General features: G+C 39.7%; 3 protein-coding genes across 3 annotated transcripts; all 3 read right to left on the minus strand.

The window, feature by feature from the left end:
• Positions 1 to 2,451: 2,451 nt before the first annotated feature.
• On the minus strand, positions 2,452 to 3,384 carry LOC128491686 (olfactory receptor 472-like). The gene has a single exon (XM_053463999.1). The coding sequence runs from the start codon at positions 3,382 to 3,384 to the stop codon at positions 2,452 to 2,454; it is 933 nt and encodes a 310-aa protein (XP_053319974.1).
• Positions 3,385 to 28,082: 24,698 nt separating this feature from the next.
• On the minus strand, positions 28,083 to 28,934 carry LOC128491687 (olfactory receptor 10A4-like; the record flags this gene model as incomplete). Its single annotated transcript, XM_053464000.1, has 1 exon — positions 28,083 to 28,934. A coding segment is annotated over one exon (852 nt), but the record flags the coding sequence as incomplete, so codon positions are not given.
• A 35,469-nt stretch (positions 28,935 to 64,403) lies between these two features.
• LOC128491688 (olfactory receptor 1C1-like) lies at positions 64,404 to 65,255 on the minus strand (the record flags this gene model as incomplete). Its single annotated transcript, XM_053464001.1, has 1 exon — positions 64,404 to 65,255. A coding segment is annotated over one exon (852 nt), but the record flags the coding sequence as incomplete, so codon positions are not given.
• Between the last annotated feature and the right edge of the window lie 6,834 nt (positions 65,256 to 72,089).

Here is a 72,089-nt window from a genome sequence, read left to right on the forward strand (position 1 = left end):
CTGAATATAAGACGACCCTATAGGAAAAAAGTTTTACCAGTAAATGTTAATTCATGTAAACTATTCTTGTAATAAAAGCTATGATTGAGAAAAATATTTTGTTTTTATTTCCTTTTATTTTCCAACCTGCCCCCCCAGTTATGCACATCTGCCCCCAGGCTTGCCACTCTGCCCCAGAAATGCATTATACCCCCTATATGCCACTGTACCCCATGATATGCCTTTTAACCCTCTAAATGTCACTGTGCCCCATGATATGCCTTTTAACCCTCTATATGCCACTGTGCCCCATGATATGCCTTTTGACCCCCTATGTGCCACTCTGCCTCCAGAAATGCCTTATACCCCTATATGCCACTCTGACATTTAGGGGGTTAAAAGGCATATTATGGGGCAGAGTGGCATATAGGGAGGTATAAGGCATTTCAGGAGGCAGAGTGGCGTATAGTGGGTTAAAAGGCATTTCTGGAGGCAGAGTGGTATTAAGGGGGTTAAAAGGCATTTCATAGAGCACTCTACCTACAGAAATGCCTTATGCCCCCCCATTTAAACCCCCCCAAAACAAAAGCTTACAGGTGCTTCTGACTCCCGGTGTGTTGTCCGGGCAGCAGGTAGACGTCTATGCGATTCGCGTAGGCAACTTCTGCTGCAGCCGGAAGGAGGTGCGGTTAGCAGCGGGGGTTGTCTGCATCCGTCACGCAGATCAGAGTTCCCCGCACTGGTGTGGGGAATTCTCTCTGACAGTCGGAGGGTGTATGCGCGATGGACACAGACAACCCCCGCTGCTAACCTTACCTTCTTCCGAATCGCGTAAACATGTACACACTGCCCCGGGTACACACCAGGGACTCAGAAGCACCGGTAAGTGGGGGGGGGGGGGCAGGAGGATCCAGGTCCCCTGCAGCGCTGCGGGGGATCTGGATCTTAGTCTCATAGTCAGACCTCTGGAAAAAAACTTGTCTTATAATCGAGCAAATACGGTAGATATATATATATGTATATCTACCGTATTTGCTCGATCATTGATCATTTTATATATATAATGATCTACAGGGCCACATCCATCCCTTACATAGTACCCGATAGGTTAGAACTTTTGACCCTTTAAAGACCAATGACGGTCCGGGAACGGTACAGAAATTTTGTTTTAGGTGCAATGACATGCCTGGCACATAACGATCCAGTGATCACTTTCTTTACTCAAAGGGTGTTGCTGCATTTCCCTGATATTGAGGAATTCACCAAAACCAAAAAAAGGGCGCATCCTTAAAAAAAAAAAAACAAAGTTGGAAAAGTTCGCCAGAGGGTCTCCAGAGGGTCTCCAGGGACCCTCTAGAGACCCTCTAGAGAACTCTGGCTTCACTTGCAGGTTGAATACAGGTACTGCATTCAGCCATGCAAGTCAATGTGGCCCAGCTTTCTTATCACTATATGATTAGTAAAATATTTAAAAAAATAATTAAAAAAAATATGGAAAAAAAAGCTTAAAAAAATAAAAAATTATGCATCAGAGGAAGTATCCAGTTCCAGCAAAATGTAAAAAAATTCCAAAAATAATAAAATAAAAAAATAAAGTTTATTTCTATGAGCAAGTGCTAAAATTAGCGCTGTATCTTCCCAAAAATCTTGACATGGAAAGAGTTACTGTAAAAGCATTTCAAACACCGAAGGAGTGTCTAATTTATTAAAAAAAATGAATGGTTTGATGGGTAAATTGGAGTGGCCGGGCTCAAAGATAGGGCATAGGCACAGACTGACCAAAATGGGGGGGGGGGCGCACTTCCCAAATGTGTCATTTTAGCCTCCAAGCACCAGACAAACCCATGCATTGGGGTGTTGTCTGATAGTGACACATAGCTGGAGCTATAAATGTATACCTGAAGTACAATTTGTGTGAACAAAATGCAAAAAATCTCATGCACGGAAAGGGTTAAAATACTAGCATTTGAAATATCTTGGCGTGTCTAGTTTTCAAAAATATATGGTTTGAGGGGGTAAATTGCATTGGCCGGCTTCAAAGATACCTGAAATAGCACATGGAGCAGAATGACCAGCTTTGGAAAAAATGGGTTTGAAATAGCAAAACGTTACTTATACTTATTGCCCAATAACTTGAAGAAAAAAGCAAAAAAAAACATAAAAACATTGGGTATTTCTAAACTCAGGACAAATAGTAGAATCTATTTAGCAGGTAATTTCATTAAAAGAGTAAAAGATTTTTCGAATAAAAGTGAGAGAAAGTTTTTTTTTCCAGCTTTTCATCATATTTTATTATTTTAATAGGAAATTAGATAATATGATCAACAAAATGGTCCTGAAAAAAAACAACATATAACTTGTGTGGGTTCACTAAGTGAGTGAGGAGAAAATTGCATCTAAACACGAGCGCCGCAAAAGTGTTAAAACAGCCTCGGTCCCAAAGGGTACAAAAAGTAAAAGGCAGCCTGGTCCTTAAGGGGTTAATCCTTTTTTACGAATCACAATAAACTTGTTCAGAAGTGATTTAATATCCTGATTCCTAAGACTGTATATAATGGGGTTAAAAAATGGACATAGGACGGTGTATAAAAGAGATAACTCTTTATTTGTATCAAACGATTCCCCTTTGGAAGGAGCCAAATAAACCGCTATTACAGTCCCATAGAAGGAACACACTACAGTCAAGTGAGAGCTGCAGGTGGAGAAGGCTTTTTGCCGCCCGGTGCTGGAGGTGATTTTTCGTATGGTGATTAAGATGGAAACGTATGTAAAAGCAATAAAGACAACATGGGCAGCTATAAATGGGATGCCTGAGACAAAGTCAGCAAGTTCAAAAAGGGTATGCTTTGTACAAGACAACTCTAAAAGAGGAGCAAAATCACAGAAATAATGGTCAATGACATGACCACAGAACTGTATCACTGAAACCATGGGTGCAAAAGTAAATGTTGGTATACATGCTAAAAGCCAAGAAGAAAGAATGAGTTGGAAACAGAGCCTAAAACTCATGATGGAGGTGTAATGCAATGGGCGACAAATGGCCAAATACCGGTCGTAGGACATCATTGTGAGAAGGAAACATTCTGTGGTTTCTGTGACACAAAAAAAGTAAAACTGAGTGATGCAGCCAGCTAAAGATATCGTGCTTCCTCCATTAATTATAACATGGAGCAGGTTGGGGGATATATTGGTGGTGAGAAGGATATCGCACACCGATAACTGAGTGAGGAAGAAATACATGGGAGATTTCAGCCTCTGAAACTTTGCCACCAATATAATAATCAGCAGGTTCCCAAGTAATGTCAGGATGTAGATCACAAGGAACAGAACAAATAGAAAATAGTTTAAACGCTTTGGATTCTGAAAACCCAACAGCAGAATCTCCACCACCTTTGTCTGGTTCATTCCAAATGAAAAAGCTTTTCCTTCACTTCTTACTTACGGAGTCTTCCCCTCCTGCTGAGCTCTGTGAAGTTAATGTGGAAAAATAATATGAAATGTCTGAATATAAACATGAACAAAAGAAAACTAAGATTCCATGTTCAAAAAACAGTAGATGATGTTGAATAAGATAAAAGAATTAATAGCGACAACAATCCACAAGCAGGCTGTTATCTATCGGACCTTCAAATTGATCAACCAAATACTGTTGCTTCAGGAATCAGACCTTAGTGGTATAAGACTTTACATATGACCTGCAAAAAACAAAAGTTTAGAGGGGAAACTTATTGGTCCACCCAGGGTCACCACACTCGTTAGATCAGATCAAAAACGAGTATAAGATGATCTGTAAAATCCCTTTAATAATATACCATTGCCAAAGTTTCAGCTTGGCTTGCAAGGTCCTCAAAGCTGGTCCCATATCATGGTGGGCGCTACAATATTCTTTTATCACTATATGTTCAACCCCAAGTAAGATACAGAACTGAATATAGAGATCATTTAATGAACACAAAGAGCTCTGAAGAGAAGGAGTGAAAATTATCAGAAATTTCATATAATGCATGATCCTGGAAATAACATCCTTAAAATTTATTCTCTATCATCTACCGCTTGATGATGGGGTTCAGGAAGGAAGTGGAAGTACTTATTTATTTAGAGAACGGGGTATAGTATAGAGATAATGACCTGACAACACGTTTTTAAATAGAGGAAGAATATTAAAACCCTGAATTATAGTATGCAGAGTCCCCTTTTGACCAACTGAATTAAAAGACCAAATTAAAAGACAAAATTGAAATAAAGCATCATTTGATAAACTTACTGGTTTGGTCCCTTCTGTTATAACATCAAATATGAAGATTAAATCAGAGAAATAAAGGTTTAAGACTTGGTGAAAATATTGAAATTATTTTAAAGTAAGACACACAGTCGTTCTGTAGCAGAAAGCCATCAAAGTGTCATCAACAGTCAGTACTGCTCCGGAGAGCTTTATACTGTGCAAAAATAACATGACATCATCTCGGTTTAAGAACACTGGGGACGGGTATTACACAGAGAGTTCCAAGCACGGAGTCTCAAAACAACAAGAATGGGATTACAAGTCTGTCTAAACCATTTTTTTTACTGTAGTCTCTGATGGTTACGAGATTACTGTTACAGTAAACAAAGGATATTAACTAAAAATCTATATGGATCTGCGATAATTTTAGCTTAAATGTGGAAAGGTAAAGATAGAATAAGGCTAGGTTTCCACTTGGGTTTTTGTCCTGCGTTTTTTTCTTGATGCCACTGCATTTACCTGCGTTTTGGCGTTTTTTCTGGAGTTTTTTCTGGTGTTTTAGCCTTTCTGTGGAAATTGCTTTTTTTGACCTAAGGCAGTTTTTCCAGCCTTTACAAGTTAGAAGTTTCACCCAGCTAAAAGGGATTAGGCTAAATGGCAAGTATCTGCCCTCTCCTGATGTCATTAACTTGGTAGACCCTTTTGTCTCTTTTCTGTGGTTTGTAAGGCATGCTTTATTCCGAATGTCTGCTCCTCTGGGAAGATTGGCCCCAAATGATGGTGCAAATTGTTTGCTGTTGCTTTTGGCACGCAGGATCCAGTTGATGCGTCGCGTATGTTTGTTTGTAATGGCATGTTTGTTCCAAATGGTGTAAAATTCAATATGAACCAGTCCAGGACTTTGTTTTGTGTGAAACTGTTTGTTTCCAGTCTATTTCTCGTAGGACACACAGATACTGGGTCCATCCTCTGCATTGTAACTGTGGAAAAAACGCCATAAAAAACGCCAAGGCAATAAACCCACATGGCTTTTTCATGGCGTTTTTTCTCTCCCATAGAGAGAGAAAAACGCCAAGATTTCCTTGCAAAAAACGCCAACATGTGTCAACATGCTGCGATTTTGAAAAACTGCCACAGAGCCCAAAAAAGCAGAAAAACGCCAAAGAGGACTGAAAAAACGCCAAACAGAAAAACGCCAAGTAGATATGGCATTTTGCGATTTCCTATTGAAGAACAGCTAACATCTGGCTGCAGCGTTTTTTCACTAAAAAAACACCAGGTGGCGCCATTGGCGTTTTTATGGGCGTTTTTAGCTAAAAAAAACCAAGTGGAAACCTAGCCTAAGAGACAAAATGGTGAAGGGAAAAAACTTGAGAGGGTGATGGAGAACAAGTGAAGGAAGATGGGAGAGAGAGACCAGAAAACTCTTCCAATCTAATGTAACATTAGGAATATTAAAACAATAAAAGTCTTGGCTCACTACTAGTAAACTTTTTGGAACAATTTGACTCAAAAATAGAGCAAGGGATGTAAGATTGACAAAGATTTTTTAGTAACCTTCTTACAGTATAATTTTTGTCTTTTTTTACGATATATTGGTTTATTCAAAAATGTCCTTTTCTGTGATTGATGTACCCACACAAATTTTACATCCTTTTTTACCAGAAAAGAGCTTTAGTTTAAAACCATAGTAACATGCAAAAAACGGTATATAAGAAATCTTGTCATGCACAGCGAGGTTGGAGACACTGATACAGGTAGACTACAAGGAGCAGACCGTATCAAGGTCAAAGTCAAGCCGAGGTCAGGATGCCAAAATCAGGGAACAACGATGAACAAGCCGAGGTCAGGAATCTGGAGGTCAGAGTAAACAAGGTAAACAAAACACACACTGAGGAGTAGGCCTTATGAAACATAGCCACGACCATCAGAGGGCAAGGCCTGATGTCAAGTGAGGGTTTATAAAGGGTAGGCAGTGACTAAGCACCAATTAGAGGTTTTGGTGCCAAAATATGAAAAAGTCTGATGTCACTTCCCGTTTGGTGGATTGCGGTGGCCATCTTGTGTGTGGCATGACCATAACCTATAAGTGTAGGCACCTGTATTCCCGGATTCACCACCAGAGGGCACATGGCGGTGGATGAGGGTCTCCCTCCTCTCCGTGGCGGCTGCTGCAGCTGCTGGGTGAGGGAAGGGGGGGTCTCCCTTTCCTCCATGGTGGCAGCAGATCACTCAGGTAGGTGACAATACTACAAGAAAAATAAGTTCTTTGCAATTTCTTGTTAACAGTAGATGTCACTTATGAACAATGACCCAATTTATGTTTTTCAATCTACTGATTACAGACACTGATTATCTCCCACATACATATTTGTATGTTCTCAGGGGCCACATCCATCCCTGGCTTAAGGGGTTTGGGGTTCATAAATTTAGCATTTAGTGCTGGGGCAATGGATTGTTAGTGCTTTTTTGAAATATTTTTTATTATTATTTTATGAGTGCAATATGGATAGAGATCCCTTTACAGATTTCTTGTACATCTTATGTATGCCATTGCTGACAAAATTACATCAATGAGCTCCCTGTATTGTTTTTTTATGTAACTTTTCATTTTTATTAATATTTCATTAAAAAATAACACTATATTCTTTCTTTTTCTTTACATTTTTTTCCTTTGTCTCTGCCAACTGCTTCAGTGTCCATGTCTGCTTTCCTGTAGCTCTGCTTCTTCTCTTATCGCTTCTTGTTTTTCTGTCTTCTTCTTTCAGTCTTCATTCTGCGTCCTCTTCTACCTGTCTCTCCTTTGTTCTTCCACTTCTCTGTGAAACTGGCCTCTTCGATACACAGGATTGGTCAGCAGGAAGCCACCAGTTCTAGCTTCTGCTGACTGGAAGTTGTCCCTGCAGCTGTGAAAAACACATGATGCACATGTATGTCCTAAGGGTAATCTTGCCACAACATTTGTGGACATACCAGTACATCTATATGATAATGAAGGGGTTAATGAAAGAAACAAAGGAATCTAAGGCTTCATAAAAAGGATGGACATTTTAAAATTGGCTTCTATCAAAAGTTACTACCCGTGTATCAAGGGTTCGGTGATGTAGTGGTGGTAGTCAGTTGTTTTCAATAATAGAACTTAAATCTTCATTATTGATCAAAGAAGTAGAAAGAAGATCTCTTCTGAGCATTCTTCTTAATGCAATAAAGGAGACGTTAATGTGAAATTATTTTTATACAGTTTACTTTTTTACTATTAAAATTAGAACAATCAGCAGAACTGTTGCATTGACTGCCATGGTAAATGAATCACATTTGACACTTTGAATTCGATTTCTTCTTTATACTTAACCTCCCAATATTGCCATTTCTTTTTCTGACTGATTTTGCTTAAATTCTAAAAGTCAAATTACTATGAAAACAAATCCAAACACAAAATATCATATTACTTGAAGTTACTCCCGCCAAAATTTACAAACCTGAAAAGTGTTTCTTTTTTTGTTTATTTACTACAATGTTAAGTGATCAGTCAAGTTAGTTAGTTAATTCGGCTGAGATTGCATGGCCTTGTATGTTACCACTATCGCAAGCTAACTTGTAGATATAATAATAAGCAAGTTAATGGTGAGGGCATGCAGCTTTAGATTTTGTGAGTTAAAGGAAAAAAGAACTTGCATGTCCTTATCTGAAACTTGCAAAATCTCCTTACCTGCTATATACAAATTAAGTATGGTTTTAAAAGATGAGGGGTCCTGTTGATATCACCACGTTTACTCTCCTAACCTGAACCATTATCAGGAGGATTGGGGGTTATACACAAACTGAGGGGGTGGGGGTTAAAATAGCTTGTGTTTGCCTTACTCCATCCTATACCCCTAGACAGATGGCAGGGGGTGTTGGAATTCTTCTCTCTCCCTTCTGCACCTTCCAGTGTTTTGCTACCAATTACCACTCTATTTTTCCTTTTTTTGGAACACTCTATCCATCTCTGAAAACTCTGTGACCTTTAACCCTCTGCAGCGAACACACTGCTGCCTCAACCTCGAGCTGCTGTAATGTTGTCATAGCTCAGAATAACCATATCCCAGCCTCTGTCCTTGATGAGGTTGCACCTATCACTGTGGCCAACCCCAACATCTACTACCTCAACCATTGCATTCCACACAGACCAGCCACCTCCAAAGGTGTTCATGCACTTCTGAACATCTTTGAGGAAACTCATGTTTACCTGAGGACTTTTCACAATAGAAAGAAACTCTTCAAACAAATTTTGTCTCGTTAATCTCCTCCCTCTATCACTAGCCTAAATGCGTGTTTTCTACTTTTAATACACTTTTCTGCCCCCCAGCAGATCCTGTCCCCTCCAATTTTTGTACCTAATAGCTTGCTACCCATTTTAGAAATATTAAGGACATTATCCTTCACATGATGCTAATTATACTGTACCACAATCCCTTTGTCTGTCACAAGCAACCCTCACATGCTTTAATCTTCTTATTCTCCCAAATTACCATCTACTTGCTTGACCCTGCCCTTATCTCCCATTATCTGAATCTCCAAGACTAAATTTGTGGTTATCCTGCCATCCTCTTCAGCCGCAATCTTTGACACCCCTATCATTGTTGGCAACTCTACGATCCACCCAATGGACCAAGTTTGCTGCCTCTTTGTTATGTCTGAGTCTGCTTTCTCTTTCATCCCTCACATTCAGCCACTTACAAAATCCTGCTGCCTTTAACTGGTAAACATTATCAGAACCTGTCCTTTCCTTACACAAGAAACAACCAACATACTATCCCACTCCCATGTAATATCCCTGCTGGATTATTGCAACTCCCTACTAACGGGTCTCCTTTCCAGTCCAATCCATCCTGTATACTCCCGAATTAAATTCATACTCCTTACCCTGACCTATAGCACTCCCATATACAAATACGTAACCAACCTTCTTTGATCAACTACTGACTTGCATCTCTCTTCTAACCAGTACCGCCTCTTTAGGTTCTATGTTCAAAACTTCACACATGCTGTACTGCTATTCAGGGTTTCCATACTCGATTCATCAGACTTTCTTCCTCTTATTCTAATTTTCAACTCCCTCCCTAATCTGAAAAGTATGCAATTTTCCCTCCTAATGACTTCAACCAGCGTTACAAAGAAGCCATCTCCTTTGTCCACCTGCAAGATCAACACAATTCTCTGTATCAACCTTGACACCATCAAGTCATTCTCACTCAAGCAGTCCTGTCCTACTGCCTCTCTTCCCACCTCAACCACCAAATGTATTTTGTAGGGCCTGCTTTTCCTTCTGGACCAGTATGCTATTGTAACAGCTCTATGGAATTTGCCGGCACTATATAAATAAATGTAATGTAATGTAAAAAAAAATTAAAAAAAAGTAAAATGTAAAACTAATTTCCCACCGATCCAAAAAATGTAAACAAAAAATAAAAAAGGCAAAAAAAAACAGTTTTCAAAAATATATGGTTTGATGGGGTAAATTGCTTTTTCCGACTTCAAAGATACTCGAAATAGCACATGGGGAAGAATTAGCAGATTTGGAAAAAATGGCTTTGAAATAGCAAAACGCTACTTGTACTTATTGCCTCATAACGTGCAGAAAAAAACAATAAAACATAAAAACAATGGGTATTTCTAAACTCAGGACAAATAGAATCTACTACAGGTTTTTTCATTAACTTTTATAGATAAGTAAAAGATTTTTCAACTAAAAGTTAGAAAAAGTCATTTTTTTCTAAAATTTCACAATATTTTATACTTTTTTTTAATAGTAAATAATATACAATCAAAACAATGTCATCTAAAGAAAGCCCTTCTTGTCCTGAAAAAAAACCCAATATATAACATGTGTGGGTTGAGTAAACGGGAAAGAAGAAAATTACAGCTAAACACAAGCAGCGCAGAAATGTTAAAACAGCCATTGTCACGAAGGGTACAAAAAATAAAATCAGCCTTTGTCACGAAGGGGTTAAACACTGTCTCCACTCGGCTGCCCTGGTGTGCGTCAACAAAACATAATATTTGCATACAATGACAAATGACAGTGAATTAAATTTATAAAGAAATTGCATTCGCTATTCTTCAATGTTTTATTGCCATGCAATGAAAAAAGGACGCTAAACAGCAACTGGTTACTTAGAATAAAGTCATCAAAGTCTTTCATTGTAGTTATGTTGAATCACAATTTTCTAAAGTCCTTGATCCGGTTTTTAAATGAAAAGATAAGAAGGTTTGAGATGGTCTGTGGGAAAGAGGGTCAAATACATCCTTAATTATTTTATTTTGTTTACTTCATTTATTTATTTAGACGAAGTTATAGATAGACAGATGATTTTAGGCAAATGGATTAAACAAACATTGAATTACTAATGGTTTTTTCCTTTATTATTAAACAAAACTTATTCAGGGATATTTTAATATCTTGATTCCTAAGGCTATATATAATTGGGTTAAAAAATGGGCAGATCGTTGTATAGAGAAGAGATAACACTTTATTCATATTAAATGACCATCCTTTGGAAGGAGCCAAATAAACTATTATTATTGTCCCATAGTAGGCAGATACTACAATCAGATGCGAGCTGCAGGTGGAGAAGGCTTTCTGTCTCCCGATGCTGGAGGTGATTCTAAGTATGGCGATAAAAATGGAAACATATGTATAAATAATAAAGAAGAAATGGGCAGCTATAAATGGTATGCCTGAGACAAAGTCTATAAGTTCAAGTACAGTTTGTTTTGTACAAGCCAACTCTAGAATGGGAGTAAAATCACAGAAATAATGGTCAATGACATGACCACAGAAAGGTAAAACTGAAACCAGGGGTGCAAAAGTAAATGTTGGTATACATGCTAGAAGCCAAGAAGAGAGAATAAGTTGGAAACAGAGCCTAAAACTCATGATGGACGTGTAATGCAGAGGGCAGCAAATGGCCAAATAGCGATCATAAGACATCACTGTGAGAAGAAAGCACTCCGTCCCTACGGAGACACAAAAAAAGTAAAACTGAGCGATGCAGCTTGTTAAAGATATTGTGCTTCCTCCATTAATTATAACATAGAGCATGTTGGGGGATATATTGGTGGTCAGAAGGAGATCGCACACCGATAACTGAGTGAGGAAGAAATACATGGGAGATTGCAGACTCTGAAACTTGGCCACCAATATCATAATCAGCAGGTTCCCAACTAACGTCAAGATGTAGATCACAAGGAACAGAACAAATAGAAGAGAATTCAAACTATTTGTATTTTGAAAACCCAACAGTCGAATCTCCACCACTTTTGTCCGGTTCATTCCAAACAAAAAAGCCTTTTCTTCATCTTCCTCTCTGCTTTGACCTGTAAAGTTTCTGTGGAAGAATATTATAAAATCTCTGCAAATAAAAATGAACACAAACTAAGATTCCATGTGGCAAAAACAGTTGGTTGCCTTACAGAGATGTTCTATGTGGTAATGATATTAAATCATTAATAGCCCCAATAATCCACACGTAGGATGTTTTCAGTTACTAGAACCAGGCCTCTGTGGTATTAAATATGTCCTGCAAAAATAACAGGTATAATGGTCAAATCAAAACATTAGGAGAAAAAGTTATTCATTAACCCTGTTAGGTACAGTGAAATCTATTAAATCCCATGTATAATGTGTTCATAAAAAATCTAAACAGATATAAGAGTTTTTATTCACTAGATAAATCGAGTCAAACTGACCTAATTTGACTTGCACTCGTATAAAATCTTAAAACAAATACGAATTAATATTCAAGTACTTTTGAGCTGGTTTGAGTGCTTGAATGTTACAAATAAGCGAGTTGCAGTTGAGTTAAGTCCTCTTCGACACATGCCCTCAACTTCAACTCAAATATCCCGACCTAGAAAAGAAATTGAAAAGTGGACAGACGAGGGTTAAAAACAAAACATACTCTATAGGTATGGAATGAGGCTATCCAATAGAAATTCAAAATTCCCGGTGCTTAAAAGAAAAAAAGAAAAGCAATGCCCAATCCATGCCACATAGCAGGGACTGAAAAATGGTGGTCAAAGAGGAATACAAATATAAACCTTTGTGCAACCAGAAAACTTCAGGTGAATATTGAATGTTGGGTCGCTGTAATAAAAAGTATGGGTATATTTTTGAAATTATTTTCAAGATTAAATAAATTCTCAAAAGGATGTATGCGGTGAAGTTAGCATAAGTAAATATTCAAGTTCAGCCAGAGCAAACTCACCTTGACTAACCCAAACGTCATAGAAATCTTCAATACATATCTCGCATTCACGTGCATCCACTTTTCAAATCTCCTAAAATCAAGAAAAAGTGAATAGTTGTGATAAATTGTAATAAGTTCAGTTAAGTTCAGACCTCAACATTTTTGCTGCTGGACAAAAAATCTGATTTGCTGTCATGATTTATGTGTATGTCCTGGAGCTCCTTAACCATGGGTCTATATGGTATTTATTTATTCACTAAGAAGGTTGTTTGCGGCATCATTTCAAGAACATACAAAGAGTTTGTTGTAGCGTTGAACGAGTAGACCCCAAGTAAATCTCATTGAGCACAGTACAAGCCAAGCTGGACCTCAAGCTCAGTGCAGAGGAACATCACATGTTTTAGATCACAAATATCACTTTGAAAATGAGTCATTGCCAAAGGTGTCAACTAGGATCGAGAGGCCATGAGAGTAGGTCTCACGCCCTGGTTGTCACTACAACATTCTGGCATGACAGTATTTGCAGTCACAAGTGAAATACTAAAAGTGGATATGATGATCATTTTCTAAACATGAAGGACCCAGAAGAAAAAGAGGAAAAATATTCTATCCATAGAATCGATTATCTATCCGTCTATCTACTTATAGTTAGAAATGTATAAACTATGGAGTTTTGGAAGGAATTGGAAAAGTTCTTGTTACTGAGACTTATTTGCAGAATGAGGAGTTACTTATATAAAAAAGCCCAGTTTCTTAGGATATAGATCATGGGAATGAGCTAACAATGACTAAATAGATGCAGAATATCAAAACTCTGAGTTCAAAGAATCATTAGGTATGCATATTCTTTATTTTTTACCATTATAAAAAGACAGAAGTGTGTAAAACTTACCAATCTGGTAAATCCGGTTATACCACTGGAACACATATTTAAATAATGGTCTCCATGAAAAAATTGGATTAAAATTGAAGCAGAGTTGGAAATTATTTTCTGTTCACCCTACACTGTATCAGATGTACAATGCAAGAAACAGTCAATAACGGCTTCGGAGATATTGTCACTGTCACTGTGTAAGGACGTTGGGGATGAGCATTGTTCAGGGAATTCCAGAGAGGGATTCTGGGTGTAGTGGGATTACACATCCTAGTTTGTTTTAACCCTTCTTAAATCGTATTTTCTGAGTTTTGTTATTTACTAAAGACCTGTAAGTATCAGAAGACACTTTCATTTAATATAAAAAATGCAAATAAGGTGAGAGTAGTGAAGGAACAAAATCTTGGGAAGGTGATGGAGAACACCAATGACAAAGAACCAATGCAGGAACATAGGAGAGACCAGAAAACTCTTTCAAACTTATGTAATATTATAAAAATCAAAATCATACAATTCTTGATCACCCCTAGCAAGTCAGACTAATAGACTGGACAAAATTGCTATTTTTAGTGAGAATCTTCTTTTTTTCTTTCTAAAGGGTCAGTCTAATTTCTCTGAAACCCCTAGTATAGAAGAATGCATAATACAGCACTCTGTAAGTAACCTAAACCCTCAGTAAGTAACCCCTTCGAGTCTAGGGGTTTTCATATGCTTGTTAACCCATGACTCTTCTTTTCAATATTTGATAAACCTGCACAAATTATACATCATTTGGTTTAGAAGAAGTAGGGCCTTCTTTTAGACTCATAAAAATACATAAAATGGAATGAATGAAAACATGGGATTTGGGTTTAAGCGCTTATTAAATTTAAGTTCTTATTGTACATAAGTGCGAGTTGAAAAGGAACATTTCTTCCCAATTTACTATTTTGGCAACATGCTCCATGGTATAATTAGACTTGCATTCGTATTCTAGCAAACATGAAAACGAACACGAAGGGTGCATTTTCATTGTTCAGCCCGAATACCGAACATACGAACATGGCGGCGGCAAAGCGTAGACAAAGACACGCAACATGAAGAATCTTCGTGTTGGTATTTGTCTTCGTCTCCTAATCTCCCTGGTCCCTTCCCCATCTAGCCTACCTTATCTATGCAGCATCGCAGGGGTTGACGGAAGCGAAAATCCATAGGATCGCTGTCAGTGGTTAAGGGGCCGTGCGAACGACTCTATTGGGCCCCTGCAGGCTACCAATAGGCTCACTCCCACAGCCTTTTTAACTTTTTAAATCCTATGGATTTCCGCACCCGCTAACCCCTGCAATGCTGCATAGATAATCCTTAAATTCGCTGTCAGGGGTTAACTTGGTGCAAGTCTGTACGAGCCACTCTATTGGTCGCCTGCAGGGTCCTCTTCTGGCATCAACCAATTGGGTTGACTGGGGAGGGGTAAAATGATAATTACCTTATGAGAGGCAAGGACCTCAAGTCCTTGGATATGGGGTTAGATGTTATTTTGAAAATCCCTATGTGCCCCAAGCTGTGCCTCACCCTCCAATCTATTTCAGGTCCTTTGGAGGGCATCTTTATATGTCCTCAACCCCAGATTGACAAATGCCTATATTTCTCCCTCACCCTATATAATATAATCTATAGCCACATATCTCTATTGTAAGGCAACTGTAATTGTGAGTTAGCAGTTGTAAATAAGCAGTTGTACACCCATATATTGCAAATTCATGTGTTCTTGTATACTTTTTTTTGTGTTGTTCAATTGACACTATGTTGCCTCTTCTTTCAGTTAGGGACCGCCTTTTTTTGGGTAGGACCAGACTGATATGTATATTTTTTTTCTCTATAATTGCACAAAATAGCAAAAAATTGAGATGCTGTGAGGCGTGGATGCACCTCATATCTTTTTTGTATGGCATTTCACCTTTCGGGGGATCTCTTGGAGTTCACCCAAAGTGTAAAGGTGAGTCCAGACATGGGCCTCCTTGCTCTCGTGTGTCTATAAGGATATTTATTACCGTATTGGCTCGGATATAGGCCGCCCCCGTATATAGGCCGCACCCTAAAAGTTTGGTGCTTTTTTAAAGAAAAAGTTTTTTTTCTTTAAAAAAGCACCAAAAAAAACATGCTGCCACTCTGTCCTCCCTCCCCGAGATATCCAGCCACTGTCCTCCCTCCCCGAGATACGCTGCCGCTGTCCTCCCTCCCCGCGATACGCTGCCGCTGTCCTCCTCTGCCCCCCCTCCTCGACTTACCGGAGCAGACTCCCGGGTGTCTTGCGGGGCCGGCGAGGGACATCTACGCAATACGCGTATGCAACTTCCGGTACCGGTACCGGAAGTTGCATACGCGTATTGCGTAGATGTCTCCCGCCGGCCCCGCAAGACACCCGGGAGTCTGCTCCGGTAAGTCGGGGGTGGGCAGAGGTAAAACGCTTAGATAACCTCCCGTGCCGGCACCCCCCCCCGTGGGAAGTGCTGGCAGGGGAGGCTGTCTGAGCGTATCGGGGAGAAGGATGCAGGTCCCCTGCACCGCTGCGGGGGATCTGTATCCTAACCCCGCTGCCTGCCCGGCGCCCGGGACTGCATGTCCCGGGCGTCGGGCGCTAGACCCCGAATATAGGCCGCACCCCCACTTTAAAAACTTAAAGTGGGGGAAAAAAGTGCGGCCTATATTCGAGCCAATACGGTATATGGCACAAGAGAGGGAAAATTTGTGATGCTTTTAAATGGCTGTATGTTCTTAGTGAGCATCTCACCCTTTGAGGATCTGTTTGGGTTCACCCCAAGTGTAAAGCTAAGTCCAGATGTGACTACAGGGATACCAACCACCATACCCTATTGGCAAGGCCAATGAAGACCTAAACGTACGTCTGGGGTTGCTGCCTCCCGTTTCGGTTCTCGACTGCCTTTTTGGGCGAGCCCAGACCGATATGGAAATGTTTTTCTCTGTAATGACACAAGAGAGGAAATTTTGAGATGCTCCTATGTGGGAATGCAATGTAAGGCAAACTATGTTCTTGGTGAGCATCTCACATGTAGTTTGCATGGCATTTCACCCTTCAGGGATCTCTTGGGGTCACCCTAAGTGTAAAGATGAGTCTAAACACGGGCATCCTTGCTCTCTTGCGAGTAGGATATCAATCGTACCCAGCAAGAAGGCTAAAGAAGGCCACATTGTATGTCTGGGGTTTCTGGTTCCCTGATCCAGGGGAAATTTGCCTCTTGTTTTGGTTATGGACTGTGCTTTTGGGTGGGACCAGACTGATATGTAGATTTTTCTTTCTCTGTAATGGCACAAGAGAACAAAAATTTGAGATGCTCCCATGCAGGGATGCACTGTAAGGCAGACTATGAAGTGAGCGTCTCACATCTTATTTGTATGGCATTTAATCTTTGTGGGGATTCTTGGGGTTCATGCCAAGTGTAAAGATGAGTGCAGATACCAACCATACCCCACTTGCAAGGCCAAAAGGGATGTCTGGGTTTGCTGGTTCCCTCATTCAAGAGAAATTTGCCTCTCTTTTGTTTCCAGGCTGCACTTCTGGGCGATCCCTGACTCGTATGGAGATTATATTTTCTCTGGCATGGCGCAAGAAAGCAAAAGTTTGAGACGCTCCCATGCGGGGATGCACTATAAGGCAGAGTAAGAAGAGACTGTATGTGCTTGGTGCCCATCTCACATGTATGGCATTTCATCCTTTGGGGATTTCTTGGGGATCACCCGAAGCGTAAAGGTGAGTCCGTACGAGGGCTTCCTTGACGTCTTGTGACTAGAAGGATATTAACTGTACCCCACTGACAAGGCCAATGAAGGCCGAAACGTACATCTGGGTTGCTGGTTGCTTTGTGCAGATGTAATTTGCCTCTCGTTTTGGTTTTGGACTCCTCTTTTTGGTGGGATCAGACTGATATGGAAATTTATTCTATGTAATGGTATAAGAGAGCAAAAAATTGAGTTGCTCTCAAGTGGGGAAGCAACATAAGGCAAACTATGAAATGGCTGTTCTTGGTGAGTATCTCACATCTGTTCTGTACAGCATTTCATCCTTCATGGATCTTTTGGAGTTCACCCCAAGTGTAAAGTTGAGTCCAGATGTGGACTTCCTTACCTTCTTGTGCCTAGTGGGACATCAAAGGTACTTCACTGAGGAGGCTAATGAAAGCTTAACTGTGTGTCTGGTAGTGCTGGTTCTCTTGTGCAAAGAAAATGTGCTTTTTGGCATACTAACCATACCCTGCTGATGAGGCCAATGCGGGCTGAAACGTTTACCTGGGTTTGCTGGTGTAGGGAAAATTTATCTCTCGTTTTGGTTTTGGGCGGGATCAGACTGATACAGGATTTATTTTCTCTAACAACTAGAAGGATGTCAACTGTACCCCACTGATGAGGCCAATGAAGGCCAGAATGTATGTCTGGGGTTGCTGGTTTCCTCATTCAGGAGACATTTGCTTCCCACTATAATGTTGGACAGCCCTTTTGGGAGGGGCCAGACTGATATGGAGACCAGACATGGACCACCTTGCTCTCTTGTGGTTAGAAGGATATCAACCATACCCTACCAATAAGGCAAAGGAAGGCAGAAATCTACATCTGGTTCCTTGGTGCAGGGGAAATTGCCCTCTCATTTATTTCTGGGCTGCCCTTCCCAGGCTGATACATAGATTTTCTACTCTGTAATATCACAAGAGAGCAAGAAATTAAGATGCTCCCATGCAAGGGAGGCCAATTAAGGCCGACACGTACGTCTGGGGTTGTTGAATTTCTCATCGAGGGAAAATTTGCTTTTCGTTTTGGTTCTAGACTGCACTTTTAGGCGGGACCAGAGTGATACAGAAATTTTTTCTCTGTAATGGAACAAAAGAGCAAAAATTTTAGATCCTCTCAAGCGGGGAAGCAACATGGAAAACTGAAGTGGCACAGTCTGTTCTTGGTGAACATCTCATTTTCTGTATGGCATTTCACCCTTCGGGGGGGGGGGGGTTGTGGTTCACCCCAAGTGAAAAGATGAGTACAGACTAGTTGGTTGATGCCAGAGGAAGACCCTGCAAATGATTAATAGATGCACTTGCATGGCCTTTTTAATGCCTGATTTCTGCTTCTGTTAATCCCTGTGATGCTGGGTTGGATAACGGGAGCAGAAACCCGTAGGGTAAAGGGCTGTGCAAGCGATCAATAGGCTTGCTTGCGTGGCCCCTTACCACTGGTTGCTATGCAGAATAAAGAAAAAAAATTGTCCGAAGTCATAATAAGTTATTATGCTAAGTTAAATGTCTGTACCAGTGACTTTGTTGGTTGCTGGCACGGACATTTCACTGACACAGCGGGGAGACCACTGGGACCCTGCTGCAACAGTTAAAAGTCCGTGCCAGCGACCAACAAAGTCGCTGGTACGGACGTTTAACTTAGCATAATAACTTATTATAACTTCAGACAGAATGCTGCCCTCTGTTGGTTAGCTACATTAAGTAGCTTAATAAGTTATTATGCTCCTCAATGTAAAACCAACAGAGGGCAGCATTCTGCCCGAAGATATATTAGCCATATGTGGCAGTGTGCTCATTTTCATTTATTAATTATTTATATAAAATATATTCCCATGATCCGCTGGTCTCCCCGCTGCAACAGTTAAAATGTCCGCACTCGAGGACATTAATTCTGTCGAACTTGCACACTCTTTTTTTCTATTTATTTTGGGTTTTTTTGTATTAAACCATTACACAAACGGATCATGGGAATATATTTTATTTGAATAAATGCAAATGAGCACACTACCATATATGGCTAATATATGTTCAGACAGAATGCTGCCCTCTGTTGGTTTTACATTAAGTAGCATAGTAACTTTGGATTTCAAGCATATGGAACAATGCTACTTAATTATGCTTCCGGCTGCAGCGTAATGCTACTTAATTAGGTTTTTATGCTGCAACTCACAAAGCAATTACTTGAATGTACGTCTACGAATAAATTACCACATGTAGATTTGTTCTGAAACTCCCAATACAATTCCCCAACCTTTGTTTTCTCAAAAGGGCATAGGACTTGTTATTGAATGCATATTACAAAAAGGTATAAAAACCTCTCAAATCAGTTATAGGCATTGCTGGTTTCTGGAGAAGCATTGAATCAAGTCAGGTCCTATTGTTTTATTTATTTTGAATTTAACAAAAAAAAGAGGAAATTCACAGAAAGTCTGGTAAATGAAGAGGGTGTACAACAAACACAATTATATATATGATTTTTTTTAAATTGCTTAAATTCATTTTAATCTTTTTTATTTTACCTTATTCTTATTTCTTACCATTTTAAAAATGGATTTGCTATCCTTTTCATATAATAGTTTTATTTCTTTTTTTTGTTCAGATGCTTATGAGCCATAACGATAGGTGTTAACTGTGATTTTTAGGAAATGTCTGACAGATATATATATAGTTAATACATAAAATTTAACTTTTGGATATAATTAACAAAAATATTCAATATTCTATTCAAAACATTCGAGAATTTCATGTCAGTTCTGCTTTTTTAATATGTAAATGCAGAATGTAATTAGTGTTAAATATAATAGATGCCTGGATTTTTAAGAAAAGCAGAACATACAGGGCTATAAATTCTAGAATAAACATTATTATTAATAATCTGATTGCCTTTTGGGGTCAGGAAAGAATTCTAAACGGCAAAATTCCAAAAATAACTTAATTGGGTTTTTGGGTTTCTTTGCATTATTTTGGATCAAAAGCAGGATAGGTAAACAGGTTGAACTTGGGTATTTTTATTAACCTAAATTACTAAGAATTATAAAAATAATTGTTGCATCTCATTGTTCCGTCATTAAGATTAAAAATGAAAACTTTCTTAAAAATGTTAAAGTTAGATTTTACTTTTTCAAATCCCAAATATGTTTTCTGCTTCAAGCAGCAGTCTATTTACTGCTCAAAACCTACCCTTGTTTTAAGACGCTATGTTGACATATTTTATAAAGACACTGCAGGGCCAGCTTTTATTAGATGTTCCAAAATCAGCCTTTCTTGAAAGTGTAAAAGCACACTAATTAGAAATAATTTTTAGTTTTTAGTTTAATTTTAATAATAAAAAAAAACATTTCAAGAATTTACAGTCATTACTTAAAAACAATTTCTAAAGAAACTATAAATGAGATCAGGTAATTAAAAAACAGGTTTTATATAAAACAAGATAAATAATGATATATTTTTAAATTTCTTTTTTCCTTTTTTTAATTGGTTGTATATAGAACTAGATAAATAATGCTATTTTTAATTTCTTTGTTTTTTTTTTTTTAAAAAAAGGTTGTATATAGAACAAGAAAAATAATGTTTTTTTCTTTTAATTTCCTTTTTTTAATTTTACCTCCTTCTAAGCAAATATTTTATCTTGTGTTTTGTCAGGTTACAAAATATCTTTGTAATGAGTCAATATTTTGTAAATTCAGTGTTTTTTTCCTACAGAAATTTCTGCAGTGCTTTTAGCAAATTTGTGTGATTTATATGTATTTCTCGGTTTCTATATCTTTTTCCTTTAGTCTGAGTTATTCAAAATCTCCAAAATATTCTCATTATTTCTTAAAAAAAATCAGAATATGCAATTATAAAATAATTCTGGATTGAAATTATTAGTAAAACAATGAGATGTATTAAAATGATAATTATTACATCAGGGTAGTCCATAACAAGATTAAATGTTTGTTCTACTTCTCGTTCTGCTCAAAATCTGCTCTTGTTTTACAAATACTATATTTCCATGCGTTACATACACTCTGCAGTCTCAGGGACAGATTTTAAAAGAATTTCCAAAAATCTGACTTTTTGCACATTTATTAGAAATAATTTAGTATCTAGTTTATCTCTTTAAAATGTATATGTAGCAGCAGCTAAATACCAACAGCTAAATCCTTTCCAACAGAAGCTAATTGTATATTGTCTAAGCTCTATGCCCTAAATGATCCCAGGGAAAGAGTGGTGATATATATATATATATATATTTGTTAAATTGATGTTATTTAGAGCATTTTAAAGTTTCAATGTCACCTCCCTCCAAAGGCTTAGTAGGCCTAGGCCTTGGTGCCAATTTTGGTAGGCTGGCGGTGGGGTTAAGTTGGGTAGTTATTTAAGGGTTTGTGTCACGAGGCTGAGGGCCATTTTGTTGTCACCTTACCATGTGACGTTTGTCCCTCTCTGTTTATTGTGTTGGGTGGGTAACTTACCAGGCATCTAGGGGGTGTGAATACTCTGGGGGAGAGCATTTGGTGGGAGATTCCCGGTAGGTGGCACTGGAAGCCTCAGCTTCCTAGATTGCCTTGTAGGCTTTATGGTTTTTGTTAATTAATCATGTTTATTGATGTTATTTATTATATTTATGTGTTCAGTTTGGTAGTCTTTGCCCTGTTAATGCAACGAGTTGTTGGGCCTAAGGTTGCATGGCAATGACCTTTTCAACCTATGTTTCTGGTGTCTGTCGTTATCGGGTAATGGTAAATTGGGTGGGGGCCTGGCCCAGATATCGAGGGTACTTTAGTCAAATCTGTATACTTTGTTATGGAAACAAAACATCATACATATAAACATTCTACCTAAAAATGTGTTGTTTTTTCATAACATAGGATGTTTTCCAACAAGACAAAAGTGACAAAATTCCTCCTTTTCGGATTCCAGAATCCATATTTTATTAATCAAGTGCTGTTTGTTCTGTTCCTTGTCATCTACATCTTGACGTTAGTCTGGAACCTTCTGATAATTACATTGGTGGCAAAGATTCAAAGTCTTAAACTTCCTATGTATATCTTCCTTAGCCAGTTATCTTTGTGTGATATCCTACTTACTTCAGATTTATCTCCTAACATGCTCCATGGTTTAATTAATGGAGGAAGCACGATATCTGTTACTGGATGCATCACTCAACTTTACTTTTATGGTGTTTCAATAGCTGCTGAATGTCTTTTACTCACCGTGATGTCCTACGATCGGTATCTGGCAATATGTAAGCCGCTGCATTACATCTCCATCATGGATCTCAAGCTTCTAATCCACCTGTCTGTTTGGTCATGGCTTTTAGCCTTTGCGGAAATGTTGATTATGGTTGTTTTTGCAGGTAAATTACAGTTCTGTGGTCCTCAAATTTTTGATCATTATTTTTGTGACCTTGCTCCTCTTCTGGATATGTCCTGCTCAGACAACACCATTCTGGAAGTCATGGAATTTGCTTCAGCTTTTCTTTTTGTTCTATTCCCCTTTTTCTTCATCATTTTTACATATATTTCCATTTTTACCAAAATTTTGGGAATCTCGACAACCGGTGGGAGACTTAGAGCCTTTTCCACCTGCAGTTCTCATTTGATCGTGGTGAGCACATACTATGGAACTCTACTTGCAGTTTACATGGCTCCTTCCCAAGGACAGTCATTTAATGTAAAAAAGCTTATATCTCTATTAAGTACCACAGGAGCCCCATTTTTCAACCCAATTATTTACACTCTTAGGAATCGGGACATTAAAAAAGCTCTGACGAAATGTATTTTTAACAGTTATTATTTTTAAAAGACAAACTTAAAAATAATTGTAAATCTCTGTAACATGAATAAATATGATAACCATGTTATGATACATTTGAATTCCTTAACCCCTTAATGACAAATCCTGTACATGTACGGGCTCAAAATGCATTGTTTTCAATGGGTTTAGGGACCGCCCATTGTCCTTAAGGGGTTAAAAACCTTTTTGGGTGAATGATTATATTCCTTAATGAACATTACAATGCAAAAAAGGTCATCATTATAGGTGTAAGTAAAAGAAATTGAGTAACTTTGAGCCATGTATAATTAAATTCATACATAGTTGAGTCGCGTTGGCCTTGTTTCCATGTTGGAGGTATGGTTTTTTTTATCACATGTCTTTTAGACCACTTTGGTCCACACTTCTTCCAGTAGTACATGAGTGTACCGGTACCCACTGTTTTCTAGGCAGTAGGCATGATGCGTCTTTCATATGCTGCCGTTTCCTTGGCTGGCCACCTCTTCTACTTTTCTACATAGCCCATTTTTTTGCGCTTCTTCAAGTGAGCTTGGGCAAAACATCTGGAAATTCTGGAATCTTGAAATTTCTGCCTGGGAGAGACCTTGCTGATGCAGTGTAACCACCTTGAGTCTTGTTGCTGTACTCTGTCTTGCCATGGTGTATGACTTTTGACATTAAACTGTCTTCAGCAACCTTGTTCCTCACCCAGTTTTATGTTCCTACATAGCTGTCTCTGTTAATGATTGTGTTTTAACCTACATATTAAATTGATGATCATTGGTATAATTGCTAAATCATACAACTAACTTTATCCCTACAAGTCCCTGACTTTGTGCAAGTGGCTTAGAAGAACTGATGCTGTTTTCTTCTATTCACTCACCTTGTATTTTGTTAAAAGATAAAAAAAAAATAAACTATTAACATATTATTATTATTATTATTTGACAAAATCATAAAAAACTCTGCATTTTGCATATTAATGGACTCATGGGATTTTGCTGAATAAAGATTTTTTTTCCCCAGAAGTGGCACATAGCCTGTGAATTTTTTTTTTTTGTAGATTTACCATAAAGAATTGTTTAGGACAAATATATTCATACTAGATAATAGCATTGATGGGTTTAAAAAAAGTTTTAACGGTGGTAAATACCATAAACTGGTTAAACAGAAGCGACACTCTTAAATAATCTACAATCAGCTTATGGGGGCATTTTACTTAAGGCAAAGGGATTTGACTTTAAGGGGGTTAAATATCATTAAAAATATCCTATGCGAAACACCAAACCCAAGTTGTGCCTCTTTCTTACCCCCTCTTTCATTCCTAGTGGTGTGGCTGTTAATATAAAAAATACCTTGTGGGGCACATCTTTGCCCCCCTGCCCCCAACTGATTGAGGTAAGGTGCTAAGCTATACTAAAGGGATGCTCTCCATTGCCCCATTCTTTCTATCCTTGTTTTGTTGGAAAGTGGAGGTGTACAGAAACAAAAAAAGAAACCTAAAATAAAAATCATAACCATCACTTGTAAGTCCCAGAAATCAGGAAATCAATCCCTGTCCCCCCATCTGCTAGCTCCTCAGCCCACGTGCATGAGTAAAAAAATGTTCTCTTGGGGTCCTGTAGGGTCTTTTTTCACACTGAGCAGGCTACATGTTTGGCGTTGGGGGCTTTTTTAGGCATGGTCAATGGACAGCAGAAATAATTAAAATATGTTTTAAGCAGGTCCTCCTGTAGAACCCAAAGTCAACAAGGCAGACTTACTTGGGCAGCAGGAGAAACGATAGAGCAGAAAATATTAAAGAATGCCACCAAAAAAATGGAATAACTTCAGAAGATGCTTCCAGCACTACCAAGAGAACCCTGAACACAGCCTTACTAGCGTCCTGATAGATCTGATGACAAATCCCTTCTCTGTATACCCACAATATAGAAAGACGAGGCAGATGAGTATGCACTTCTGAAGTCCTCATGGCTTGAGTTACCTTCAAGAGGGAATTGCATGGTCAACCTCGGGGCCATCCAAAAATGTAGCCTAGCCGCCCAGATCTAAAACTTCAATGTTTGCCTTGCAAAGGGGGGGAGACAGCCTACTGTCCCCCACTGATTAGAGACATCCAAGGCCAATACAATGCAGGAGACAATTTAATTCCCCATATCCATCTCAGTAAAAATACAAAATAAATAAAAGAAATCCCTGAAATGCTGAATAAAACCCTTGTTTAAAAAAATATTTTTAAAACACTGTAGTATATAAGGGAACATGTGGCCCTCAAATATAAAAGATATGTACGTTAAGCATATTTGTGGGATTTTGCGCCAAATAAATGAGGGTTTTTTTTGAGCAGTGGCACAATGTGTGAAATAAATTTTATGCAGGTAACAAAACAGAAAACTAGATAAAAAAAAAAACAAACAAAAATGTAAAATGTGTAAATAGAAGCACAAACATTCTGTTCTCCTGCCACTAGATATTTTAAATAAAGTTTCTTTATTTATAAACACACACACACACACACACACTTTTTGAACTTTGCCCTTTTTCCATGTTATGTAAGGGGGAGGGGCTAGAGTGGCAAGAAGAAGAGGACAGGGGGGGAAGCCATGTTCTCTGGCTCTGCAGAAAGAAAGTGTGTTCCTAATGTTTGTTTTTTTCTGATTATCCACTTCTGCTGGGACATTGAAATAAAAGCAAGGGAGGTCTAATGCACTGCAAGTACAAGAGTTAGAAGTTTGTCATTTTATGTTCAGCTCCCTGCAGATTCTGGAACTTTCTGCAGCTTTTCACAGCCTGTCAGCAAAATGAAGAGAAAGGATTGCTATCCTGCTCCTGGACTTCTGGAACTTTCTGGTAAGGTTCACTGGCAGCCTTGTCAAGAAGAGCGGGAATCTGCACCTAGCCAGTTTTCCTAGCCAGGTGTCATTCAAGGTACCATCTTCAGAGATTGCTTCAGTCTTTTTCCTCATTGTATCTGGGTAGCGCTACCAACATCTAAGGGCCTCAACGTTGTGCACATAAATTACCTTTTCATGTTATTAAGGGAAGTTTATTGGCTGCGTTCCTGCTGCCAAAGACTCTTGTGACTGTATTATTCCTATACCAGGGACTTTATCACCATTGCACATTAGCCAGGAACTGCATGGTTATTTCTGCTGTTATATGTTTATACAGCCTGTATTTCCATGTCTGTACTTATTTCATGTCTTTGAGGTTTTATTAAGTGGAGGGTACTCATCTACTCAGTGGGGTGGGTTTCCCATAAATAGAAGTTGCACTGAGTGGAGGCACTGTGTTAGAACAAGATGTCCCGTTCTCCCAACTATGGCGGAGGCTCAGGATCCCTGTCAGAGTCAGAAGAAGATGTAACTTCTACCAACTACTGTTTGTCGCCAGGAGTAGGGCTAAAAGGGGTTTTATATATATATATATACACATACCCACATACCCACATACCCACTTACCCACATATATATATATGCACATATAGTATATTTAGTTGTGGTAGGATTAAAGGATATTGAGGCACATTTCCTAGTAGAATGTGAATAGAGATCATTTGGGGATCTCATATTTTAATGGTGCCAGTTGTGTATGTATATATATATATATATATATATATATATATATATAAATATATATGTATATCCTTTTCGTTTTTTCATTCCTATTTCATTAAAAATAAATATTAAAACTTTGTTTTTTTGGGAGAGGGAGGACCTTTGTTTCTACTTCTTCTCACTCTGATCTCCTGTGATTCCATGTCTCCATAGGTCTGCATTGCTGATGTTGCAATACAATGTGCTGATCAGCCAGTAGGGGCAGCAATCAGAAATCTCCTCTCCTTGAGACCTTCTGGCCATTGCACTGGCTCTGTTGAAAACAAGCCCACTTGTTAACTGAAGTGAGTACAGAAATCCCTGCTGCTGCTGCTGGCGATAGTGGTTAGTTTTAAGGAACTACCTTTTATTGTGGATATGCCAGTATGGTTATAGCTATGTTAAGGTGTTAATGTAAGTATCACACATACTTCTACTTCTAAACGCACAAAGGCTTCTGCAAGGACCTTCAGAGCCACCTCTATACCACAGAAATGTTACCTCTGTGACTGTTCGTAGTGATTATGGAGAACGGACCCTAGAGTGCCACCACATATGAGATATATGGTTGGTTCCTGGGGTCCACTTTGCAAATCATAAATCATGTAAGTAGCTGCAATTAAAAGAGATGATTCAGGTAAAATTTTGAGTTGGAAGTTGTAAACGTGGAGCTTCAAACTAACAAATGCTTCCAATGTGCATGCAGTTGCATTATAGTGAATATAATTTTGTGTTAACTTGAAACATTGTAATAGTCCTTTTTTGTGATTTACAACTATGCTTTTTGACTAAAAACATGGTAAAATGACCAATGTATGCAACAGAAAAAGTAAACACAGATGTCATCTTCTAGAAAGTTTCTTTAGAGCCTATGGGGTCCTTGGGATAAGGGGACAGAGAAAGATACAAATTCTTAAAAACTTTCACAGCCAAGGTGAGGTGAGTTTAAAAAAAACACTAACTAGGGCGCTTCCAAATTTGACCTCGCTTTAAGTCACATGATGTCACCGGTTACACAGACAAATATATACAACCTACACACAGCTAGACTGGCAGTCCATTGACTTATTTTTTTGTGATGGTTTGTTCTTAATGTGTGTTGGATATTTTCTAAATGTATTTTATTTTTTCTCATCCCAAGGAAAGTAGTCTAAAAAATAAAAGTGTAAAAACCAAAAACAAAAAAATTATGCAAAAACAAAGTAATTCATCATCCCCCAATGGTAGTAGATGAAATAATGAAAATTCTATTGGCTGACATTGTACAAAGATGGAATTTTTTCTCTTATTTCTCCCCACCACACTTCTCACACGTTGGTACGGTTGGTATAACACCTTAAGCAGTATTTTTATTATTATTATTTAGGACAAGCTGCCCTAGTTATAGATACCTAGGTTAAAGCAGCCCATGCATTTGATCACAATATAATAGTTAAAATATACAAAAAGGAGACAGAAGACTGCTGGTCAGCTGATGAGCGGGTCCACAACCTCAGTTATAATACAGAAACATTTCCTCCATGGATTACTTGTAGCCATCTTGGAAAGAAGGCCTTAACATGCTACCATGTTGGAAATATGTGGCTAGCTTCTGGAGACCATTTTGCCAACCATGTATCACGGTGTTGACATTCAAAGGGCTCAATTTTCTTTAAAACATAAGAGAAATTTTCTCAGCGCTTTCTTAATGTCCCGATTTCTAAGACTATATATAACTGGGTTGAGAAATGGGGCTCCTGTGGTATTTAGAAGCGATATAAACTTTTTAACATTAAGCGACTGTCCTTGGGAAGGAGCCATGTAAACTGCAATTATAGTTCCATAGTATATGCTCACCACAACCAAGTGAGAACTGCAGGTGGAAAAGGCTTTAAATCTATCACTGCTGGATGGAATTCCAAAAATTGTAGTAAAAATGGAGATATATGTAGAAATAATGAAGACAAACGGGAGTACGGCATACAGAAACGGTACAGCAAGTTCCAGGATTTCCAGAATAGTGTTATCTGAGCAGGACAGGGACAGAAGAGGAGCAAGGTCACAGAAATAATGATCAACAACCAGAGGACCACAGAACTGTAACTTACCCACAAAAATCATGGTAATCAACAAATCAAGAAGGGCCAAAAGCCATGACCCAACAGACAGGTGGATTTGGAGCTTGAGATCCATGATGGAGATGTAATGCAGCGGCTTACATATTGCCAGATACCGATCATAGGACATCACGGTGAGTAAAAGACATTCAGCAGCTATTGAAAAACCATAAAAAGAAAGTTGTATGATACATCCAGTCACAGATATCGTGCTTCCTCCATTAATTATCACATGGAGCATGTTCGGGGATATATTAGAAGTAAGAAGGAGATCGCACACCGATAACTGACTGAGGAAGAAGTACATGGGAGATTGAAGACTCTGGGACTTTGCCACCAACATAATAATCAGCAGGTTCCCGACTAACGTCAAGATGTAGATCACAAGGAACAGAACAAACAGAAGATGATTAATAAAATATGGATTCTGAAATCCCAAAAGCAGGAAATCTGTCACTTTTGTTTGGTTGAAAATCATCCTACATAAAAACAAAACACAAAAATACATTGATAGGTAGAACTTTTGTTTGTATTTGAGCGCCAGCACCTCTTTATATATTTAGAACCCGTTTCCCTTACAAAGTGGAAACAAAGAATATTTATAGAGATATTGGGGAAAAAAAATTACAATTAGCATTTACTTATTTTTTTTCTAATTTCTGTAATCTGGTCATTTTATGACAGTGTCTGTTGAAAATATGTAAATATAGCTTTTTAAAAGCACAGATCTGGAACATTTGATACACTAATGTTTGAGGAAGAACCCTGAGATTTATAATAATTACTTTTACAATTCTAACAATTTTAATACCAATTTCCATTCATCATTATTTATTATTACGAGAGAACACAAAGCACAGGCATGTAAATTAAATTAAATAATTAAAATGAGGTTTTTCTTGTTAGATGTACATCCAATCCACTTACCGGAATTTGTGACTTTTCCCAATCTCTTTTTTTTTTTTTTTTTTTCTAAAATAAAAAATAGGACCTGGTTCGATAAAACGGTTCTTCAGAATTTGTTTTCAAATAACGGCTATAACTGATCAAGAGGTTTTTATACCCTCTGTAATACGCATTCTGTAACAAGTCCTATTCTCATTTGAGAACACAGAGGATGGGAATTATACTGGGAGTTCAACGAGGGACTCATGCCTGGGAGAATTAGTAGAAAAACAGATTACATTTTCTAATATTAAATTTTTTTTTTACATTAAATTGACTAGTTTGGCACTTGTGAAATAAACAACTTTTAAACTTAATTTAAAAGGTTGATGGGATTTGTAGTCCATTAAAAATTATATAAAATATATATATATATATATATAGGAATTTGCTTATCTATGAGTTTATATTTTAGTTGGGTTTTGGGTTTGTTTTCCAAATTTTTTGAGGAGGAATTAGGGTGGTTGTCATGCCCCATCCAGGCTGCGGAGCTGCATATCTATGGTTTCCCCTGTCTCGCTACAATCCATTCCTGGATTTCATTATTCCAGTCCTGCTCTTTGCTTCAGCTTCTGTTTCCTTTATAAGTTGTGCCTAATGTGAGCTTCCCTGCACTTATCCCTATCGATTGCTGGTTTATTCCCGTTGCTGACCCCTGGATTTTGTTATTTGGACTACGCTGATCTCGCTAACCCTGACGCTTGGCTTTGTTCACTGGACTGTGTTTGTGTAACCCTGATTTGGTTTCATACCTGGACCCCGCTGCACTTTTGTGACTGTGGAGTATCCTGCATAACGGGTTCCTCATCCCAAACCCTCACAGTAGTGGTGGGGGTTCCTGTGAAGTCATAAAAAGCAAGTGGCTTAAAAGAACTTATGCTGTTTTCTTCTATTCACTCACCTTGTATTTTGTTAAAAGATAAAAAAAAAAATAAACTATTAACATATTAACATGTCTATTTTTGACAAAATCATAAAAACTTTGCATTTTGGATATTAATGTATGGGATTTGGCTGTAAATATTTTTTTTTTCAGAAGTGGCACATAGCCTGTGAAATATATTTTTTTTGTAGATTTTCTATTAAGAATTGTTTGCAACATATTATTCATACTCGATAATAGCATTGATAATATATAGTATATATGTCCTTGAACAAACAATATAAAAGGTATGTAGGTACAATAGACACAAACAAGGAAATCATCATTAAACATTAAAATAAACATTTTGTTAAAATACAAAGCTACAAAAATGTTTTAACGGTGGTAAATAACATAAAGGGGTTAAACAGAAGTTACATGAATAGATTTGTTAGACAGACACATATAAAGTTTATAAAAATTGAAAGTGGGATGTGTAAAAGTATTTTACTCGAAAGTTAAGTGGATTTCACAAAAAATTTCATGATATAATCATGATTTTTTTTTACCATTGATGTAAATTCATGTTTTCAGTCCTATTAACTTGAAGTCACAACCACATAAATAAAGTGAAATTAGCCAAAACATTAAATTCCTTGCTGTCAGTTACACCTTATGACTTTTCTATTGTTTACAGTAACTCTTGGGTCTATTAAAACTTAACCACACTCGTAGGCAGACGTAAACACTCTTAAATAATCTACAATCTGCTTATGCGGGCATTTTACTTCAGGCAAAGGGATTTGACTTTAAGGGGGTTAAATATCAAAAAAATATCCAATGCGAAGCACCAAACCCAAGGTATGCCTCTTTCTTACCCCCTCTTTCATTCCTAGTGGTGTGGCTGTTAATATAAAAAATACCTTGTGGGGCACATCTTTGCCCCTCTGCCTCAATTCTCTTGGGGTCCTGTAGGGTCTTTTTTCACACTGAGCAGGCTACATGTTTGGCGTTAGGGGCTTTTGTAGGCATGGTCAATGGACAGCAGAAATAACTAAAACATGTTTTAAGCAGGTCCTCCTGTAGAACCCAAAGTTTTATAAACAAGGCAGACTTACTTGGGCAGCAGGAGAAAGGATAGAGCAGAAAATATTAAAGGATGCCACCAAAAACATGTAATAACTTGCAGAAGATGCTTCCAGCACTACCAAGCGAACCCTGAACACAGCCTTACGTCTTGATAAATCTGATGACAAATGCCTTCTCTGTATACCCACAATTAAACATGTTGCTATAGAAAGACGAGACAGATGAGTATGCACTTCTGAAGTCCTCGTGGCTTGAGCTACCTTCAAGAGGGAATTGCGTGGTCAGCCTTGGGGCCATCCAAAAATGTAGCCTAGCAACACAGATCTAAAACTTCTATTTTTGCCATGCAAAGGAGGGGAAACAGCCTACTGCCCTTTCCCCCCACTGATTAGAAACATCAAAGGCCAAGCATGGACTAAATGGAATCTGTTACAATGCAGGAGACAATTTAATTCCCCATACCCATCCCACTAAAAATACAACATAAATTAAAGAAATCCCTTTGCTGAACAAAACCCTTGTTTAAAAAAATCTTTTTAAAACACTGTAGTATATAAGGGAACATTTGGTCCTCAAATATAAAATATATGTACGTTAAATATGAGCATATTTGTGGGATTTTGCGCCAAATAAATGAGGGTTTTTTTTAAGCAGTGTGTCAGGATTCCACCCTGCTAGCCCGGACCATACATGATTATTTTTGCCGTTCTGTCTGGCTGCTACCACTAGTGGCCACCCTCCCCCTCCCTCTGGAGTGCTCAGGATCAGATTACCAGGTCAGCTGGGTCTGATCACCTGGGTAGAACCAGGCCTTTATTAACCTGCCCTGCCCTTTAGTCAGGGCCTTTGCATTGTAGTGTTATGGACCGCTCTGCTTTGGCCTTGCACCTGAACCCGTGTCCTGTACCTGAGCTACCTGCCTGTACCTGAGCTACCTGCCAGTGGGCATCCTAGCCGCCTGCCCTGCCAGTGGGCATCCTAGCCGCCAGCCCTGCCAGTGGGCATCCTAGCCGCCTGCCCTGCCAGTGGGCATCCTAGCCGCCTGCCCTGCCAGTGGTCATCCTAGCCGTCTGCCCTGCCAGTGGGCATCCTAGCCGCCTGCCCTGCCAGTGGGCTACCTGCCGCCTGCCCTGCCAGTGGGCTACCTGCTGCCAGCCCTGCCAGTGGGCTTCCTGCCGTCCGCCCATCCTGTGGGCCTCCGTACCCGTCAGCCCTGCCAGTGGGCTTCCTGCCGTCAGCCCTGCCAGTGGGCCTCCGTACCCGTCAGCCCTGCCAGTGGGCCTCCGTACCCGTCAGCCCTGCCAGTGGGCCTCCGTACCCGTCAGCCCTGCCAGTGGGCCTCCGTACCCGTCAGCCCGGCCAGTGGGCTTTCTACTGTCAGCCCATCCAGTGGGCCTCCGTATCCGTCAGCCCTGCCAGTGGGCATCCTGCCTAGAGACTTACTGCCTTTATTTGCTGGTCCTATCACCTTCATCAATACAGTACCTTTCCACGTATTCTGTTTGTGCTGTGTTTTATTGCGCCTGTCCGTACCACCCCACTTACCGTCATGCATCGTGGGGTACAAACGGAACCCCTTGTATCCCCTGCTACTGGGCTCCTACCCGACCTGCTTACCAGGGTCGTGACACAGTGGCACATTCTGTGAAATGAATTTAAATTTATTTAAATGGGTAAAAGAGACATTAACAACACAAACCATTTAATGTAATAACCAAATAAATTCTTGTATATAATACACCAAATACAATCTGCCCTTTTCTCAGCCAGATTGTGTAACACCAAGCCTCTGTCCACCTCAACACAGAGGCGACCTTTACCCCTTATAAAACTACGACAATATAACATATTACATAAATTTAGACACAAAAAGGGGGGTGGGACACTCGCTCAGCAACAGCTTCTTGAAGATTTCTGTTGAGGTAAGTTTAATCTCCCTTCGCGCAGCTTATTTATTTATTTTAAAATTGTCTCGCACCGCGAGCACAGCTGATTGCACCAATCAGCTGTGCTTATTTTCCCGCCGCACAGAACACTCGCGCAAACGCTCGTGCTGCAGCACAGCTGATTAACCAATCAGCTGTACTAACTAAACTACCTGCCCAGCAACCTAGAATTAGATTTAGCTAACCTGGCCCGCCAAAACTTTATGCCTTAACTTTCCTGACCTTTTAGTGACCCCTGTTATAAAACTAATGTCCAGCAATGGACAATTAGCGTGCCGCTTAGGCAGCTTGCGCTTTCAATTGCTACTGTTTTTTTTTTTTTATTATCCACTTCTGCTGGGACATTGAAATAAAAGCAAGGGAGGTCTAATGCACTGCAAGTACAAGAGTTAGAAGACTGTCATTTTATGTTCAGCTCCCTGCAGATTCTGGAACTTTCTGCAGTATTCACAGCCTGTCAGCAAAATGAAGAGAAAGGATTGCTATCCTGCTCCGGCCCTCCATTTTGCTGGACTTCTGGATCTTTCTGGTAAGGTGCACTCACAGCCTTGTCAAGAAGAGCGGGAATCTGCACCTAGCCAGTTTTCCTAGCCAGGTGTCATTCAAAGGTACCATCTTCAGAGATCGCTTCAGACTTTTTCCTCGTTGTATCTGGGTAGCGCTACTAAGGGCCCCAACGTTGTGCACATAAATTATCTGCAGGTACCCATGAGTTTATAACTGTTTAAACATAGTTTTTTTTTCATGTTATTAAGGGAAGTTTATTGGCTGCATTTCTGCAGCCAAAGACTCTCGTGACTGTATTATTCCTATACCAGGGACTTATTATCATTGCACATTAGCCAGGAACTGCATGGTTATTTCTGCTGTTATATGTGTATCTCTTTAACCACAATACAGCCTGTATTTCCATGTCTGTACTTATTTCATGTCTTTGAGGTTTTATTAAGTGGAGGGTACTCATCTACTCAGTGGGGTGGGTTTCCCATAAACAGAAGTTGCACTGAGTGGAGGCACTGTGTTAGAACAAGATGTCCCGTTCTCCCAACTATGGCGGAGGCTCAGGATCCCTGTCAGCGTCAGAGGAAGATGTAACTTCTGCCAACTACCGTTTGTCACCAGGAGTAGGGCAAAAAGGGGTTACATATATATATATATATATATACATATACATACATACACATACATTATATTTAGTTTTAGTGGTAGGATTAAAGGATATTGAGGCACATTTTCCTAGTAGAATGTGAATAGAGATCATTTTGGGATCTCATATTTTAATGGTGCCAATTGTGTATGTATGTATATATATATATATATATATATATATATATATATATATATATATATATATATATCCTTTTCATTCCTATTTCATTAATAAATATTAAAATATATTTTTTTTGGAAGAGGGAGAACCCTTGTTTCTACTTCTTCTCGGTCTGTTCCCCCCTGATTTCATGTCTCTATAGGTCTGTATTGCTGATTGCAATGTGCTGATCAGCCAGTAGGGGCAGCAATCAGAAATCTCCTCTCCTTGAGACCTTCTGGTAGAGTCATTGCACTGGCTCTGTTGAAAACAAGCCCACTTGTTGACAGAAGAGAGTACAGGGAGAAATCCCTGCTGCCGCTGGAGATAGTGGTTAGGTTAAAGGAATATTCTGTTACCTTTTATTGTGGATATGCCAGTATGTTTATAGCTGTGTTAAGGTGTTAATGTAAGTATCACACATGCTTCTAAAAGCACAAGGCTTCTGCAAGGACCTGGTAAGATGGCTGACGGTCAGCTTCAGAGCCTCCCCTATACCACAGAAATGTTACCTCTGTGACTGTTCGTAGTGATTATGGAGAACGGACCCTCGAGTGCCACCACACATGAGATATATGGTTGGTTCCTGGGGTCCACTTTGCAAATCATAAATCATGTAAGTAGCTGCAATTAAAAGAGATGATTCAGGTAAAATTTTGAGTTGGAAGTTGTAAACGTGGAGCTTCAAACTAACAAATGCTTCCAATTTGCATGCAGTTGCATTATAGTGAATATAATTTTGTGTTAACTTGAAACATTGTAATAGTCCTTTTTGTGATTTACAACTAAATGCTTTTTGACTAAAACATGGTAAAATGACCAATGTATGCAACAGAAAAAGTAAGCACAGTTTCTAAAGATGTCATCTTCTAGAAAGTTTCTTTAGAGCCTATGGGCTCCTCAGGATAAGGGGACAGAGAAAGATACAAATTATTAAAAACTTTCACAGTCAAGGTGAGGTGAGTTTAAAAAAAAACACTAACTAGGGCGCTTCCAAATTTGACCTCGCTTGAAGTCACTTGGTGTCACCGGTTACACAGACAAATATATACACACTACACACAGCTAGAGTTGCAATCCATTGACTTATTTTCTGTGATGGTTTGTTCTTAATGTGTGTTGGGTATTTTCTAAATGTATTTATTTTTTTCTCATCCCAAGGAAAGTAGTCTAAAAAATAAAAGTGTAACAACCAAAAACATGATGCAAAAACAAAGTAATTCATCATCACCCAATGATAGTAGATGAAATAATGAAAATTCTATTGGCTGACATTGTACAAAGATGGAATTTTGTCTCTTATTTCTCCCCACCACACTTCTCACAGGTTGGTACCGTTGGTATAACACCTTAAGCAGTATTTTTTATTATTATTATTTAGGACAAGCTGCCCTAGTTATAGATACCTAGGTTAAAGCAGCCCATGCATTTGATCACAATATAGTAGTTAAACTATACAAAAAAAATATTTTCCCCATAGATTCTAAAACAAATAATAAAGGTAACAAAAAATTTTTTTTTTTTTGTTTTTTAATAAAAGCCCCCCCCCTTTGAAATGGTAGCAGGCTGTTTTTGTTGCATATCTGCCAGCTAATCTCAAAATATATCAGCTAGAACCATCCTTCCAGTGATCAGAATTTGATTTCACTTTTTCAAGAAACTTAGAGAAACTGCAAACTTTTTAACGTAAGTGGAAAAGTACCACAATTAAACACATGACTTTCCTCGATAAAGGAAATGCTGGGTGTTTTGTTGAACACCCAAGACGTCCATCACAGAAGACTGCTGGTCAGCTGAGGAGCGGGTCCACAACCTCGATTACAATACAGAAACATTTCCTCCATGATTACTTGTAGCCATCTTGGAAAGAAGGCCTTAAAATGCTACCATGTTTGAAATATGTGCCTAGCTTCTGGAGACCATTTTGCCAACCATGTATCACGGCGTTGACATTGAAAGGGCTTGATTTTCTTTAAAACGTAAGAGAAATTTTCTCAGTGCTTTCTTAATGTCCCGATTCCTAAGACTATATATAACCGGGTTGAGAAATGGGGCTCCTGTGGTATTTAGAAGTGATATAAGTTTATTAACATTAAGCGGCTGTCCTTGGGAAGGAGCCATGTAAACTGCAAGTATAGTTCCATAGTATATGCTCACCACAATCAAGTGGGAACTGCAGGTGGAAAAGGTTTTACATCTATCACTGGTGGATGAAATTCCAAAAATTGTAGTAAAAATGGAGATATATGTAAAAATAATGAAGACAAACGGGAGTAGAGCATAAAAAAATGCTGCAGCAAGTTCCAGGATTTCCAGAATAGTGTTATCTGAGCAGGACAGGGAAAGAAGAGGCGCAAGGTCACAGAAATAATGATCAACAACCAGAGGACCACAGAATTTTAATTTACCTACAAAAATCATGGTAATCAACAAATCAAGAAGGGCCAAAAGCCATGACCCAGCAGACAGGTGGATTTGGAGCTTGAGATCCATGATGGAGAAGTAATGCAGCGGCTTACATATTGCCAGATACCGGTCGTAGGACATCACGGTGAGTAAAAGACATTCAGCAGCTACTGGAACGCCATAAAAAGAAAGTTGTATGATACATTCAGTCACAGATATCGTGCTTCCTCCATTAATTATCACATGGAGCATGTTGGGGGTTATACTTGAAGTAAGGAGGAGATCGCACACCGATAACTGACTGAGGAAGAAGTACATGGGAGATTGAAGACTCTGATACTTGGCCACCAACATAATAATCAGCAGGTTCCCGACTAACGTCAAGATGTAGATCACAAGGAACAGAACAAACAGAACATGATTAATAAAATATGGATTCTGAAATCCCAAAAGCAGGAAATCTGTGACTTTTGTTTGGTTGAAAATCATCCTACATAAAAACAAAACACAAAAATACATTGATAGGTAGAATATTTCTTTGTATTTGAGCGCCAGTAACTCTTTATATATTTAGAACGCTTTTCCCTTACAAAGTGTACACCAATATTTATAGAGATATTGAAAAAAAAATTGCAATTAGCATTTACTTAAAATCATTTTTTTTCCCCAATTTCTGTACATTTAGACACAAGTACATAAGTCTTGTTTTTGGAACTTGTCATGAAATCTGGCCTTTTTATTACAGTGTCTGTTGAAAATATGGAACTATAGCTTTTCAAAAACACAGATTTGGAACATTTAATACACTACTGCTTGAAGAAGAACAAATTATTTAATTTTTTTTAGGAAATAACTTTTATCTTGTGATGGAACCCTGAGATTAATAATAATTACTTTTACAATTCTAACAACTTTAATACCGATTTCCATTCATCATTATTTATTATTATTAAACACAAAGCAGACATGTAAATTAACCCCTTAACGACAATCCACGTACATGTACGGGGTGACGATGCAATGTGTTAGTGACAATGCCCATACATGTACGTGGTAGCGTTATTTGCCATTGATTGCGGCGTTTTCCAGGCTGCCTATTCATTGAGGCAAGCCTGCAATGCTCCAGAGGGGGCTTCACAACCTCCCGATCCCCGTGATTCATAGTGAATCACAGCGATCGGTGGGTTAAACGACAGACCAGTCAATCACGCCCCTCCCCCAGCCGTATGCAAATCTGGTGAGGGGCATTCCAGGATGTCTCTTCATTGAGGCAATGAAGTTTTTTTAACTATACACTGAGGTTGTGTAGCCTCAGAGGGGGCTACACAACCTCAGTGTATAGTTAAAAAAAAATTGTAAAATATATATATATATATATATATATATAGATATATATTATATGGTTACATGTAAAAAGAATTCCCTACTGTCACGAAAAAAGTGCAAATAGATATATATGTATAAAGTTTTTTACCCACAAGTCCTACCATTAGCGCTATATCTTTCCAAAAAATTCCCGCACGGAAAGAGTTAAAATATTGGCATTATAAATGCCCATAGGGTGCCTAGTTTAAAAAAATGATTTGGTGGGGTAAATCGAATTGGCCGGCTTCAAAGATGTCCCAAATATGCGACGTGGGCACAGAGTGACCAGATGTCACAATGGCAAAGAAATACACAGGTGGCCTTTTACCTCCCAAATAACCCAACAAACCCATGCATGTGGGGTATAACTGCACTCAGGAGATGTTATTGAACACATATTGGGGTGTTGTTTGACACGGACATATACTAGGAGCGATAAATTTATACCTGAAGTACAATGCGTTTAAAAAAATACAAATTACTACCATAAAGTTTGACAAAGGCTGGTGGTAAAATTAGTGCATGGAATAAAATACCAGCATTTGAATACCTTGGGGTGTCTAGTTTTCAAAAATATTTGGTTTGATGGGGTAAATTATATTGGCCGGCTTCAAAGATACCCGAAAAAGGATATGGGGCAGAATGAGCAGCTTTGGGGAAAAAATGGTTTTGAAACTTACTTATTGCCCCATAACGTGCAGAAAAAAAGCAAAAAACATAAAAACATTGGGTATTTCTAAACTCAGCACAAATAGTAGAATCTATTTAGCAGGTTTTTTCATTAGTTTTTGCAGATGAGTAAGTTTTTTGTTTAAAAAGTGAGAAAAAGTAATTTTTTAACAAAAAATCCCCATATTTTATCATTTTATAAAATATAATAGTAAATTAGATGATATGATAAAAATAATGTTATCTAAAGAAAGCCCTGTTTGTCCTGGAAAAGACTATATATAATATGTGTGGGAGCACGAAATGAGAAAGAAGAAAATCACAGCTAAACAGCAACACTGAAAAATGTTAAAAGAGCCATTGTCCCACAATATACTACGAGTAAGAAACAGTATTGTCCTTAAGGGGTTAAATTAAATCATTAAAATGAGGGTTTTTTTTCTTGTTCTATGTACATCTAATTCACTTACCGGAATTTGTGACTTTTCTCAATCTCTTTTTTTGTTTTTCTCCAAAATAAAAAAATAGGACCTGGTTCGATAAAACGGTTCTTCAGAATTTGTTTTCAAATAACGGCTATAACTAATCAAGAGGTTTTTATACCCTCTGTAATACGCATTCTGTAACAAGTCCTATTCTCATATGAGAACACGGCGGACGGGAATTATACTGGGAGTTCAACGAAGGACTCATGCCTGGGAGAATTAGTTTGTAGAAAAACAGATTACATTTTCTAATATTAAAAATACATTGACATTAAATTGACTAGTTTGGCACTTGTGGAATAAACAACTTGTAAACTTAATTTAAAAGGTTGATGGGATTTGTAGTCCATTAAATATCAGTCTTTTTATTAAAAAACAAAAAAAAACATATTTTATATATATATATATATATATATATATATATATATATATATAGGAATTTGCTCATCTATGAGTTTATATTTAAGTTGGGTTTTGGGTTTGTTTTTAATTTCTTTTTAAAGTGAATTAGGGTAATGGCTGGAATACCTATGAAAAACCAGCAAGATGACAGAGATCAGGCCTTTTTAACCAGCATGCTATCTGATCTCATAGAAGATCAGCTGGCGACTAGTACTTTAAACTAAATTGTTGGCAGAACCCGCAATCAGAACTTTAATTTTACTTATTTTTATATACTTAGATAAGCTATGGCTGATCTCCAACTTTTTTATGCTGTTCAGAGGAATCCATAGCCTTTAATAGACCTGGGCGCCGGCCAACTCTTCGTGTTCATCTTCATGGGGGGAAACATCTCCGTATTCCTGTAGCCAGAGGAGCAGCGCAGGCCTTGACAGAGCTAAGATGAGGGTTTTGTTACGTCACTAGGTCTGGGGTTGGTTATAGGGTTTAGTAGGTGGAGTCTTTTGAGTGCTATAAATGGGAGGACATTTTAGATAACGGTCACTTTTAATTTGAGCCTCTTACCTGCTTTTGTTTCACTCTCCCTCCCTATATTTTGTTTTTTCCTTTGGCTTCGCTTTGTCATAGCGGCGTGGCTGGATTGATAAGGTGGGGGGTAGAATTGGGATGTTTCGGTTGGTTATGGTTGATTGGTTGGTGTTGTTGGTTGGTATGGTTGGTTTCGAGCTGGTCTGTGGCTCAGAACCTGGGGGTGTAGGTGTCACGGTGTGCCCCTACTGTTGGTTTGGTAAGGTATTGTACCTTACAGGTGTGGTGATGTTTGTTATATCTGTTATCTTGGGGGTCATTGTCTATGTGTTTTGACATGTGGGGAATGTGTAAGGGGTTTACATTGTTCTGATGTTTGTTGTTTGGACAATGACTTATTGTTATGTTTTGATATGTTTATATCATATATATTTTATATTTAATTCTGTTGTTGTAATAAAGCTGTGGACAATATTTTTCCAACACATTGGTGTGGTCTCAATCATTGTTAAAGGGAGTTAAAGGTAGTTAAAGGGCCATGCGCTTGAGTCTATTGGTCGCCTGCAGGGGCCTCTTCTGGCATCAACCAATTGGTTGAGGCCCCTGCAGGTGACCAATAGAGTCGCTTGCACGGCCGTTTAATTCCTGACGAGGAACTTGGCCTGTCTCCACGCTCCAAGATTAACTCCTGGCGGCGAACCTACGGATTTCCACTCCCGTTATCTACACAGTATTGCAGGGGTTAACGGGAGCGGAAATCTGTAGTTTCGCTGTCAGGAGTTAAAGAGCCGTGTGAGTGAGTCTATTGGTCCCCTGCAGGGGCCTCCTCTGGCATCAACCAATTGGTTGATTTCCGCTTCATTTAACCCCTGCGATGCTGCGTAGATAAGGTAGGCTAGAATGGGAAGGGACCAGGGAGATTAGTAGACGAAGATTCTTCATGTTGTGTGTCTTCGTCTTCGTATACGTTTTACCACCGCCATGTTCGTATATTCGGTAATTGGGCTGAATAACCAAAATGCACCCTTCATGTTCGTTTTCATGTTCGCCCGAATACGAATGCACAAGTCTCGCCTTTAGTATTCAACGTGTGCTTCTCCTCTCTAACAGAAGTATTACAGGTACTGGGGAATACTGGGGAATTCTACAGGTTAGATGGCTGATGGTCACTAGTTGAATCAAGGTAGGCAAACAAATAGATCAAGGTAGATCAAGATAATCAATTATACCCCATACACTGCATTCTACCTGCTAAAAAAAGAGATAGTATTCATCTATCCTAAGCTGTCAATCTAACTCATACAGCAAAACTAGAAGCAGCGGCAGCGCTATCTCTGATAAACGTCAGCCATGAAATGCCCCATCCATGGTTATCCATCCCCTCCTCTACAAGTTTCTATATTGGATTCAGTTCCCACTCCATAACTTTTGGGAGTTATAGTTAATGCTAATTATCATTATAATTATTTTTATTATAATTAACATTATAATTAATAATAATATGAGAATTAACAGTTTATTTGTGAGATAAAAAATGACATATTCCCTTTTAAAGAGAATGTCTTAGCAGTTTAGGTTATGCTAAGATATCTAACATAAGTTTAAGGTAAAAAAAATAAAATAAAACTTTTGTACCTACACTAACAAATTCCCATATAAACCTTACTCACTTTATAAAGTTTGTAAAGACACCGTAAATGTTGTTCTATGTCTTTCTGACTTAATTACAAGACAGATGTTAACAAACAGAGCCAATAGCAATATTCATGTTATTCATCGTCTCGACGTGTGACCACGTGCACAGAGATGGCTTTCTTTGGTTGTTGCTGGTCTACCTGGGCTTCTGAGTTACCAGCAGCAGCATTCCTGGCCCATCGGGAATTACCCACGACCTTTGAGAGTAGCTGAGGATGGGAAATTACATTCACAGGTTAAAAGATCGGTTTTGTGGGGATGTAATATTGCATTCTCCAATCTTAAGGGTTTAACCACTTTAGAGCCTGGTGCTTGTGTCATTTTTACCATATGTTTGTTAAACCATGCCTTTTACATAGTTGACGTACCCACAAAAATTAATTGTTTTGTTCAGGAGAAATTTATTATTTTGAAATAATGGAAATACATATTATCACTAATAATTATGTTTTTGCAATTTTAATTGAGATTCAGTTGTAGTGGTAGGATTAAAGGATATTGGGGCACATTTTCCCAGCGTAATATGGATCCTTCAAGGCTTCGCTCATAGTGTTGCCACTGTGACATCACTGGCCTACTTATAAAGTAGTTTTTATGTATTTTATTTTTCCTTTTCATTCAGATTTCATTCAAAATAAATCATAAAAAGTGTGTGTGTGTGGGGAGGGTTGGGAAGAAGAAGCTTTGTTTCTAGTTTTTATCGCTTTGATCTCCCCTGCACTGATTACACTGTGATGATGAAGCATGTCTCCATAGCTCTGAATTGCTGATTGCAATAGGCTGATCAGCCAGCAGGGGCAGCAAAGAAAAGGTCATCAAGATATGAAAACCATCAAGAAAAAAATTGAGACAGGAACAGCACAAAGGCACCTATTTTGACAACGACTCACTGGTTAAGCTGGAGTAGCCGGTTAATTTACAGGATTAACTAAATAAAAACAGGACCTGCTACGCTTCAAGCGTTAGAAATTGGATAAGGTCGATGAGGATTATATACAGCATCGTGTTCATAAATGGCTTAGCAAGCAGAGAAGCTTTTATAGTGGTCTACACCGTGATAAACGTAGAAAAAAAAATGCCAAGGTCCTACTGTGGCTTTCACATCAAGGGAGTCCGCATCGGAAAACTGACAGAAACTGACATGAGTGAAGCAGGTACATCAGAACATTTTTGCAGTCCAACCTTGGGGTTACCAGGGAGGGATTCTCAGGGTGTTAGAACTCGTAAACACACCAGATATGGACATTCCGGAAGGCCACACAAGAGTGGTCACCAAACCACCAGTTCGACAAGCATAGCACCCGTCTTTAATCTGTCAGATTTAGGGCTGCAACTAACGATTATTTTCATAATCGATTGGTTGGCCGATTATTTTGTCGATTAATCGATTAATCGGATAAAAAAAATGAATGTACATTTTTCATTTATTTAAAATAATTTAATAAACAAATGATGTTAAATACAAACAGCAGAATAAAAAACTTTGATAAAATGCATTTCTTGTCTTTATTTCTCAACCAACCCCTCCAATTTCTGCACATTTGAGCCCAGGCTTGCCACGCTGCCTCCCCGACATGCCACGCTGCCTCCCACATATACCACTCCACGCTGCCTCCCACATATACCACTCCACGCTGCCTCCCACATATACCACTCCACTCTACCCCCACATATACCACTCCACACTGCCTCCCACATATGCCACTGTGCCTGATACGCCTTATACCCCCTGATACACCACTCCATCCTCCCCAGACATGCCACACTGCCTCCCAGACATGCCACGCTGCCCTCCCAACATATGCCACTCCACTCTACCCCCAGATATGCCACTGTGGCCCCAGATATGCCTTATACACCCTGATACACCACTCCGTCCTCCCCAGACATGCCACACTGCCCTCCCCACATATGCCTTATATACTGTATATGCCTTATACCCCCAGATATGTCACTCCATCCTCCTCAGATATGCCTTGTACCCCCCAGATATCTCATAGTCCCCTCATAGAGTAACAGACCTGGTCACAGCACACTGACACCATACTTTTATAAATAAGTACTGGGTTAATCTTCACTGCCCCCAGGATTTAGATTCCCCTTAGTCTGCCCCCCCTTATCTCTAACTGCACCTTAAGTTAACGTTATTAAATTAATTAAATTAACCCTCAGTCCTCATCATTACATTAACCCTAAACACCCCATTAACCATAACTGCCCCTAAATTAACCCTAAACACCCCATTAACCACAGCATCCCCTAAATTAACCATAAACACCCCATTAACCATAGCTGCCCCTAAACACCCCATTAACCATAGCTGCCCCTAAACACCCCATTAACCATAACTGCCCCTAAATTAACCCTAAACACCCCATTAACCATAACTGCCCCTAAATTAACCCTAAACACCCCATTAACCATAACTGCCCCTAAACACCCCATTAACCATAACTGCCCCTAAATTACCCCCCACCTCCCCTAACTTTCAGCAGCCCAAATATTAATTTTATACTTACAGTTAGATGAGTGTCACAGCCATGTGGTTCTGGCCTTCTGGGAGAAGGAAGGGGCGGGGCCAGTTGTCACAGTGATTACAGGGAGGGACTGGTAAGTAGGAGCTGCTGCTGTGAGTCACTCAAACGGATTATATAATGAGGGGTATTTTTCAGAGCGTTTGCTGTGAAAAAACCCTAATTTTATAATCGATAATAATCGATTCAACTAATCGATAATGAAATTCGTTGGCAACGAATTTCATTATCGATTATTATCGATTTTATCGATTAGTTGTTGCAGCCCTAGTCAGATTTAATCTGTTGAGCCTTAAATCCATCTCAATTAAGTTTACTATGGAAGGGCTTATCATTTTTCCTTTTGCCAATTTACCCGACTTCTTCAAATAGGAGGTGGATAAATGTAAGTTAAATTGCAATTTAAGACTTAAAGAATTTAACTTTTTCAATAAACTTAGAGAAGGTGTATTCTCTATAATGTAAGTGGAAAAGTACCACAATTAAACACATGACTTTCCTTGATAAAGGAAATGCTGGGTGTTTTGTTGAACACCCAAGACTTCCACCACATGGGATGGAAGACTGCTGGTCAGCTGAGGAGCTGATTGACAGCCTTCATTATAATTCAGAAACACTTCCTCCATGATTACTTGTAGCCATCTTGGAAAGAAGGCCTTAAAATGCTACCATGTTTAAAACCATGTATCGCATATGGTGTTGACATTCAAAGGCCTCGATTTTCTTTAAAACAGAAGAGAAATTTTCTCAGCGCTTTCTTAATGTCCCGATTCCTAAGACTATATATAATCGGGTTGAGAAATGGGGCTCCTGTGGTATTTAGAAGCGATATAAGCTTTTTAACATTAAGCGGCTGTCCTTGGGAAGGAGCCATGTAAACTGCAAGTAGAGTTCCATAGTATATGCTCACCACAACCAAGTGAGAACTGCAGGTGGAAAAGGCTTTTAATCTATCACTGGTGGATGAAATTCCAAAAATTGTAGTAAAAATGGAGATATATGTAAAAATAATGAAGACAAACGGGAGTAGGGCAAAAAGAAACGCTACAGCAAGTTCCAGGATTTTCAGAATGGTGTTGTCTGAGCAGGACAGGTCCAGAAGAGGAGCAAGGTCACAGAAATAATGATCAAAAACTTGAGGACCACAGAATTGTAGCTTACCCACAAAAATAATGATAATCAACAAATCAAGAAGGGCCAAAAGCCATGACCCAACAGACAGGTGGATTTGGAGCTTGAGATCCATGATGGAGATGTAATGCAACGGCTTACATATTGCCAGATACCGGTCGTAGGACATCACGGTGAGTAAAAGACATTCGGCAGCGACTGGAACACCATAAAAGTAAAGCTGGGTGATGCATCCAGTCACAGATATCGTGCTTCCTCCATTTATTATCACATGGAGCATGTTCGGGGATATATTAGAAGTAAGGAGGAGATCGCACACCGATACCTGACTGAGGAAGAAGTACATGGGAGATTGAAGACTCTGGTACTTGGCCACCAACATAATAATCAGCAGGTTCCAGAGAAACGTCAAGATGTAGATCACAAGGAACAGAACAAACAGCAGATTATTAATAAAATATGGGTTCTGAAATCCCAAAAGCAGGAAATCTGTGACTTTTGTTTGGTTGAAAATCATCCTACATAAAAACAAAACACAAAAATACATTGATAGGTAGAATATTCGTCTTTATTTGAGCGCCAGCACCTCTTTATATATTTAGAATGCGTTTCCCTTACAAAGTGTACACCAAGAATATTTATTAAGATGGTGGGGGGGGGATTACAATTAGCATTTACAAAAAAAAAAATTGAATTTCTGTACATTTGGACACAAGTACATTTCAGCAAATCATACAGTCTATTGAAAATATGTAAATATAGATTTTTAAAAGTACAGATTTCGAACAATTGATACATAACTGCTTGAAGTAGAAAGTGTAGAATTTTGGTAAAAGGCATAACAATTTTTTTTTTTAAATGTAGGAAATACATTTAGTCTTATGACAAAAAACTGAGATTAATAATAATATTAATTCATAATAATAATAATAATAATTAATGTATCATTGCTTTTACAATTCTTACAATTTTAATAGCAATTTACATTCATCATTATTATTAGAGAACACAAAGTACAGACATGTTAATTGAATTCAATAATTAAAATTAGTTTTTTTCTTGTTCAATGTACATCCAATTCACTTACCAGAATTTGTGACTTTTCTCAATCTGTTTTTTTGTTTTTCTCCAAAATGAAAAATAGGACCTGGCTCGATAAAACGATTCTTCAGAATTTGTTTTCAAATAACAGCTTTAACTAATCAAGAGGTTTTTATACCCTCTGTAATACGCATTCTGTAACAAGTCCTATTCTCATATGAGAACACGGAGGATGGGAATTATACTGGGAGTTCAACGAAGGACTCACGCCTGGGAGAATTTGGTTGTCAAAAAACAGATTAAGAAAATGACATTAAATGAACTAGTTTGGCACTTGTGGCATAAATTACTTGTAAACCTAAATATAAAGGTTGATGGGATTTGTAGTAAATTAAATATCAGTCTTTTTATTTAAAAAAAAATATAAAAATATATATATAGGAATTTGTTCATCTACTAATATTTTAGTTGGGTTCTGGGTTTGTTTTGCTTTCCAAATTAAAATTTAGTTGTAGTGGTAATATTAAAGGATATTTGGGCACATTGGGTAATATGGATCCTTCAAAGCTTCGCTCATAGTGTTGCCACTGTGACATCACTGGCCTACTTATAAAGTTGTTTTTTATGTATTTTATTTTTCCTTTTTATTTCGATTTCATTAAAAATAGATCATAAAAAGTGGGGGTTTTTTGGGAAGAGGAAGAAACTTTGTTTCGAGTCTATATCGCTCTGATCTCCCCTGCACTGATTACACCTTGATGATGAAGCATGTCTCCATAGCTCTGCATTGCTGATTGCAATGTGCTGATCAGCCAGCAGGGGCAGCAATCAGAAATCCCAGCAGGGTCCAGAAAGAAGAGATTATCAAAGAGGTCAATAAAGATATGAAAACCATCAAACAAATTGAGCACAAAGGCGCCGATTTTGACAGTGACTCTTTTGCGGAGTAGCTGGTTACAGGAACTAAATACAAAAATGACCTGCTGCGCTTCAAACGTCAGAAATTGGATAAGGTCAATGAAGATTATATACAGCATCGTGTTCATAAATGGCTTAGCGAGCTTTTATACTGGTCTACACCAGAACAGAAACGCCAAGGTCCTACTGTCACATCAGAAACTGACACCCCTGGGGTTACCAGGAAGGGATTCTGAGGGTGTAAGAATTTATAGACAGCGAGGAAAAAGAAACACACACCAGATATGCAGCCATACGCATGATTCATTCTGAATCTGCAACCTATGATGGTCCACCAGTTAATTTGCTACTTGAGATGTTACAATTTACTTTGGAATCTAACTATTTTTTGGTTTGAAATGGACTTTTACATTCAATGTTCCAGCATGGCTATGGCTGTGGCGATGGCACCCACATATGCCAACATATTTATGTACCAGTATGAACATACTCCCCTTTTACCTATCTTTGGGAAGCGTATTACATTATAATGCCGTTTCCTAGATGATATTTCTTTGATCTGGACAGCATCCTGTGACCTGCTAAAAGAAATGGTTGAACATCTGAAGACTCGCGGACTGTTGCAGTTAACTGTTGCAGCGGGGAGACCAGCGGATCATGGGAATATATTTTATTTGAATAATTAATAAATGAAAATGAGCACACTGCCACATATGGCTAATATATGTTCGGACAGAATGCTGCCCTCTGTTGGTTTTACATTGAGTAGCATAATAACTTATTATGCTACTCAATGTATCTTACCAATAGAGGGCAGCATTGTGTCCAAAGTTATTATGCTAAGTTAAATGTCCGTACCAGTGACTTTGTTGGTCGCTGGCACAGACTTTTAACTGTTGCAGCAGGGTCCCAGTTTTTTTCTTTTTTTTCTGCATAGCAACCAGTGGTAAGGGGCCATACGAGTGAGCCTATTGGTCGCTTGCACGGCCCTTTAACCTACGGATTTCTGCTCCTGTTATCCAACACAGCATCGCAGGGGCTAACGGGAGCGGAAATCAGGAGTTAAAAAGGCCGTGCGAGTGAGCCTATTGGTCACCTGCAGGGTCTTCCTCTGGCATCAACCAATTGGTTGATGCCAGAGGAAGACCCTGCAGGTGACCAATAGGCTCACTCGCACTGCCCTGTAACCTCTGACTGCGAAACCTGACTGCCGTGAAGATAAGGTAGGCTAGATGGGGAAGGGACCGGGGAGATTAGTAGACGAAGACGATCACGAAGATTCTTCGTGTGTGTGTCTTTGTCTTCGCCTACGTTTTACCGGCACTGTCTTCTCTTCTACGTTTCTTCGCAACAAACAAAAAAACGGACTCTTCGTGTTCGTTTTCATGTTCGCCCGAAGACGAATGCACAAGTCTAGTGTATAACAAAACTGGAGCCTAACAATGCACAGTACTTGTTCTGCATTGTCTGCCAACTCTTCTACATGAGGATCAAGAAGTTTACATTACTAAACTTTTTAACAACATTACTAAAAGTAAAGCGAGACATACCCTGTTTTGGGTAAGTGGCTTGTTCATTTACTCTTTATATCTCTGGTCTTTTAACTTGTTGGGTTATCTTGATAACAGGTCGTGCTGTGACCCAAAACATTGACTTTTTGTACCCTGGATGAAACTAATCTTTGAGGTTTGATCTTTGAGTGCTCCCTCCATTTTCTTATGGACTTTGTATCTTAGCTTGTATAGCACCCGGGCATATTTGAATCTATATAAATAATGTTCATAAAGCTCGTCACAAATCAGTCATGTGTATCTTCCTTATGAATGCTAAGGATAAAATATGTATATATATAGTGTGGAAGTTTAATATATGATTGATACTGTATACAGCATACATTTTGTACTCACATATTATGGTGAATCAAAGTCTGTTCAAAAATAAGTGCTGTAAATCATTTTTTGTATGCTCAGGGATATAAGAAACAAAAACAAAAAATATAAAGGAATGCAGCAGACAGCATCCAAGATGTTCACAGGAAGACAATAAAGATTATAAATCCATTGGGTCAAAATTGTCTTAAAATAGAAAAAATACTGGGAAAAAAAAAATATATATATGAAAAAAATATTTTTATGAGCCAGTCCTAAAATTAGCGCTATATCTTCAAACTATTCTTGCATGGAAAAAGTTTAAATACTGGCATGTTAAATGCCCATGGGGTGTCTACTTTTAAAAAATGTATGATTTCATGGGGTTAATTGAATTTGCTGGGTTTAACAAAGGCTCAAAGATGTACCGAATAGAGCATGGGCAGTGGCTCACTGCCCATCTCAATCTCAAAGTTCCACATTGAAAAATATACATGCTCCAAATGTGGCCCTTTTGCCCCCAAACACCCAGGAAAACCCATGCATGGGTGGTATCATAGTGCTCGGAAGATTTTGCTGAACACATATTGGGGTGTTGTGTGACAGTGACAAAAATATATGGTTTAATGGGGTTAATTGCATTGGCCGGCTTCAAAGAACCCTAAATAGCACATGGGGGAAGAATGCAGCAAAAACAAAAAAAACATTGTGTATTTCTAAACTCAGGACACATAGTAGAATCTATTTTTCATTAGATTTTATAGATGAGTAACAGATCTTTCAAGTAAAGGTCAGAAATAGTCCTTTTCCCCCCATATTTTTCACCATATTTTATACTTTTTTATAGTAAATGATATGATACAATCACAATAATGCAATATAAAGATAACCCTTCTTGTCCTAAAATAAACCAATATAGAACTTGTGTGGGTTCAGTAAATGGGAAAGTTGAAAGTAATTCATTATCACCCAATGGTAGTAGATGAAATAATGAAAATTCTATTGGCTGCTATTGTACAAAGATTTATTTTTCTTATTTCTCCCCACCACACTTCTCACACATTAAGTAGTATTTTGTATTATTATGATTTAGGACAAGTTAAGGCAACCCATGTATTTGATCACAATATAGTAGTTAAACTATAAAAAAAATATTTTCCCCATAGATTCTAAACCAAATAATAAAAGTAACAGAAAATGTTGGTTTTTTTGCTCCCCTCCCCCTAGAAGCCGTAGCAGGCTATTTTTGTAGCGTGTCTGCCAGCTAATTTCACAATAGATCAGCTACAAGCATGCTTTCAGTGATCAGAATTTACATTTTTCAAGAAAATTAGAGAACATAAGTGGAAAAGTACCACAATTAAACACGCAACTTTCCTTGATAAAGGAAATGTTGGGTGTTTTGTTGAACACCCAAGACTTCCACCGCATGGGATGGAAGACTGCTGGTCATCTGCGGAGCTGATCGACAGCCTTCATTATAATCCAGAAACACTTCCTCCGTGATTACTTGTAGCCATCTTGGAAAGACGGCCTTAAAATGCTATGAAATATGTGGCTAGCTTCTGGAGACCATTTTGCCAACCATGTATCACGGTGTTTCTTTAAAACATAAGAGAAATTTTCTCAGCGCTTTCTTAATGTCCCGATTTCTAAGACTATATATAACCGGGTTGAGAAATGGGGCTCCTGTGGTATTTAGAAGCGATATAAGCTTTTTAACATTAAGCGACCGTCTCTGGGAAGGAGCCATGTAAACTGCAAGTAGAGTTCCATAGTATATGCTCACCACAATCAGGTGAGAACTGCAGGTGGAAAAGGCTTTAAATCTATCACTGCTGGAAGAAATTCCAAAAATTGTAGTAAAAATGGAGATATATGTAGAAATAATGAAGACAAACGGGAGTAGAGCAAACAGAAACGCTACAGCAATTTCCAGGATTTTAAAAATGGTGTTGTCTGAGCAGGACACGTCTTGAAGAGGAGCAAGGTCACAGAAATAATGATCAACAACCGAAGGACCACAGAATTTTAACTTGCCTACAAAAATCATGGTAATCAACAAATCAAGAAAGGCCAAAAGCCATGACCCAACAGACAGGTGGATTTGGCGCTTGAGATCCATGATGGAGATGTAATGCAACGGCTTACATATTGCCAGATACCGATCATAGGACATCACGGTGAGTAAAAGACATTCAGCAGCTACTGAAACACCATAAAAGAAAAACTGAGTGATGCATCCAGTGACAGATATCGTGCTTCCTCCACTAATTATCACATGGAGCATGTTGGGGGTTATACTTGAAGTAAGAAGGAGATCGCACACCGATACCTGACTGAGGAAGAAGTACATGGGAGATTGAAGACTCTGGGACTTTGCCACCAACATAATAATCAGCAGGTTCCCGACTAACGTCAAGATGTAGATCACAAGGAACAGAACAAACAGAAGATGATTAATAAAGTATGGATTCTGAAATCCCAAAAGCAGGAAATCTGTGACTTTTGTTTGGTTGAAAATCATCCTACATAAAAACAAAACATAAAGATACATTGATAGGTAGAATATTCGTTTGTATTTGAGCGCCAGCACCTCTTTATATATTTAGAACGCGTTTCCCTTACAAAGTGTAAACCAATATTTATAGAGATGTAGAAAAAAAAAATTACAATTAGCATTTACTTATTTTTTCTACTTTCTGTCCATTTAGACACAAGTACAAAAGTCTTGTTTTTGGAACTTGTAATAAAATCTGGCCATTTTATGACAGTGTCCGTTGAAAATGTGTACCTATAGCTTTTGAAAAGCACAGATTTGGAACTTTTGATACACTACTGCATATTTGTTTTTTTAGGAAATACATTTTAGTCTTGTGATGGAACCCTGAGATTAATAATAATTACTTTTACAATTCTAACAATTTTAATACCAATTTCCATTCATCATTATTTATTATTACGAGAGAACACAAAGCACAGACATGTAAATGAAATTAAATAATTAAAATGAGGTTTTTCTTGTTCCGTGTACATCCGATCCACTTACCGGAATTTGTGACTTTTCTCAATCTCTTCCAAAATAAAAAATAGGACCTGGTTCGATAAAACGGTTCTTCAGAATTTGTTTTCAAATAACGGCTATAACTGATCAAGAGGTTTTTATACCCTCTGTAATACGCATTCTGTAACAAGTCCTATTCTCATATGAGAACACGGAGGATGGGAATTATTCTGGGAGTTCAACAAAGGACTCACGCCTGGGAGAATTAGTTTGTAGAAAAACAGATTATATTTTCTAATATTAAAAATAAATTGACATTAAATTGACTAGTTTGGCACTTCTGAAATAAACAAATTGTAAACTTAATTTAAAAGTTTGATGGGAATTGTAGTCCATTAAATATCAATATTTTATAAAAAAAAAAACACATACAAATATATACATATATGAATCTATGAGTTTATATTTAAGTTGGGTTTTGGGTTTGTTTTTAAACTTTTTTAAAGTGAATTAGGGTAGTGGTGGGGGTACCTGTGGAAAAACCAGCATGATGACAGAGATCAGGTCTTTTTAACCAGCATGCTATCTGATCTCATAGAAGATCAGCTGGTGACTAGTACTTTAAACCAAAATGTTGCCAGAACCAGCAATCAGAACTTTGATTTTACTTATTTTTATGTACTTAGATAAGCTATGACTGATCTCCAACATTCTCTGCTGTTTAGAGGAATCCATAACATTTAATGTGTTTTTCCTCTCTAATAGAAGTATTACAAGTACTGGTGACTGCATGGGAATTCTTCAGGTTAGATGGCTGATGGTCAGTAGTTTGAATAAGGTAGGGAAACAAATAGATCAAGGTAGATCAAAATACATCTTAGGGGTCTAACTAATTAAACACCCTGCACTGTATTCTACCTGTCAAAAAAGAGATGAGTATTCATCTATTGTTAGCTGTTAATCTTACTCATCCAGCAAAAGTAGAAGAAGCAGCACCAACTCTGATAAGCGGCAGCCATGCAATTCCCTATCCATGGTTATCTATCTCCTTGCACAGCCACGAGGGGACGCACAGCCGCCCGGTCAGCAGCATCAGCCTCCAGGACTGGTTGGGGAGATCTCAGATCCCTCTAACCAGCTCAACAGGGCCCCATGGTGAATCACGTTGCTGCCAGCAATGTGATTTACCACAAAGCAACTAAAAAAACAGTAGCGTATCTATAGGGGAGATGGCGAGCAATGAGGCCACCTCTCCTGGGCCGATATTCAGGGGACTGCCGAGGCAGCTGCACGATTGTGCTCTCCCCAACCAGCCCTGCTCATCAGGCACCCCTTGGGCTGGTTGGGGAGATGACATTCCCCTTCTAACCGGCCCAGCATTAGGGAGCGCGAGGTCTGTCAATTCAGACCTCGGCGGCTGTGCTCCCTAATCACTACGCACCGGCAAATTATGTCACCCCGGTGCTCTGCTTCAATAGCCGGCACATAGTGATGAGGGAGAACTAAAGCAGAGGCCTTAAATGACAGACCGTGTGCTCCCACCACAGGATGGAAGATAGAAGATGATGGATGATGGAAAATGATTGAAGAAGATGGAAGATGAGAAAAGTAAGAGATGGGGAGAAAGGGGTGTAAGGGCTATGTATATGTGTGTGTGTGTGTGTAAGGGCAGTGTGGGTATGGGCAGTGTAGGTACTTGTGTGTTTGTGAGTTGGTGTGTGTATATGTTTGTCTAAAGACAGGGGAGTGTGAGGGCAGTGTATGTGTATACACGTGTGTATGAACAGGCTTGTGTAAGGGCAGTGTATGTGTATATGTGTCACCTATATGTTTTTGCAGTTTTTCTTTAACAAAGTGGGGATTTGTTTTGAGGTGTACCAGCAGCACATTCACATTTATTTATTACATTTTTTTTGCTTGTATAATTGTATTTCATATTATTTATATAATTTTATTGCGCACTACTCACTTTTTATTCTATGTGTATATGTGTGTTTATGGGCACATATGTGAAAAGGCATTGTGTATGGGCAGGTGTGTGTAAGGGCAGTGTATGTGTATATGTGTGTTAATGGGCAAGTGTGTGTAAAGGCATTGTGTAAGGGCAATCGTGTGTAAGGGCAATGTATGTGTATATATGTGTGTGTTTGTAGGCTGGTGTGTGTATGGGCAGTGTGTGTGTAAGAGCAGTGTAGGTATTTGTATGTTTGTAAGCTGGTGTGTGTATATGTGTGTAAAGGCAGCGTGTATGTGTATGTGTGTTTATGGACAGGTGTCTGTAAAGACAGTGTGTAAGGGCAGTGTAAATAAAATAACACCTGTAAAAAAAATAGCTGGGGGACACAATTTTCCATTCTTGCCTCGGGCGCAAAAGGACCTAGCTACGGCTCTGGCTGTTGGGTAACCAGCAGCAGCATTCCTGGCCCAGTGGGAATTACCCGTGATCTTTGAAAGTAACGGAGGGTGAGAAATTACGTTCTCTGTCACGGACTGGGTCCCAGCTGATGGCTGGAAGGACCCAGCGCGCCCGATGGTTGTTTGCAGGAGTCACGATGCAGTAGCGGAGTCTGGGGCAGGGCCTGGTGCAGGGTGACCACACTCGCCCAGGCATTGAGCACCTAGGGTAGTGCAGCCAAACACCAGCGCCCTGATATGGCAGCAGATGTAGTCCAAGACAAAACGAATCCTGCAGGCACCCTGGAGCAGGCATGAAGCATAGCACATGGATCACGAGCAGGATGCTGCAGGCTGGGAGAATGAAAGCTAAGCAAAGGGTTAATGTAGCAGACACATAACACAGCAAGGGAAAGGGAGACCAGGCAAGAAACATGATATAGGATATACATGAGAAGTGGCTAGAAACAGGACATGAATAGCGTAAAGTATAAACAGGCACCGGACAAGGAATAAACATAACCTGACAAGACATACATGGTACAGGGCACAACAAAGGACAGGGAAGAAGGCAAGGAACACAGGGGAAGGAGTGAGGAGCCGGAACCCTCGGACGCTTCTTCCTTTAAGCAAGGATAGGAAATCTTAACTGGGACATGGGGAGAGGAGAGAGGAACCGGAATCCTCAGATGATTCAAGGAAGAAGGGCAAAGGTACATAAAAGACACACAAACATGAATACAGAAACTAGCCTAGGACTACAAGATAACTATTGGAGATTCCGTCACATGATATGGCCATAGTATGCTTAGCCCACCACTACGCCAAAGTACTCCAATGACGGTGGGTCCTAACGCTAATCCCTGCTGACAAAGATACAAAACAAACCACACAGGTAAACCAAACACACAGCACTGAGACATACCTTAGACTGAAGACTGAGACAAACAGAACACACAGGTGGGGCACACCTAATAAAGGAAGCAGAGCTGAAGCAAAGAGCCGGAACAGAAGCAAGGAATGGAAAATAGAACAAAGCAAAAGGAAATCCAGGAATGGATCAAAGCAAAGCAGAGAAACTACAGCAGGACAGATATGCAGCTCCGCAGCCTGGGCAGAACGTAACACAATCCCCCTCCGAAAGAGCGGCCTCTGGACGCGAACAGAAACATCAACAGAAGGAAGGCCCGCTCCTAACGGAAGACTGAAGAAACAAGTCAACCCAGGAACCAGCATACGGAGTCTGAAAAACGTAGGAGTCCTTCGATGACCAGCACTGCCGCTAGTAGACCAATCTCCTCCAAAAACAGGAATCAGAATGTCTGAACAGGATTGAGGAAGTAGTCTCTAGCTGACATTTAGATCCAGACGAAGGCAAGGTAGATAAGCCACTTGACAAGGCAGACACGGCAGGTAACCCACTTGCTGGGCAGACACGACTGGTACAGGTTCAGGGTCAGGCACGGGTTCAGGCTCGGGTTCAGGTTCAGGCACGGGTTCAGGCACAGGCACGGGTTCAGGCACAGGCACGGGTTCAGGCACAGGCACGGGTTCAGGCACGGGTTCAGGCACAGGCACGGGTTCAGGCACAGGCACGGGTTCAGGCACAGGCACGGGTTCAGGCACAGGCACGGGTTCAGGCACAGGCACGGGTTCAGGTTCAGACAACAGGTTGCCCACTTGCAGGGCACACGGCAGGTTGCCCACTTACAGGGTACTCGACTTGGGAGTCCACTTACTGGGGCGCTGGCCGCAAACAGGAACAAGGCAGGTACTAGAACAAGGAGAAGCCCTCTTGCGGGGCACACGACTAGAAGCCCTCTTCCAGGGCACACGGCATGGCTAGAAGCCCTCTTGCAGGGCGGACGAGAACAGAGTACCACCGGGCCAGGCACGTGTACTGGTTCATGCACGGTTACCGGCTTAAGCTCAGGTAGTGGATCATGCATGCGTACCGGCTCAGGCACGGGTACGGAAACGGAGGCCCACTGGAAGGGCGGACGAGAACGGAGTACCACCGGGCCAGGCACGTGTACTGGTTCATGCACGGGTACCGGCTTAAGCTCAGGTAGTGGATCATGCATGCGTACCGGCTCAGGCACGGGTACGGGAACGGACACAGGCTCAGGCAGGAACAGGCTCAGGCAGGAACAGGCACAGGCTCAGGCAGGAACAGGCACAGGCTCAGGCAAGCGGGTACGGAGGCCCACTGGAAGGGCAGACGGGTACGGAGGCCCACTGGAAGGGCAGACGGGTACGGAGGCCCACTGGAAGGGCAGACGGGTACGGAGGCCCACTGGAAGGGCAGACGGGTACGGAGGCCCACTGGAAGGGCAGACGGGTACGGAGGCCCACTGGAAGGGCAGACGGGTACGGAGGCCCACTGGAAGGGCAGACGGGTACGGAGGCCCACTGGAAGGGCAGACGGGTACGGAGGCCCACTGGAAGGGCAGACGGGTACGGAGGCCCACTGGAAGGGCAGACGGGTACGGAGGCCCACTGGAAGGGCTGGAATGCTGCGGACTCCACTCCGCGAACTCCTGGCCGATTACCTGCGGCCATGTGTCACGGACTGGGTCCCAGCTGATGGCTGGAAGGACCCAGCGCGCCCGATGGTTGTTTGCAGGAGTCACGATGCAGTAGCGGAGTCTGGGGCAGGGCCTGGTGCAGGGTGACCACACTCGCCCAGGCATTGAGCACCTAGGGTAGTGCAGCCAAACACCAGCGCCCTGATATGGCAGCAGATGTAGTCCAAGACAAAACGAATCCTGCAGGCACCCTGGAGCAGGCATGAAGCATAGCACATGGATCACGAGCAGGATGCTGCAGGCTGGGAGAATGAAAGCTAAGCAAAGGGTTAATGTAGCAGACACATAACACAGCAAGGGAAAGGGAGACCAGGCAAGAAACATGATATAGGATATACATGAGAAGTGGCTAGAAACAGGACATGAATAGCGTAAAGTATAAACAGGCACCGGACAAGGAATAAACATAACCTGACAAGACATACATGGTACAGGGCACAACAAAGGACAGGGAAGAAGGCAAGGAACACAGGGGAAGGAGTGAGGAGCCGGAACCCTCGGACGCTTCTTCCTTTAAGCAAGGATAGGAAATCTTAACTGGGACATGGGGAGAGGAGAGAGGAACCGGAATCCTCAGATGATTCAAGGAAGAAGGGCAAAGGTACATAAAAGACACACAAACATGAATACAGAAACTAGCCTAGGACTACAAGATAACTATTGGAGATTCCGTCACATGATATGGCCATAGTATGCTTAGCCCACCACTACGCCAAAGTACTCCAATGACGGTGGGTCCTAACGCTAATCCCTGCTGACAAAGATACAAAACAAACCACACAGGTAAACCAAACACACAGCACTGAGACATACCTTAGACTGAAGACTGAGACAAACAGAACACACAGGTGGGGCACACCTAATAAAGGAAGCAGAGCTGAAGCAAAGAGCCGGAACAGAAGCAAGGAATGGAAAATAGAACAAAGCAAAAGGAAATCCAGGAATGGATCAAAGCAAAGCAGAGAAACTACAGCAGGACAGATATGCAGCTCCGCAGCCTGGGCAGAACGTAACATTCTCACATTAAAAGATCCGTTTTGTGGGGATGTAATTTTGACGGGACCGACCTGTACCCCGACTGGGTTATGCCCGCCGAACGTTGCTTCCTTCGCCCCATGGCCACCGGGGCACCAGAGATTAACTTCTCCTTCACTGTCTGTGGCTAGCCGAAGCTGAACTATACAGGGTGGCTATTGTCCTGAAAAGGATGATACGCGATCATAGCCGAGAACACAACCCTTCAGGAACCTCGGCTGTACTGTAGTATACCGAAGTATAGCAATAGAGCACTCTACCGCCCTAATAAGGGCAGCACCGAGGCTTACCTCAATAACACGACAGGATTTGTAGTGAGATAAAACAGGAACTCTCTTTATTTGGAGACACAGGGGTATTTAACCAGTACAAGGGATTGAATTACATCCAATAGACACACAAGGGAATTTCATCCAGTAGACACACACGGTTGTTCATCCAGCCCTCCTTTGCATATGACTGAGTATTTGCACTCAGTCCAGTAGGGGGTCTCTATTGTAGTCTGTGTAATCAGGAGGGCAGGCAGGGCCGGCCTAACAATGGAGCCGAGTGAGGCAACTGTTCCAGGTGGCACTTTTGAAGAGAGAGAGGGGCGCCGAGTGGTTTTCGCTTACCAAGCTATCAGTACCCACTCGGCGCACCTCTCTCTCTCCTCTGCGAGCCCTCTAGCTCAGTCTCGGTGCCGGCTTGTAATGCTGAGTGCCGGAAGATGACGTCATTTCCGGCGCTCAGCATTACAAGCCGGCACCGAGACCAGGCAGGGAGACTTGCAGCAGGACTGTTGAAAGGTAAGTACAAGGGAGGGGGAGGAAGGGTAGATAAGGAAGGGGGGAGGCACATTTTAAACTTTGCCCCAGGCGGCATTTTGTCTTGGGCTGTCCCTGAGGGCAGGACATGTGGGACATGGACAGGGTAGCACACGAGGGGAACAAAAGTATGCACAATAATTACAACATATACTGGGAAATGCAGGTATCACAAAAAATAACTATTACAGACGGCACCGATTAACCGTCACAGTAATATTGCATTTTCCACTCCTAAGGGGTTAACCTCTTTACAACCAGGTTCTTGTGTAATTTTTACCATATGTTTGTTCAACCATGCCTTTTACATAGTTGATGTACCCACATAAATTAGACCTTGTTCTGTTCAGGAGAAGGAAGACCCTTTGTAATCATGGAAATACATATTGTCACTAATAATTATGTTTTTGCAATTTTAATTAAGATTAAGTTGTAGTGGTAGGATTAAAGGATATTGGGGCACATTTTCCCAGCGCAATATGGATCCTTTTAGGCTTCACTCGTAGTGTTGCCACTGTGACATCACTGGCCTACTTATAAAATTATTTTTTTAAGTATTTTATTTTTTCTTTTCATTCATATTTCATTAAAAATGAATCATAAAAAGGTGATTTGGGTTTTTTTTTTGGAAAGAGGGAAAAACTTTGTTTCTAGTTTTTCTCGCTCTGATCTCCCCTGCACTATTTACACATAATGAAGCATGTCTCCATAGCTGATTGCAATGTGATGATCAGCCAGCAGGGGCAGCAATCAGAAATCCCAGCAGGGTCTAGAAAGAAAAGGTTATTGAAGAGGTCAATAATGATATGAAAACTATCAAGATAAAAACTGAGACAGAAACATCACAAAGGCACCAATTTTGACAGTGATTGTTTTCCGGAGACACTGGTTAAATTGCAGGATTAACTAAATACAAAAATTACCTGCTGTGCTTCAAATGTCAGAAATTGGATATGTTCAATGAGGATTATATACAGCATCGTGTTCATAAATGGCTTAGCGGGCAGAAAGACACAAGCTTTTATACTGGTCTACACTGTGAGAAACGTAGAACTAAAAAACTAACATGAGTGAGGCAGGTACATCAGAACATTTTTTGCAGTCCAACCTTGGGGTTACCAGGGAGGGATTCTCAGGGTGTTAGAACTTGTAGACAGCGAGGCCACCACCAGTTCGACAAGCATAGTACCTGTCTTCAATCTGTCTGATTGAGCTTTAAATCCAGTCGAATTAAGTTTACTATGGAAGGGCTTATCGTTTCTCACTAACAATTTACCCAACCTCTTCGAATAGGAGGTGGATAAATGTAAGTTAAATTGCAATTTAAGACTTAAAGAATTCTCTAAAAATACACCAAGCACAGTTCATTATCCATTCAAGGTAAAGTCATGTTGACCTTGATACAAACAATCCCTCATTAAAGGTGTTTGCACAGTCTGTAGGTGAGATATCAGAGATTTTAACCACACCCCTGAAACGAAAATTCAACTTAAAGAAATTTTGAATTCGGCTTTGGAAACCAGAGCCCTTGATGAGACGACATGTGAGTATCTTCTTGAGCGAAGTTCCATTTGTCTTGTGCTCTATACACTGCCTAAATTACATAAAGATGCGCAATGCCTACCTGGGAGACTTCCATCACATATCTCCATCTCCTTTTTCAGGGGGGAGACTGACATCGGAGAAGACCCCAAAAGGTTTGACTCCAAAGTCACTCTGTAGATCTGGACCACCACTGCCAGCCTCACTCTGCTTCTCCCAAATAACGTAACTACCGCTGGGAAGAAATGGCCAAATGTGCCTTCTCCCTGGAGTCCTCTCAGCCGCTGGGGCGAAGACAGAGAGGCTGGGGTCCCTTCCATATGGGGTTCTGGGCTCACTGCCCGGCACCTCTGGGGACTACAGGTGGTGACCGTAGTCCAATCCACCTGCATGGTACAAAGGTCCCTAGGAGCTATGTTTGTACGATTCACTGCGAGGGGAGGGAAGTCACATGCATCCCCTCCTGTATACTCAATCTGCTGGGGAGAGATGCCGACCTGCCTCTCTCCTATTGCCAATACTTCTGCTGGAGTTACAGGATCCATAGAAATCACCACCTCTGGGAAACATTGCGGGGGTAAAGCAAATGGAGCTGGGGTCACAGAGGGGAGAGGGCAGAGGCCAGTGGCACTCTGCCCTGAGGGCATTTGTAAAATCCAGGGGCACCACCAACTCTGCCTGACCGGACCCTCCTTGGTTCCTGAGGTTAGGCTTGGGAACAAGAAGGGTTCTGCCTCGATGCCACCAGTTCAGCTGGGGAATCTGGCTGGGACATGCAGGGATGGGTCTTGCTCTGTTTCTGGGTCATATTGCAGGGAATGAGGCAAAGTGTCTGGGGTAAGTGGCTTGTTCATTTACTCCTTTACTCATTTACTCTTTATATTTCTGGTCTTTTAACTTGTTGTGTTATCTTGATAATGGGTAAAGCTGTGACTTTTGGTACCCTGGATGAAACTAATCTTTGAGGTCCATTTTCTTATGGACTTTGTATCTTAGCTTGTATAGCACCCGGGCATATTTGAATCTATATAAATAATGTTCATAAAGTTCGTCACAAATCAGTGATGTGTATGTTCCTTATGAATACTAAATATGTGATCCAATATAAAAGACAAAAAACATATATAGTGTGGAAGTTTAATATATGATTGATACGGTATACATCATACATTTTGTACTCACATATTATGGTGAATCAAAGTCTGTTAAAAAATAAGTGCTGTAAATAATTTTTTGTATGCTCAGGGATATAAGGAACAAAACCAAAAAAATAAAAAGGAATGCAGCAGACAACATCCAAGATGTTCCCAGGAAGACAATAAAGATTATAAATCCATTGGGTCAAAAATGTCTTAAATTAAATTAAAAAAAAAACTGGAAAAATTGTATGTATATATATATATATATATATATAAATATATTTTTATGAGCAAGTCCTAAAATTAGCCCTATATCGTCAAACTATTCTTGCATGGAAAGAGTTAAAATACTGGCATGTTAAATGCCCATGGGGTGTCTACTTTTGATAGGGTTAATTGAATTTGCTGGGTTTAATACAGAGGCCAGATGACCACAGGTCAAAATGTCATACCTAAAGTACAACGTGTGTGGGGAAAATACACACCAAAAATACTACTGCAAATTTTGACAAAGGCTGGTGGTAAAATGTGTGCATGGAAAGAGTTAAAATACCAGCATTTGAAATGCCCTGGGGTGTCTACTTTTCAAAAATATATGGTTTTATAGAGAACACTGAATTTGCCAGACTCAGAGATCTACCAAATAGGGCATGGGCAGTGGCTCACTGCCCATCTCAATCTCAAAGTTCAACAGTGAAAAGTGTGCATGCTCCAAATGTGGCCCTTTTGCCCCCAAACACCAAGGCAAACCCATGCATGGGTGGTATCATAGTGCTCGGGAGATGTTGCTGAACACATATTGGGGTGTTGTGTGACGGTGACAAAAATATATGGTTTAATGGGGTTAATTGCATTGGCCGGCTTCAAAGACACCCTAAATAGCACATGGGGGAAGAATTACCAGATTTGGAAAAGATGGTTTTGAAATAGCAAAATGCTACTTGCACTTATTGCCACATAACGTGCAGAAAAAAGCAAAAAAAAAAACCCATAAAAAAACATTGTGTATTTTTAAACTCAGGACAAATAGCAGAATCTATTTTTCATTAGATTTTATAGATGAGTAAAAGATCTTTCAAGTAAAAGTCAGAAATAGTCCTTTTTCCCCCATATTTTATACTTTTTTTATTGTCAATGATATGATACAATCACAATAATGCCATCTAAAGATAACCCTTCTTGTCCTAAAATAAACCAATATAGAACTTGTGTGGGTTCAGTAAATGGGAAAGTTGAAAATTTCAGCCAAACATGAGTATCGCAGAAATGTTAAAAATGCCGTTGTCAAAAGGGTACAAAAATGCAAATCAAGGATTGCCACAAAGGGGTTAAAAAAACACTAATTAAGGATATAAGCCCTGATGTTTCTTGATTGAAGTCACTTGCTGTCACCGGTTACACAGACAAATATATACACACTTCACACAGCTAGAGTTGTTATCCATTGATGTATTTTCTGTGATGGTTTGTTCTTAATGTGTGTTGGATATTTTCTAAATGTATTTATTTTTTCCATCCCAATGAAAGTAGTCTAAAAAAAAAAGTGTAAAGAACAAAACAAAAAAATCATGCAAAAACAAAGTAATTCATCATCACCCAATGATAGTAGATGAAATAATCAAAATTATATTGGCTGCTATTGTACAAAGATGGAATTATTTTTCACATATTAAGCAGTATTTTGTATTATTATTATTTAGGACAAGCTGCCCTAGTTATAGATACCCATGCATTTGATCACAATATAGTAGTTAAACTATAAAAAAAAGATTTTCCCCATAGATTCTAAACCAAATAATAAAAGTAACAGAAAATGTTGGGTTTTTTTGTTTGTTTTTTAACCCCTTAATGACAAAGCCAGTATATGTACGGGCTCAAAATGCATTGTTTTCAATGGGTTTTGGGACCGCCCATTGTCCTTAAGGGGTTAAAAATGCTGGGTGTTTTGTTGAACACCCAAGACTTCCACCACATGGGATGGAAGACTGCTGGTCAGCTGAGGAGCTGATCGACAGCCTTCATTATAATTCAGAAACACTTCCTCCATGATTACTTGTAGCCATCTTGGAAAGAAGGCCTTAAAATGCTACCATGTTTGAAATATGTGCCTAGCTTCTGGAGACCATTTTGCCAACCATGTATCACGGTGTTGACATTCAAAGGGCTCAATTTTCTTTAAAACAGAAGAGAAATTTTCTCAGCGCTTTCTTAATGTCCCGATTCCTAAGACTATATATAATCGGGTTGAGAAATGGGGCTCCTGTAGTATTTAGAAGCGATATAAGTTTATTAACATTAAGCGACCGTCCCTGAGAAGGAGTCATGTAAACTGCAAGTAGAGTTCCATAGTATATGCTCACCACAATCAAGTGGGAACTGCAGGTGGAAAAGGCTCTTAATCTATCACTGGTGGATGGAATTCCAAAAATTGTAGTAAAAATTGAGATATATGTAAAAATAATGAAGACAAACGGGAGTAGGGCAAACAGAAACGCTACAGCAATTTCCAGGATTTTAAGAATGGTGTTGTCTGAGCAGGACAGGTCCAGAAGAGGAGCAAGGTCACAGAAATAATGATCAACAACCGAAGGACCACAGAATTTTAACTCAACTACAAAAATCATGGTAATCAACAAATCAAGAAAGGCCAAAAGCCATGACCCAACAGACAGGTGGATTTGGCGCTTGAGGTCCATGATGGAGATGTAATGCAATGGCTTACATATTGCCAGATACCGATCGTAGGACATCACGGTGAGTAAAAGACATTCAGCAGCTATTGAAAAACCATAAAAGTAAAACTGAGTGATGCATCCAGTGACAGATATCGTGCTTCCTCCATTAATTATCACATGGAGCATGTTGGGGGTTATACTTGAAGTAAGTAGGAGATCGCACACCGATACCTGACTGAGGAAAAAGTACATGGGAGATTGAAGACTCTGGGACTTTGCCACCAACATAATAATCAGCAGGTTCCCAACTAACGTCAAGATGTAGATCACAAGGAACAGAACAAACAGAACATGATTAATAAAATATGGATTCTGAAATCCCAAAAGCAGGAAATCTGTCACTTTTGTTTGGTTGAAAATCATCCTACATAAAAACAAAACACAAAAATACATTGATAGGTAGAATTTTTGTTTGTATTTGAGCGCCAGCACCTCTTTATATATTTAGAACGCTTTTCCCTTACAAAGTGGAAACCAAGAATATTTATTGAGATATTGAAGAAAAAAAATTACAATTAGCATTTACTTATTTTTTTCTAATTTCTGTCCATTTAGACACAAGTACAACAGTCTTGTTTTTGTAACTTGTAATAAAATTTGGCCATTTTATGACAGTGTCTGTAGAAAATGTGTACCTATAGCTTTTTAAAGGCACAGATTTGGAACATTTGATTCACTACTGCTTATTTTTTTTTTTTAGGAAATACATTTTAGTCTTGTGATGGAACCCTGAGATTTATAATAATTACTTTTACAATTCTAACAATTTTAATACCAATTCCAATTCATCATTATTTATTATTACGAGAGAACACAAAGCACAGGCATGTCAATTAAATAATTAAAATGAGATTTTTCTTGTTCAATGTACATTTCACTTACCAGAATTTGTGACTTTTCTCGATCTATTTTTTTTGGTTTTCTCCAAAATAAAAAATAGGACCTGGCTCGATAAAACTTGTTTTCAAATAACGGCTTTAACTAATCAAGAGGTTTTTATACCCTCTGTAATACGCATTCTGCAACAAATCCTATTCTCATATGAGAACACGGAGGACGGGAATTATACTGGGAGTTCAAAGAAGGACTCACGCCTGGGAGAATTATTTTGTAGAAAAACAGATTACGTTTTCTAATATTAAAAATACATTGACATTAAATTGACTAGTTTGGCACTTGTGGAATAAACAACTTGTAAACTTAATTTAAAAGGTTGATGGGATTTGTAGTCCATTAGATAGTCTTTTTATTGAAAAAAAAAACATAAAAATATATACATGTAGGAATTTGCTCATCTATGAGTTAAAGTGAATTAGGGTAGTGGTGGGGGTACCTGTGGAAACACCAGCATGATGACAGAGATCAGGTCTTTTTAACCATCATGCTATCTGATCTCATAGAAGATCAGCTGGCGACTAGTACTTTAAACTAAATTGTTGCCAGAACCAGCAATCAGAACTTTGATTTTACTTATTTTTATATACTTAGATAAGCTATGACTGATCTCCAACTTTCTCTGCTGTTTAGAGGAATCCATAACATTTAATGTGCTTTTCCTCTCTAATAGAATTATTACAAGTACTGGTGACTGCATGGGAATTCTACGGGTTAGATGGCTGATGGTCAGTAGTTTGAATAAGATATATCTTAGGGGTCTAACTAATTAAACACCCTGCACTGTATTCTACCTGTCAAAAAAGAGATGAGTATTCATCTATTGTTAGCTGTTAATCTTACTCATACAGCAAAAGTAGAAGAAGCAGCACCACCTCTGATAAGCGGCAGCCATGAAATGCCCCATCCATGGTTATCTATATTGGATTAAATTCCCACTCCATAACTTTTGGGAGTGTGGCTTTCCCACTACATCACTCCTAAGGTTGGGAAAAAGGTATTATGAGAAATAATAATAATTATTAATAATAATATAGTGAGATTTAACAGTTTATTTGTGAGATGAAATGACATCAAATATAACTAAAAACTTAAAGTAGCTTTTTTTAAATCAACATAAGAAAATATTTACATATGCTTTAGTAAACCTTCCACACATAACACTTACTCACTTTATAGCATTTGTACAGACACCAGAAATGCTGTCTTATGTCTTCTATGTTTACAAACATACCCAAAAGCCATGTGCATGTTATTCATCGTCTCATCTTGTCACCAAATGCACAGAGATGGCTTTCATTGGTTGTTGCTGGTCTGTCTGGGCTTCTGGAAGGGACGTAGGAAGTGTGAGGTGAGAGAGGCACTCACCTCGGGCACAGCTGCGAGGGAGTGCACAGCCGCCCGATCAGCAGCATCAGCCTCCAGGACTGGTTGGGGAGATCACAGGTCCCTCTAACCAGCTCAACAGGGCCCCATGGTGAATCACATTGCTGCTACAAAGCCCTTTTTAAAACAGTAGCATATCTATAGAGAAGGGAGCGAGCAAAGAGGCCACCTCCCCTGGGCCGAGGTAGCTGCACGATTGTGCTCTCTCCAACCAGCCCTGCTCATCAGGTGCCCCTTGGGCTGGTTGGGGAGATGCAATCTCCCTCTAACTGACCCAGCATTAGGGAGCGCGAGGTCTGTCAATTCAGACCTCGGCGGCTATGCTCCCTAATCACTACACGCCAGCAAATTATGTCACCCGGTGCTCTGCATCAATAGCTGGTGCATAGTGATGAGGGAGCACTAAAGAGGCCTGAAATGACAGACCGTGTGCTCCAACCACAGAATGGAAGATAGAAGATGATGGAAGATGAGAAATGTAAGAGATGGGGAGAAAGGGGTGTAAGGGCTATGTATATGTGTGTGTAAGGGCAGTGTGTGTGTGTGTAAGGGCAGTGTGTGTGTATGGGCAGTGTAGGTACTTTTGTGTTTGTGAGTTGGTGTGTGTGTATATGTGTGTGTAAAGACAAGGGAGTGTGAGGGCAGTGTGTGTGTGTATACACGTGTCTATGAACAGGCTTGTGTAAGGGCAATGTATGTGTATTTATGTATGTGTGTTTATGGGCAAATGTGTGTAAGGGCAGTCGTGTGTAAGGGTGTCATGAACCTGGTAAGCAGGTCGGGTAGGAGCCCAGTCGCAGGGGATACAAGGGGTTCTGTCTGTACCCCACGACGGCTAGTGGGATGATACAGACAGGCACAATGAAACACAGCACAGGCAGAATACTTTGTAATATACTGTATTGAAGAAGGTGACAGGAATAGGCGGTACAGGCGGTAAGTCTCTTGGCAGGAAGCCCACTGGCAGGGCGGACGGCAGGAAGCCCACTGGCAGGGCAGACGGCAGAGTGAGGTACAGGGCCAAAGTAAATGGTCCAAACACATTAACGCAAAGGCCCTGACTAAAGGGCAGGTTTATATTGGCCAGGTTCCACTCAGGTAATCAGACTCACCTGTCCCAAGCAATCAATAACTGGTGCTCCAGAGAAGGAAGAGCAGCCACTAGTGTGTGCAGACACACATGACATCAAATAATTATTGCATGGTCCGGGCTAGTAGGGTGGAATCCTGAAAAAGGGCAATGTATGTGTGTATATATGTGTGTGTTTGTAAGCTGGTGTGTGTATGGGAAGTGTGTGTGTGTAAGAGCAGTGTAGGTATTTATGTGTTTGTAAGCTGGTGTCCGTGTGTGTATGTGTGTGTAAGGGCAGTGTATGCGTATATGCATATTAATGGACAGGTGTTTGTGGGGATGTAATTGTATTGCATTTTCCACTGCTAAGGGGTTAACCCCTTTACAACCAGGTGCTTTTCCAACCAGGTCGTTTTTACCATATGTTTGTTAACCCATGCATTTTACATAGTTGATGTACCCACATAAATTAGACCGTGTTTTGTTCAGGAGAAGGAGGACCTTTTGTAATCATGGAAATGCATATTATCATTAATAATTATTTTTTTTGCAATTTTAATTAAGATTTAGTTGTAGTGGTAGGATTAAAGAATGTTGGGGCACATTTTCCCAGCGCAATATGGATCCTTTTATCACTGGCCTACATATAAAGTTGTTTTTTATGTATTTTATTTTTTCTTTTCATTCCTATTTCATTAAAAATAAATCAGAAAAAGGTGATTTTTGGGAAGAGGGAAAAACTTTGTTTCTAGTTTTTCTCGCTCTGATCTCCCCTGCACTGTTTACACTGTGATAATTATGCATGTCACCCTAGCTCTGCATTGATGATTGCAATGTGATGATCAGCCAGCAGGGGCAGCAATCAGAAATCCCAGCAGGGTCTAGAAAGAAAAGGTCATTGAAGAGGTCAATAATGATATGAAAACCATCAAGATAAAAACTGAGACAGAAACAGCACAAAGGCACCAATTTTGACAGTGATTGTTTTCCGGAGACACTGGTTAAATTGCAGGATTAACTAAATACAAAAATTACCTGCTGTGCTACAAATGTCAGAAATTGGATATGGTCAATGAGGATTATATACAGCATCGTGTTTGTAAATGGCTTAGCGGGCAGAAGGACACAAGCTTTTATACTGGTCTACACCGTGAGAATCGTAGAACTAAAAAAGGTCCTACCATGGATGTCACATCAGGGGAGTCTGCATCAAAAACAGACATGAGTGAAGCAGGTACATCAGAACATTTTTTGCAGTCCAACCTTGGAGTTAACAGGGAAGGATTCAAGGGTGTAGATAACGAGATATAGAAACAAACACACAAGATGTAGACATTCTGGAAGGCTACACCAGAGTTGTCAAGAAACCAACAATTCGACAAGCATAGTACCTGTCTTCAATCTGTCAGATTGAGCCTTAAATCCAGTCTAATTAACTTTACTATGGAAGGGTTATTATCGTTTCTCCCTACCAATTTACCCAACCTTTTCGAATAGGAGGTGGATAAATGTAAGTTAAATTGCAATTTAAGACTTAAAGAATTCTCTAAAAATACACCAAGCACAATTCATTATCCTTTCAAGATAAAGTCACTTTGACCTTGATACGAACAATCCCCCATTAAAGGTGTTTGCACTGTCTATACGTGAGATATCAGAGATTTTAACCACACCCCTGAAATGAAAATTCAACTAAAAGAAATTTTGAATTCAGCTTTGGAAACCAGAGCCCTCGATGAGGCGACAAGTTCCATTTGTCTTGTGTCTATACACTGCTTAAATTGCACAAAGATGCACAATGCCTACCTGGGAGACCTACTGTCTCCACAAGGAACCTGTTGCCAAGCGCATGGATTTTCAACAGTTAGGATGTTTGGGCTGTGTCACATGTTCCCATATGATCTCTGGGATACACTTTAGTCACCCAGACACGAGCAAGAGATACCGCATAAAGCATTGCATTACATGCACCGTGGAATTGGTTATTTACATGATTATCTTATATTGGCAACAGAACTCACAATACTTATTACTCATCAATTTGTACAGCTTACAGAGGTCAGAATTAGCCATGAGGAGGTGGTCGTTCCAGGAAATTGTTACAGTGTGAAACCTTCTAGATTAAAACATTAGACACTGGGGCCCCACAGGGTCTCAAGGAAGAATTGCTATATACCTCTTTCTTGGCAATTCAATAAGTGGATTTTGTATTAGAAAGGGGCCCCCTGGACAAGTGAGGAAGGGGAACATGGCTGCTGGCCTAAGCCTGTATGGCTTGTCAGCATCCCCTGTCCTCATTGGCTGAGCTTTGCAACTTTGTTGCGGGCCCTAGGGGTTAAAGGAAGGTGAAGGGAGATCGTCTCCCTCTTTGCCTTCCTGAAGCTGCCACAGCATCTGTGACTGTAACACCCTCCCACCCTTAGTTCTTCTGTCAGGTCAGGTTGTTTTTTTATCTATTTTTCCTGTCTGTCTGTTTTTTATTGTCACAGCGGCGGTGTTATTCCCCCGGCCAGCGCTTATGAGTTTGTTATTCTGGAATTTGCCCTACGGGCTTAGGAAGGCATGTCCTAAAGACGGCTGATGGCATCGGATGGACTAGGACTCTTGGTGCAAGTGGTACACTAACCGCCTATCGGGCCGAAAAGGTTTGGTAGCTGGTGGGTCGTTTAATGATGTGGATTTAATGTGATTTAATTGGTTCATGTTCTGCTGGTCAATAAAGGGGGGAATGTAAATAAAGCTGTGGCCTATGCCCTACCCACTACAATTATGTCTCGTCTCTTATTTTGGGTATTGGGTGGCGATTTTCTTCAGGCTACAGGCCTAAGCAGTCATGTACTAGATTTTTTTGATTACAATTTACTGGATTTACGGCATCGTTGAGGGTTATTACATATCTGTGTTTCCTGTCTCTTTTGAGCATTATTTTCAGCATATTGAGTGTATTATATTATGTTCATCCAAACAGGCAATGTCTACCTGGGGCTTGTCATGGTAATGGAGGCGGAGTTTCAACTATGGAGTAGTTTAAATCACTTCCTTGTTTTGTCTCCTCTTGGTTACCGTAGCTTGCTATGGTTGTTATAGTGATGTGGGTGTAACAGGTTAACCAAGAGAGCTGTAGTCGCTCCCAGAGATCAACCAGATGTATCCTTCTGTTGTCCCCGAAATCACTTCCAGCACCAGTCAGAATGCACACGTTGGAACCCTGCTATGTGTACCCAATAAGTAGACACAACTACCTTGAATTGAGTACAGCAAGAATGAACATTTTATTTTTGTAAAACATAGCCTCATATATCCACAGAACTGCATTAACATAGATAAACAGATACATGTATACAACCCAACTTTTAACCCCTTAATGACAAAGCCCGTACATGTACGGATTTTTGGTCTTTTAACTTGTTGGGTTATCTTGATAATGGGTCCCGCTGTGACTTTTGGTACCCTGGATGAAACTAATCTTTGAGGTTTGATCTTTGAGTGCTCCCTCCATTTTCTTATGGACTTTGTATCTTTTGATAGCTTGTATAGCACCCGGGCATATTTAAATTTATATAAATAATGTTCATAAAGCTCGTCACAAATCAGCGATGTGTGTCTTTTTTGTGAATGATGTGATCCAATACAAAAGATAAAAAACATATATAGTGTGGAAGTTTAATATATGATTGATGCTGTATACATCATACGTTTTGTACTCACATATTATGGTAAATCAAAGTCTACTCAAAACAAGTGCTGTAAATCATTTTTTGTAT

This window comes from Spea bombifrons, chromosome 4, assembly GCF_027358695.1.
Source record: "Spea bombifrons isolate aSpeBom1 chromosome 4, aSpeBom1.2.pri, whole genome shotgun sequence".
NCBI lineage: Eukaryota > Metazoa > Chordata > Amphibia > Anura > Pelobatidae > Spea > Spea bombifrons.

Bases quoted from the DNA above. Each gene is read 5' to 3' on its own strand.
- LOC128491686 (XM_053463999.1), bottom strand. From the start codon at position 3,384: ATGAACCAGACAAAGGTGGTGGAGATTCTGCTGTTGGGTTTTCAGAAT.